The 72,089-nt window shown below is 34.6% G+C and overlaps 5 protein-coding genes across 8 annotated transcripts; 2 read left to right on the top strand and 3 right to left on the bottom strand.

Annotated features, from left to right (window-relative positions):
• The first annotated feature begins 27,029 nt into the window (after nt 1-27,029).
• Nucleotides 27,030-28,854, top strand: LOC112283129 (V-type proton ATPase subunit F). Its single transcript, XM_024521478.3, has 4 exons — nt 27,030-27,248; nt 27,857-27,938; nt 28,148-28,230; nt 28,384-28,854. The coding sequence occupies exons 1-4, from the start codon at nt 27,183-27,185 to the stop codon at nt 28,549-28,551; spliced, it is 399 nt and encodes a 132-aa protein (XP_024377246.1). The 5' UTR covers nt 27,030-27,182; the 3' UTR covers nt 28,552-28,854.
• A 172-nt stretch (nt 28,855-29,026) lies between these two features.
• LOC112283128 (uncharacterized) lies at nt 29,027-35,301 on the bottom strand. 2 transcript variants are annotated; one of them, XM_024521476.3, is made up of 9 exons: nt 32,725-35,270; nt 31,841-32,239; nt 31,423-31,560; nt 31,006-31,155; nt 30,763-30,825; nt 30,237-30,428; nt 29,892-30,002; nt 29,617-29,730; nt 29,027-29,481 (listed from the first exon to the last, which is right to left on the bottom strand). In XM_024521476.3, the coding sequence occupies exons 1-9, from the start codon at nt 32,824-32,826 to the stop codon at nt 29,161-29,163; spliced, it is 1,590 nt and encodes a 529-aa protein (XP_024377244.1). In that variant the 5' UTR covers nt 32,827-35,270; the 3' UTR covers nt 29,027-29,160. The 2 variants fall into 2 exon arrangements, with proteins under 2 accessions (XP_024377244.1, XP_024377245.1); XM_024521477.3 differs by lacking the exon at nt 29,027-29,481 and having other exon boundaries at nt 29,897-30,002; nt 32,725-35,301.
• Nucleotides 35,302-42,832: 7,531 nt separating this feature from the next.
• On the bottom strand, nt 42,833-44,839 carry LOC112283345 (uncharacterized). The gene is made up of 2 exons (XM_024521932.3): nt 43,684-44,839; nt 42,833-43,489 (listed from the first exon to the last, which is right to left on the bottom strand). Exon 2 carries the CDS (start codon nt 43,479-43,481, stop codon nt 43,110-43,112), a length of 372 nt encoding a protein of 123 aa, XP_024377700.1. The 5' UTR covers nt 43,482-43,489; nt 43,684-44,839; the 3' UTR covers nt 42,833-43,109.
• Nucleotides 44,840-46,806: 1,967 nt separating this feature from the next.
• Nucleotides 46,807-50,463, top strand: LOC112283577 (phosphoglycerate mutase-like protein AT74H). Of its 3 annotated transcripts, none has more exons than XM_024522467.3 (6): nt 46,807-47,864; nt 48,355-48,669; nt 48,806-48,925; nt 49,078-49,291; nt 49,605-49,685; nt 49,839-50,463. In XM_024522467.3, exons 1-6 carry the CDS (start codon nt 47,456-47,458, stop codon nt 50,002-50,004), a joined length of 1,305 nt encoding a protein of 434 aa, XP_024378235.1. In that variant the 5' UTR covers nt 46,807-47,455; the 3' UTR covers nt 50,005-50,463. The 3 variants fall into 3 exon arrangements, with proteins under 3 accessions (XP_024378235.1, XP_024378234.1, XP_090107431.1); XM_024522466.3 differs by having other exon boundaries at nt 46,959-47,894; XM_090251305.1 differs by lacking the exon at nt 49,839-50,463 and having other exon boundaries at nt 47,010-47,894; nt 49,605-49,689.
• Nucleotides 50,464-51,738: 1,275 nt separating this feature from the next.
• Nucleotides 51,739-52,924, bottom strand: LOC112283578 (uncharacterized). The gene is made up of 2 exons (XM_024522468.3): nt 52,315-52,924; nt 51,739-52,158 (listed from the first exon to the last, which is right to left on the bottom strand). The coding sequence occupies exon 1, from the start codon at nt 52,845-52,847 to the stop codon at nt 52,332-52,334; it is 516 nt and encodes a 171-aa protein (XP_024378236.1). The 5' UTR covers nt 52,848-52,924; the 3' UTR covers nt 51,739-52,158; nt 52,315-52,331.
• Between the last annotated feature and the right edge of the window lie 19,165 nt (nt 52,925-72,089).

Raw genomic sequence — 72,089 nt, 5'->3', positions numbered from 1 at the left:
ATCTCTCTCTTAAGACAAAGGTGTCAGTCAATCTCAAGATTTTTTCTTCACATATCTCATTCATTACATTCTCTCGGTCATCTGCAAGGTATATACTTTTTTTTTTATTGCCATAGTTTTAATTCTAAGGTGGTTAGCAATTTCAATTGAGATATAATTTTTTGTAGAGTCACAAATTATAAGCACTCAACATAGTTGTTCTCTTAGTAGTCTTGTTAAATGTACTAGTTGACTCTTGTTATAATTGTTTGAGGCCATGTTGTTTGTCTTTAAGAGACAGTAGCTATTCCTAGTACTAGTCTTTGGCACCTTTATTGGGGAGTCCCATTTTCTTCCTCTGTCTTATTATTGACTTAGTGAGTTTTAAGACTATGAATCTGCCTTATCTTACTGGTGTTTGAATTTTGACATTTTAAACAACCTTTGATCTAATGGCCTGGCTCTTGACAATAGAAACATAATTCTTTTTGTACCAATATTTATTGTCTTTGTGGTGTCAATGATCCTTATAGGCCATCAATCTCTATTAGCATTGGTTGTTGTACCATAGTATTATATAGTGGCATAGAATTTCATGCTATAGGTCTTCTTCGACAATTTTTGAAATCTATAGCATCGAGCTTCTTTGCAATTTGAATTCCCTCTTCAAATGTTTGTAGATTCTTAAGGTCCACTTCTTATTAGATCTTAGGTTTTAAACCTCCTAGGAATTGATCTATCATCTCTATTTCTAAAACATTGTCAATTTAGAAATATAAGGACTTGAATTGGAAGACATAATCTTGCACCCACCTAGATTCTATAAGATTTATCAACTAATTACAAACCATCTTTTCTGCATTGATGGACCAAAATAGATTTTCAAAATCAATCTCAAACTCCTCCCAATCACAAAATTTACTTTGAGCTCGATAGCTTTGAACTAGATGTTGCCACCAAATAGATGTTGCATCTCTCATATAGTTGGCTGCATATATAATTTCTTCAATGGTATTTATTCTAGATAGTTGGAAGTTTTGTCACATGTTGAAGAGCCATTGATATATATATCTTCTTGTCTTAAAGTTCCAGAGTATGTATTAGGCTTACTCAATTTTAGCCTAACAAATGTCAAATTTTTTGTCCTCGAGGTGTCAAGAATAAGATCTTAATAAAAATAAATAAATAAATAAAAATTTTCTTAAAAAAATATGATAAAATAGAAATAACTAAATATGTATATTAAAAAAGAAACTAATATGGCTATTGCCAAAAGACAAGAAAACTAGAGACCATTAAAACTAGACTAGAAGCAAAAAAAGAGTTGACAAGAGTGAAGAAGACTTTATTCTTGCCTTTATATATACTATCTACCTAGGAGCTATGTGGCGACGTTCTATAGGACCTCCAAAAATATATTGACTCTACACAGTATATATCTTAACTTATAAGACAAGTTTTCTATGTAGGCGCCACATAATTAGCTTATTTCATAAGCTACCAATATGTATGGCACGTGCTTAACATGTTGACCAAGTTTCTAACCTACCAATCAAGTATAAACACATGTAAAGTGAAAGAAATATCTATGAAGTTTCTAAGAAGCTTCTTTAGAAGATATTATGAAATTAATCTATTTTTACTTACTTCTACATATTCATATCATCTAAGTAACAATTACAGTAAATATATGTCCGTGACATTATATCTCCTTCTAGGAACGAGTTCCACGAGGAGTGGTGATCACATGTCAAGGAAGTCTAAGATGCCGGGGATTCTATTTGCCATATATTTTGATCTTTGTTCTCTTCGAAGATGATTGATAGGGCCTCTCAACTATCGATAGTATTTCATACCAGGATGGGACGACCACCCAATTATTTGATCGTTGTTGAGGCCTTCATTACTTCTTTCAAATAAAATATTTGAAACATCGTCAGGAGTTGTTTCTACCTCTAGTAAAATTATCAAACATTGGGAGTCCCTTCCAAGGTTGTGGTACCAAACATATTATATCTTGCCATCTATTTAATGAAGAACATGTTGTTCTTGAAGATCTTCATCTTGATTGTGTCGTCTTGAAGGTTGTGACAATTGTAATATCTCGTCTAATAGATTAGCAAATAAAAGCTCTTGAGTTGAATCATACAAGTTGGACTATCTTGTATGGTTCAAGAAGAGACACATGGAATACTAGATGGATTTTTATTGGCTCTAATAGGTATACATAATATGCAATTAGATTGATTTGTGCAGAAATAGAAAATGGTCCAAGCCTTTGATAATTCAACCTGTCACAAGGATGAGTGGTCTTGATATTGCGACAAAGTAACCATATCTTATCACCCATTTCAAATGGTGGTTGTTCCTTTCAATAGACATCTGCATTGTTCTTTTGTTGTTCTTGAGCTTCTTTTAACTACGCCTTCATTGTTGCATGTAGCTCTGACAAATGATTTGCCAAATCTTTTGCCACAGGATTATCACCTTTTGAAAAGTCAAAAGTATCAAGTCATGGATGATAACTATAATTGATAAAGAAAGGTGTTTGTTTTGTAGAAGAATGTATCATGTTATTATAAGCAAACTCTGCCAGTGGTAAAAGAGTTGTCCAATTATCTTATTGGTAGTTGATGGTACATCTTAGATACTACTCAAAAATTTGATTAACATGCTCTGTTTGTCTATCAATTTAAAGATGGAATACTAAAGATAGTTTTATATCTACTTTTAAAATCTTAAAAAGATTCCACCAAAATCTTGATACAAATTGAGTTCCTTTATCTAATATAATATCCTTGGATAATCCATGATAGCAATAGATATTGTCAAGAAAGAGCTTAGCTATTTTCTTCACCTGTGATAGATTTTATATCGTACAAAATGTGCCATTTTAGTAAAATAATCTACTATCATGAATATAGTGTCATAAGAACCTGAGATTGAAAGATCCGTGATAAAATCCATAGAAATAGAAGACCATGGTTGTTTTGGAATGGATAATGGTTGAAGAAGTTCGTAAGGTCGATGATGAGGAGTTTTTGATCTTAAGAAAATATCACAAGAATATACAAAATCTTTAAGTGCCTTCCACATTTGGAGCCACCAAAAATTCCTAGATATTAATTTCAAAGTTTTATAGTACCCAAAATATCTTGTTGCTGGAAAGTCATGACGAGCTTGAAGAACACATAATTAAGCTTCACCTTCTGGAACATATAGGCGTCCCTTAAAATATAGTAGATTATTCTTGAATTCAAACTTGGAAGTAACAAAAGACTTTGAAGGATTTTCCTTTATATCACAAATAAGATGATCAAATGACATACTTGACTGAACTTGCTTAATGAAAGTTGAATCAACAGTCAGTATTGATTTCATTGCTCGAAGATGAAGATGCTCTAGTTCTAAGAGAATTATCCATTGCTGATCAAAAGCATCATCTCCTTCCTTTGATACAAGGTAAGATCGTCTAAAGAGTGCATCTGACAAATATTGTTATTTTTTCGATCAATAAGTGATCTTGAATTCAAATCTTAATAAAGACATATTCTAACAGGTTTAGCGACGATTCAAAATACATGTTGACATAAAATATTCAAGATTCTTGTGATCCATATACACGGTGATTGGACTAGGAGCACCTTCTAGATAATGGCATCATTCTTGAAATGAATCCATGATTGCAAGAAATTCTTTATTGTGGATCTCATAGTTGATCTCGACTGTTGAAAAGTTTTTGGAATAAAAAGCTACTGGGTGAAGTTTATCATTTGTTCTCATTTGTGACAATACATCAATCAAAGCAAAGTTTGATATGTCTATTTCTATAAAAAAATGGCTTAGAAAAATCGACACAATACAAGATTGGTGCAGAAACAAAGGCTGTCTTTAATGCTTCAAATGCTACTTTTGCTTTTTGATTCCATTGAAGTTTGTCTTTACAAGTCAAACGTGTATGTGGAGCTACAATTTGAGAGAAATCTTTGATGAAGATCTGATAGTAATTCACAAATTTCAAAAATCATTGGACATCTCTTATCGTTTTTGGGATCTTCTAATCCATAATAGCTTGAACTTTCTTAGGATCCATTATAAGTCCATTATTTGAAATGATGTATCCTAAGAAGTCAACTTGAGTAGTATAAAATATATAATTTTTTATCTTAGCATAGAGTCCCACATCTCTTAATTTTTGTAATACATGACAAATATGAAGTTCATATTCTTCTATGTTCTTAGAATATATTAAGATGTCATCTAGGTAACAGAAAATAAAATCATCTAAAAACACCTAAAAGACATCATTCATTAGATGTTAGAATGGTATTGGTACATTTGTAAGTCCAAAAGGCATGACATTGTATTCAAAATGTCCATACCTTGTTTAAAACATAGTCTTCCATTCATCTCCTTCTTTCATGTGTATCAAGTTGTATGTTCTTTGTAGATCTATTTTTGTATAGATCTTAATTTGATTCAACTGATTAAGGAGTCTAGATATCAAAGGTAGTGAGTACCTGTTCTTAATGGTGATTTTGTTGAGTCCTTGATAATCAATATACATCCACAATGATCCATCTTTTTTCTTCACAAATAAAATTGGAACTCTTGTTGGAGATTTGGAATGGCATATGAAGTTCTTCGCCAGATTCTCTTCAATATATTCCTTGAGTTTAGCTAACTCATTTTGTGATGAACTGTGGATTGGTCCAAGTGGCAGTTGTGCTCCTTCTTGAAGGTCAATTGAGCAGATATAGGAATGATGTTCCGAAAGAATATCTACATTTTTTTTCTCAAATACATCTTAAAAATCTTGATATTGGCTTGGAATGCCACTTGAAGTCTTTCCACCAATAGAAACAGGTGTGACATAAATGATGCAAGGTGATCCTTCTTTTGTAGCATGCAAGAAAGCTCTTGTACCTACAACTACAAGTTTAATTGTATTAGAATTATGACTTTCTACTTGATTAACTATGCTCTTAGTTATACTTTCAAAAAAGTCAAGACTACAAGAAGTCCAATCTATTTTAGGATTATATTTTTCTAGCTATGATAAATCTAAAATGACTAGATTAGAGAGAAATTTAATAATATTAAATATTACAAAGCTACTATGATCCTTAGTTGCTATTTCTATTGAAAGGATTTTATGAGTAACATCTCCTGAAGACAACAGAAGACCATCTATGACTTCTACATGAACATGTTTAGTTTTCTTCACTAAAAATATGTTACGTCTTTTAGCAAATTCTTCATCTAAGAAACATGCTGAGGCTCTTGAATCTAACAAGGTAGAGGCTTTGTGATATTTAGGTCCTAAAATAATATTTATTGTAAAAGAAGGAGAGGGTTCTGAGGAGAGAATAGGATCTTTACTAGGTGTTGTATAAGGTTCCAACTGCACGGTTCTTATCGTAGCTAGACAAACTTATTTTCCAACATACTATCTTCTTTAATAGCCATACTCCTCATTTTATGGTTGCATCGCTTCTTTGGACAATATTCAGCAGTGTGTTTAGATTTTCTACAATATAAGCACAATCTTTCCTGACAATGATGAGTTTTTTCTTGCTCAGTAAGAGATTTGAAATGTACCATATCAATTTGCATATCCTCTACTTCTGCATGTATGTGTTGAAGAGATGTTAGTGTTGCCATTGAATTATAGTAACATTGAAGTCGACTTGTATGGTTTTCAAATCAAAATTCAAAAAGATAATTATGGCACTTTACAACAAAATTAATTGCTTCACTCAATGTTTAAGGATCAGGTAAGTTAATCATTAATTTTTTTATCTCATATTATAAACTGTAGAAAAATTGGCTAACAAGTGCAACATCATCCTATTTGATATCAGTTGCAAGTTGTCAAAATTGTAAAGCATACAACATTATTAATCAATTGTCTTGTCACAAAATATGGATCTTGTTGGTTGCAACATGAATTGCATCATGTTCTCTATACATGGATCAAAACTCTGCCAAAAAAGCCTCTAGATTATCCATTATTGGATCTCGTCATTCAAAAAAAGATGAAAACCATGATAATGCTGAACCTAAAAAAAGCATACCAATGAATCTAACTTGTAATCGTGGAATTGGATAGCTTCAGGATTGAAGTTTAATCACAAGTTATACTTGATTGATATATCCTCTCAACTTTAATCTGATGCCATCAAACTTCTCAAGTAGCACAATTCTTGGTTCTCGAATATTAGAAAGGTGTTCCACTATAGGAGAAGGGATATGATTTGATGCAAATATTGAAGCAGCGTCAATCATTTCTATATCTTCACTTCATGCCAATCTTGTTGTTCTTTGTGGTGGTAAATTGAATTGATGCATCGCAAGCATTAACTCCCTCAATTGCACTTGTATTTAAGCCATTGTACGATTCATTTCAGTAAGTTCTGCCATGATAACACTTAGAAAAGAGAAGATGTCTAGTATTGCTCAAAATAAATAGAAGAGACGACTTGAGAACAAAGAAAATACTAAGAACAATATAAGTTTAGAAGAGGGTAATCCACAATTTCTAATACGCTTATGTCTTATAAAAAAAAAGAGATAATCCACTCTTAATCAAGATTAGACAAAGCTCTGATATTGTAAGTGCACTCTTGTCAATCTATCAAGGATAAGAATTTGATAAAAATAAATAAATAAGTGAGACTTTTTTCAAAGAAAGATGAAAAAATAAAAATAACTAAATATGTATATTAAGAAAGAAATTGTAATGGCTATTGCCAAAAGACAAGAAAACTAGAGACCATTGAAACTAGACTAAAAGTAAGAAAGGAATTGACAAGAGTGAAAAAGGCATCATTCTTGCCTCTATATATACTATCTACCTAGGAGCTATGTAGTGACATTCTATAAGATCTCCAAAAATGTATTGACTCTGCACAACATGTATCTTAACTTATAAGACAAGTTTTCTATGTGGGCGCCACATAATTAACTTGTTTCACAAGCTACCAATATGTGTGGCATGTGGTTATCATGTTGACCAAGTTTCTAACCTACCAATCAAGTATAAACACATGTAAAGTCAAAGCAGTATCTATGTAGCTTCTAGGAAGCTTTTCTAGAAGATATTATGAAATTAATCTACTTTTACTTACTTCTACATATTCATATCATCTAGGTAATTATTAAAGTAAATATATGTCCATAATATGAGGCTTCTATTTGTCCTTGTAAAGTAGCTATTTGGCCTAAGAGGTCTTGTATTTGAGCCTCTATTAGGGATTGCTTTGCCATATCTCTTATGCTGTAATTTTTCTCTTGGAATCTATTATTGTAATGCCTTCTCACCTCTAGGTTGGCTTTTAAAGAGTAGCTTCTGGTAGCCTCAATACAATATCTAGTATGATCACAACAATTGATCTTGAACTAGATGATGACTACTGACATACTATCAAAAGTAAATAGTCTAATATATGCTCTGATATCAATGAAATAAAACTAGTCTATCTCAAGTGTCCAAAATCCTTATAATCTATTGTAACATAAAATCTCATTACAAGGTAGAATAAATTAAATTAAAACAAAACTAAACAGAACTAAACAAAATGGAACTTAAAAGATAAATTTGAGCAAATAAAAATAAAGTGAAACAAAACCGAACAAGAAGATGCAAAATCAAACTTTACTAAGAGAGAAGATTTGAAGCCATACTTGACCAGATGCTCCAAAAAGCCATGGCTAGTCTTATTTATACTTTGTTCTACCACCTTGGATTTTTTAGAATATTCTTAGGTAGTGGACCTCATTTAGATAACCACCTTAAACTCCTTTTAGAAGGTTCTATGATAGGCCCCACATAGATAACCATCCTAAGCCTTTTTTGGAAGATTCTATAGTACGCTTCATTTGAATAACTACCCTAAATTCTTTTTAGAATGCTGCACAATAGGTTCTACTTTGTCCACTAATCTAATTCTAATTATAAAAACTTCTATGGTTCTAACTATCTATCCCTACTCAAATATCTTATTTATATCTTATTACATTATGTTTGTAATGCATCAATTTAAATTACTATAATAAAGAGCAACAAGATTTGCAAGAAATAAAGATATAGAAATGACTGGAGCTTCTTCAACATGTGCATCAAATCATGTTACTTTTCCTATAATGGAATACAATTCTAACATTTGAAAATAAAAAATTATCATATTCAAGAAGTTTGATGGCATAAGCTGAAAGCTTTAAAAATTAATTAATCAAATACAACTAATGATTGAACTTCAATTCCATAGGAATTCAATTCTAACATCATAAATCCTGTTTATTAGAATATTACTTTCAAGTTCTACATTATCATGATTTTCATCTTTTTTTGAAAGATAAGTTCCAATATTGGATAATTTGAGGGCTTTTTTGATGGAGTTTTGATCCATGTATAGAGAATATGATATGATTTATATTACAACCAATAAGATCCATATTTTGTAATAAAGTAATTAATATATAATATTTTATGCTTCATAATTTTAATAACTTATGACTGATATTAAGTAAAATGATGCTGTAGTCATTAATCAATTTTTCTACAAATTATAATATAAAATAAAGAAATTAATACTCAACTTACTTGATCTTCAAACATTGAGTCAAAAAATTTATTTTGTTATAAAGTGTGATAATTGGATTTTTAAATTTTGATTTGAAAATCACACAAGTAAGCTTCAATGTATTTACAATTTAAAAGCAACACCATTGCCTTATAAATACATATATTTGAAAGTGGAAGATATATAAATTGTTATAATATGTTTCAAATGTCTTAATAAGCAAGAAAATACTCAATATTGTGTCACGGACATACACATGTAAGTTAATAATTACCTATATAAATAGGTAGAAGTAAGTAGAAGTAAATAAAAGCAAGTTAATTCTATAATATCTTCTATGGAAGCTTTTTAGAAACTTCATAGACTCTACTTTGACTTTATAAGTGTCTTTAATAAATTTTTTGGATTAGAAACATGGTCAACAAGTTAGCCATGTGCTACACATGTTGCTAGCTTGAAAATCAAGCTAACTATGTAGCCCACACATAGAAAAACTTGCCTTGAAAGTCAAGGCATGTATCCAACAGGTCAACACATATTGGAAGTCCTATAGAACATTGCCATATAGCCCCTAGTTAGATAGTATATATAGAGATAAGAGTGAAGCCTTCTTCACTCTTATCAACTTTTTTCTTGCTTCTAGTCTAGTTTCAAGAATCTCAAGTTTTCTTGTCTTTTGGCAATAAGCCTTTTTACTTTCTTTTAATATACATACTTCTTTATTTTTTATTTTTTCACTCTTCATTTGACACGGATTTCATTAGTTTATGCATCAACTTTTAGTTCATGTCTTTCATAGATTGACAAGAGTACACTTACAATATCGGAGCTTTGTCTTAACTTGATTAAGAGTAGATTATCTCTTTTTCATAATAAGACATAAGCATATTAGAAGTTACAAATTATCCTCTTCTAAATTGATATTATTCTTAGTATTTTTTTTGTCTTTAAGTCCTTTCTTCTACTTGTCTTAAGTGGTACTAGATATTTTTTTGAGTGTTATTATGGCAGAGCTTGTTGAAATAAAGAGTGCAATGGCACAAATGCAAGAGCAATTGAAAGAGTTGATGCTTGCGATGCATCAACTTAGCTTACCACTACAAGGATCAACAAAAATGACAGTAAGTGAGGATATAGAGATCATTAGAGCTACTTCAACATCTGTACCAAATCATGTCCCTCTACCCATGGTGGAATATCCTTCAAGTGTTAGAGAACCAAAAATTTCCCTGTCCAAGAAGTTTGATGGTATAAGATCCAAATTTTGAGGATTTATCAATCAAGTACAACTTGTGATTGAACTTCAACTTGAAAGCTATTCAACTCCATGATCACAAGTTAGATTCATTGATATATTTCTTTCAGATTTAGTACTATCGTAGTTTTCATCTTTTTTTGAATGACAAGATCTAATATTGGATAATCTGGAGGTATTTTTGGCAGTATATTAGTCCATGTATGGAGAACATGATGCAACCAACAAGATTCATATTTTACGATAAGATAATCAATCTGTAATGTTATATGCTTTATAATTTTGACAACTTGTAACTATATCAAGTAGGATGATGCTACATTTATTAGCCAATTTTTTTATGGATTATAATATAAAGTAAAGAAATTGATGCTCAACTTACTTCATCCTTAAACATTGAATCAAGCAATTGACTTTGCTGTCAAATGCGATAATCAATTTTTTCAATTTTGATCTGAGAGTCGTATAAATGGGCATTAACCTTACTACAATTCGATAGCAATACCAACATCTCTTCAATACATACATTCAAAAGTAGAGGATATACAAATTGATGCAGTACGTTTTAAACCTTTTACTGAGCAAGAAAAGACTTGTTGCCATTAGAAAGGATTATGCTTTTATTGTGGAGAACCTAAACACACTGCTCAACATTGTCCAAAAAAGTAAAAAATCAGCAAATGAGGAGCACATCTATCAAAGAAGACAATGTGTTGAAAAACAAATTTGTCTAGCTACAATAGAAACCATGCGACTAGAATCTTATACCACTTCTAATGAAGGTCCTATCCTCTCTTGAGAACCCTCTCCTTGTTTTATAATAGATGTGCATTTAGCATCTAATAATTATAAAGCCTTTGCCTTGATAGATTCAAGAGCCTCAGCTTATTTCTTGGACGTAGAATTTGTTAAAAGTCATAAAATATTGTTAGTACAAAAAATCAAACTTGTTCATGTAGAAGTCATAGATGTAGAGATATTACTCATAAAACTCTGTTGTCTTTTAGAGATATTACTCATAAAACACTTCTTATAGATGTAGTAATAAATAGTCATAGTAGTTGTGTAATCTTTAATATAATTAGATCTCTTTCTAATTTAATAATTTTAGGTTTATCATGATTAAAAAAATATAATCCTTGCATAGATTAGATTTCTTGTATCCTTGACTTCTCTAAAAGCATAATTAAGAGTGAAATTAATTTAGTAGAAAGTCAAAAGTTTAGTACAATTAAACTTATATTTGTAGGTGCAAGAGTTTTTTTGCATGCTGCAAAAGAAGGATCACCTTGTATCATTTACGCCACACCTATTTCTAATGATGTGAAGACTTCAAGTAGCATTTCTAGCCAATATCAAGAATTTCAAGATATATTTGAGAAGTAGAATGTGGATACTCTTTTAGAACATCATTCCTATGATTGCTCAATTGACCTTCAAGAATGAATACAACCGCCATTTGGATCAATTTATAATTTATCACAAAATAAATTGACTGAATTCAAAGAATATATTGAAAAAAATCTAGCGAAGAATTTCATATGCCATTCCAAATCACTTGCAAGAACTCCAATCTTATTTGTAAAGAAGAAAGATGGATCATTGCAAATGTGTGTTGATTATCGAAGATTCAACAAGATCACCATCAAGAATACGTACCTTCTAACTTTGATATCTAGACTTCTCGATCAATTGAATCAATGTAAGATCTACACAAAAATAGATCTATAAAGAGCATACAAACTTGTATGTAATAAAGAAAGAGATGAATGAAAGACTACGTTTCAAAATAGGTATGGATATTTTCAATACAACATCATACCTTTTGGACTTACAAATGCACTGACAGCTTTTCAACATCTAATGAATGATATTTTTTGAGAGTTTTTAGATAATTTTGTTGTCTGCTATTTGGAGGACATCTTGATCTATTCTAAGAACACAAATGAACATGAACTTCATGTTTGTTGTGTGTTACAAAAATTAAGAGATGTGAGACTCTATGCCAAGATAGAAAAGTGTGTATTCTATACTACTCAAGTTGACTTCTTAAGATACATCATTTCAAATGATGGACTTATGATAGATCTTAAGAAAGTTCAAAGAATTATGAATTGGAAGATTCCAAAAATGATAAGACATGTCCAATGCTTTTTGGACTTTACCAACTATTATCACTTCTTCATCAAAGACTTTTCTCAAGTTGTAGCTCCACTTACATATTTGACTTGTAAAGACAAACTTAAGTGGAGTAAAGAAGTTGAAGCATCTTTTGAAACTTTGAAATTAGCCTTTATTTTTGTACCAATCTTGTATCATGTCAACTTTTTCAAGGCATTTTTTATGGAAACAAACACATCAGACTTTGCTTTGGGTACTGTATTATATCAAATGAGAGCAGATGATAAATTTCATCTAGTAGCTTTTTATTCCAAAAAAGTTTTAAGAGCTGAGATTAACTATGAAATCCACAACAAATAGCTTCTTGCAATCATGGATTCATTTTAAGAATAGCATCATTATCTAGAAGGTACTTTTAATCTAATCATAGTATATACAGATCATAAGAATTTCAAATACTTCATATCAGTAGGTATTTTAAATCGTCGCCAAGCCTTTTGGAGCATGTCTTTATTAAGGTTTGATTTCAAGATTATATATTGATCCAAAAAATAACAAGATTTATTTGATGCCCTTTTTAGACGTTCTTATCTTACACCAAAAGAAAGAGATGCATCTTTTGATTAGCAAAGAAAAATTTTCTTGAAGCCAGAGCATTTTCATCTTCTAATAATGAAATCAATGTTGACTGTTGATTTGATCCTTGTGAAACAAATCCAATCAAGTATGTCTTTTGACCCTCTTATTCACAATATCAAGAATCCTTCTTCTAAGTTCCAAGATACTTCTAAGTTTGAGTTCAAAAACAATCTACTCTATTTCAAAGGTCAATTATATATTCCAAAAGAAGAATCAAGATTATGTGTTCTTCAATCATTTCACGACTTTCTAACACTAGGATATTTTGGATATAATAAGACTTTGGAGCTTATATCTAGAGATTTTTGGTGATCACAAATATAAAAAGGTATAAAAGACTTTATTCAATCATGCGACATTTGTTCAAGATCAAAAACTCCTCGTCATCGACCTTATAGACTTCTTCAACCATTACCTATTTCAAAGCAACTATGGTCTTCAGTTTCTATGGATTTCATCACGGATCTTCCAATCTCAGATTCTTATGACTTTATATTCATGATAGTAGATCATTTTATCAAAATGGCATATTTTGTACCATATATAAAATCTATCACAGGTAAAAAAATACCCAAGTTCTTTCTTAACAACATCTATCACTATCATGGATTATCCAAAAATATTATATCGGATAAGGAAATTGAGTTTGTATTAAGATTTTGGTGGACTCTTTTCAAGATTCTAAAAGTAGATATAAACTATCTTCGACATTCCACCCTCAAATTGATGGACAAAAAGAGTGTATTAATCAAGTTTTAGAGCAGTATTTAAGATGTATCATGAACTACTAATAAGATGATTGGATAACTCTTTTGCCATTGGTAGAGTTTGCTTATAATAACACGATATATTCTTCTACAAAACAAACATCTTTCTTTACCAATTATGGTTATCATCCATGACTTGATACTTTTGACTTTTCAAAAGCTGATAATCCTATAGAAGAAGATTTGATAAATCGTTTGTCAGAGCTACATGCAATAATGAAGGCGTAGTTAAAAGAATCTCAAAAAAAACAAAAGAATAATATAGATGTCTATGAAAAGGAACAACCACCATTCTACATAGGTGACAAGGTATGGTTACTTTGTCACAATATCGAGACCGCTTGTTCTTGTGACAAGTTGGACTATCATAGACTTGGACCATTTTCTATTTCTCCACAAATCAATATAATTGCATATCGTTTAGACCTATCAGAGTCAATGAAAATCCATCCAGTATTCTACGTATCTCTTCTTGAATTATACAAGACAGTGGACATACCAAAAAGAAGACAAGGTCCATATTCTTTTATAGAAGTAGACAATAATGAAGAATTCAAAGTGGAAGAAGTCTTAGATTCAAGGCGGTGCCAAAATAAATTTGAATATCTTGTCCATTGGTACAAATATGATATTAGTGAATGTACATGGAAATTAATAAAGAATGTTGCCAATGCAAAAAAGGCGATGGAAGCTTTTCATTGATGACATCAATTAAAATCAAGATAAAAACCTTTCTTATAAAAGAAACAAAATCTAGGCAAGATAACATTCTACTTTCATTCCTTGTTTGTAGCTTCTTTGTAGTTTTGATGCTTAGGAGATGGAGAATCAACAACCAACAAATTTGATTGAAGAGTCTTGACTTGCTGACTTGTTGGACAAGACATTGTGATTGTCATAACCTTGAAGACGATGCAATCAAGATAAAGATCCTCAAGAATGACATATTTTTTTTTAATAGATGGTAAGATACCATGCGTTTAGTATCATGACTTTGGAAGAGATTCTCGATATTTGGTAATTTTTTTAGAGGCAGGAACAACTCCTGATGGTTCCAAATATTTTATTTGAAGGAAGTTATGAAGGCTTCAACAATGATTAGATAACAAAGTGGTCTTCCCGCCCTAGTATGGGACACTATCAATGATTGAGAGGTCCTATCAACCATCTTTGAAGAGAATAAAGATCTGAATATGTGGCGAATACAATTTGTTGCATCATAGATTTTTTCAATATATGATGACCGCTTCTCATGGAATTCATTCCTAGAAGGAAAGGTAATGTCACGGATATACACATGTAAGACAGTAATTACTTATATATATAGGTAGAAGTAAGTAGAAGTAGGTAAAAGCAAATTAATTCTATAATATCTTCTATTGAAGCTTCTTAGAAGCTTTATAGACGATGCTTTGACTTTATAGGTATCTTTAATTGACTTTTTGGATTAAAAACGTAGTCAATAAGTTAGCCATGTGCCACACATGTTATTAGTTTGAAGACGAAGCTAATTATGTGGCCTACACTTGGAAAAACTTGTCTTGTAAGTCAAGGCATGTGTCTTATAAAGTCAATACATATTGGAGGTCCTATAGAATATTGCCAAGTAGCCTCTAGTTAGATAGTATATAGAAACAAGAATGAAGCCCTCTTTACTCTTGTCAATTCCTTTCTTGCTTCTAATCTAGTTTCAAGAGTCTCAAGTTTTCTTGTCTTTTGGCAATAAGTCTTTTCAATTCCTTTTAATATATGTACTTCCTTATTTTTATTTTATCACTATTTCTTTGATATGGATTTCATTCATTTATGCATTATCTTTTACTTCATGTTCTTGACATATTGTCAAGAAGGATTATTCTTGTATTATGAAAAACCTAAATAAATTGTTTAACATTGTTTGAAGAAGTAATGCAACCACAAAATGAGAAATATGGCTATCAAAGAAGACAATATGTTGGAAAATAAATTTTTTTAGCTATAATTAAAATTATACAACTAAAATCTTATATAATACATTGTAAAGGCATTGCTAAGAGTGAAGAATGATTTATTCTTGCCTCCATATATACTATCTAACTAGAAGCACGAAGCTTATAAGAAGCTTATTTAGGTATCTATGAAGGTTCTAAGAAGCTTTGCTATAAGGTAACATCAAATCTACATACATTTATTTTCTACATATCACTTCTTATTTAGATAAATATGGATGTCGATGATATTCTTTCCTATGAGTTATCAAATTGACTCACGGTATCATAATACATGGCATTTGGCTGGAGAATGCACCAGACACCTAGCTGTGGAAGATAAAAGAAAAATTGCAACAACAAGTCCTAACAATTCTAATAGATTTTTAAATAAACTATAATTAAAGATTAACAAATATAATCAAACATCAATCAAATTCAATCAAAATTTTAAAAGAATTATATAAGAAGTACAAAGTATTCCTAAAAACTCTTTAAAGAATCAAAAAGAAATAATATAGAAATTTAAAAATATACTAAAATAGAAATCTTAATAAAATATTAAAATAGAAATCTTAATTAAATTCTATTCAAAATCTAATCAAATTCTAGTCAAATCCTAGTCAAATCCTAAACAAAAACTAATAAAATCTTAAATATACCCTAATCAAATCCTAAATAAATCCTAGTAATTCCTACAGTAGATTTAAACCTCAATAATTAATGAATGAACCATTGATTTTAATTCAAATTTTGTACAACTCTTAAAAATTAAGTTGAAAATAAGTAAATTTTTTTTGAAGAAGATTTAATTCACCAACAAGAAGATCAATCCTAATATTTGCTTGGATGTTGTCTCGCCTCCTTGTCTAATCCAAATGTTAAATTTCCAAAGCTAATATCTCTTTATTGAACCATTCAATTGATTTTAAATTTCTCACATACATAGGAAAACAAGTCTACTACCCATATGCTTAAAAAAAAACTTATTAAGTCAGCTCTAAGAATCTATCCTTTGATCTCCAAAAGAACTCCAGAATTGTCATTGAGGCTTGATTTTGTGCCTTAGGATTTGATTTCGACACTGGTTCATAACCAGCCCTCTTCAAGTATCAATATCTAGTTTTTTTAGGTAATTTTTGCTAGAATTTACTATTAACTTTCTCTTAAAGATACATATATTATTTATTTTTCTAATCTACTTTAATTTTCTTTATTTATAGCCCTACGAAATAATTTTAAGTCACTTTTCTAAAAAGGTAACACCACTATTAAAAGTTTTACTACCTTCCTATCTTTTATGCATATTTTTCTACTTTATCTTTTAACTTGGCTCTTCTATAATAAGATCCATATTTTTATCTTTTACCATATAGTTGTGTTACAAAACGACAACAGTGTCAAAGTAGAGAGAGTTTACTTTAAGAAAGTGGTGGGCTTTTGGATATCACTAAATACTCAACCAAGCGTCTAGTTAAAGGAAACACCAAATTTATATATAAAATTGTCCCTATAGAGGAAATTACATAAATACATAAGCCTTAAGTACCAAAGATGACTAAAAATGTGATAAAAATATCATAAAAAACTTATATATCCTTAAGGTAAATTCTTTCCAAACTTCAACAACTTATATCTCATGATTGGACCATCCAAAAAAATCCAAATTTTACATAAAGTAGTGATGTATTTTTAACAACTACCACAACAAATTTTAACTTTGAATTTGTTGCAAATCTTGAGATATCGCAATAACACTAATAGTAGCTTTAAACCCTTGCTTATATACACCTATGTGCAAATTTCTTTATATCTCACAAAAAAGTATCTAAATACCATAAATTTTAATATATAGCTTTTAAACTTAATAATACATAATTTTAGATATTTTGAGTCAAAAATTCTTCTAAAAACTCAAGTTATGGCTCCAACCATTACTATCAACAAAATGACTCACTTACTACCTTTGAATTACATAGGCTATCTTCAATACTCTATAATTTCTTCATACAAACTTCAAATATAGAAATTCATTCACAAAAGATATAGATCTTAAAATCATCTTTGCAGTCACATCTTTCAATTTCCAAAATCTATCATAAAACTCCTTGCATCCTCAAAATAGCGACAAAATGTCTTAAAAAATACCTTAACTTCAAACGGCTATAACTTCATCATCCTAACTCCAAATCTTCTAAAATTTATATACAAATTGTAACTAAAATCCTAAATCTTACAATCCTTGCTTTTGATTCTCAAATGTTTCTTCTAAAGTTGCCAAAATCCTTGTTATGGGCATAGATGGCGTGTTGAATGTCCATTGGATATAGCCTTCAACTTATAAGGATAAATATCTTTATCCTTTGCCTTCATCTCACCATGCCCTGATTTCATCTCTCCTCATAAGCCTCCTAGTAGTTTAGATTTTCATCCTTAGGCTTCTATCTTCTCTTAAAGCTCTATACTAAACATCTAAATCTTATATAATTTAAATATTATAATAAAAATAGATAAAATTTAAAATAAAGTTTCTTATATTAAATCTCTTTAAATTAATTTATTAACCATTCTAACACACTTCAAGACTTATAAACATAAATTATGTTTTAATTAATTTTTATATACTATAAGTATTAATAGTATGATAATGGTTTATTTTAAGACCAAAAAAATAAAAAATCGTATCAATTATCAATCATTAATTGAAGATGATTATAAAAAATACTAAATAAAAATAAAATAGAATTAATAAATTAATTATAATTATGTATAGGAATTTTAATAAAAATTTCTAATTTTAAAAGGCATGTAAAAAGATATCTAATCGATATATTTTTAATACCTTTAGAACATCTAAAAAGAATCTAAAATAATCAAAATTCTAATATAATTTGGATCTAATTATTACGAAGTATATAATATACAAATTAACATATAATGGAAATTATACAAATGCCATACATAATACAAGATTCTTTTAATAAAAGCTATTAGAAAATACAAGAATAATAAAAATAAAAATAAAATATAATCAAAATATTTGTTAAATATAGTTTATATAAAGATAGATAATATTAAAGTAAAAAAAAGATATTATATAGAAGATATTATTTTACATAAATTATTAATAATTAAAGAGTAGCAAAAAGGTGAAGGTAAGTTATTAATGTAGTGGCTAAGGGTTTAAGTAGCAATTAGATTAAAAAGAATCTAAAATTTAGTTGGATGAAGCAAAGAAGGATGAAGATGATTATAGATGAAGTTTAACTAGAATAGATATAAACTCCTCTTATAAATAAAGGATATTGAAAGTGAAAGACATTTCATTCCACACTTTTCTTGTGTGCAATATTTTTTATTTCTATTTGTATCTTGTTTGTTATATTTTTTCAATAGATTATCGGCCTATAAATTTTGTTGTACCATTCAAGTAAGTTGATGGCATTTTCTAGTAGTTGTTCTTGTGTGAAATTGATCTTATAGTGTTTGTTGATGTTAGGAATTGTAAGATCTAAACTTGTATTTTGGTATCAAGAGGTATTGATTTTGACCTTATAAATCTCTAATACTACTTTGTGGATTCTTAATTTTTAGGATTTTGAGTTTAAAATCTTATAGAAACACCTTAATAGTATCTTTTTATATTGTTGAAGTTGTTTCACTTATCTTATATGTATTGTGAAATAGATGGTTTGAAAGAATAAAAGATCTTGATACTAAGGTTTATTAAAGTGTACATACTTGATAGAAGCTTTAAAACTTGAATTAAGAATGTTTTGAGTGAAAAAATACTCAATTATTTACAAAAAGGCATTTTAAAATTCTACTAGTATAGAATTATTTTAATAATTTTGAGTACATAGAGACTTTTATTTTTAATATTTTTTTATAGAGCTCTTCTTAAACATGGCTTCTAATGAGTTTGTAGGTTTGAAAGTGATTGAGAAGTTTGGATGAGACAATTTCTACCATTGGAAGATCAAAATAGAGCTTTTGTTGGCATCTTTGGATATTTGGAATATTGTAGATGAAAGTGAAGAGCCTTCAAGTATACATGCAAATGCTAAAAGAGAGAAAGGACTTCAAAAAATGTGAAAAGAAGGCTTTTGGCTTAATTTCCACTAATTTAGATGAAATCCACTTTTTTCACATTATTTCTTGTAAATGACTATTAGAAGGATGGAAGACTCTTTGTAATATATATGAGAGCAAAAACTTATCTAACATCATCTTTACAAAGAGAAAATTCTTCACTTGCAAGATAGAAGAAAGTGAAGACTTCATGGCTTATGTCAATAAGATAAAGGCTCTTGTAAAGTAACTTGGATCTTCGACAATCATATCACAATACCATATCTCTTATTTGTGAAGATTGTATCCAAGGCAAACAACAAAAAGCTTCATTTTTAAATGGAGTTGTAATATGTATAAGTAAATTATTAGAGATTATACATTCAGATGTTTGTGGATTAATGAGGATGCCATCAATTAGAGGAGCAAGGTACTTTGTCACATTCATTGGTGATTTTTTAAAGAAAATATGGATTTTCATCCTCAAATCTACAAGTGAGTATTTTTCAAGGTTTAAGGAGTGAGGCACTTGTGAAAAAGTAATATGAAGACAAGCAATGGTGATGTGCATAAATAATAGAGATAAGTATTTATTAAATTATTTTGATGATTTCTTGAAGATTTAAGGTATTACACGATAAACCTCTATTTTTTATACTCTATAATGAAATGGAGTTGTTGAAAAAGCAAATCAAACCATTGTAGAGATAGCAAGGAGTATACTACATGCTCAACACCTTAAGCATGAATTTTAGACAGAAGCCATAGCAAATGCAGTGTATACAAGGAATAGATGCTTTATAAGTGTACTTATATTAATGACTCTAGAAGAAGCTTAGAATAGAAGGAAATCATATGTTTCATATATAAATACTTTTAGATTCATTTCTTATGCAAAGATACCAAATTGTATGAGATCCAAATTTAATGCAAAAGATACAAAATGTGTATTTGTTGGATATTATGAAGGTATCAAGACATATAGGCTAATATATTTGGATACCAAAAAGATCATCAAAAGTCATGATATTGGGTTTTTAGAACATAAAAGTACTTATAAACACTTTGAGATATATCAAAGTAGAAATAATAGTTTGTTTGTGAATACATCTTCAATTCTAGAAAAAAAAAAAAAAAAAAAAAAAAGAACATAAAGATAATAAAAATGGTAGAGGTATGAATAAAGATAAAAAATAAAAAGATGAAGAAAAAGTCCTCTATAATTCTTAGGACCAATAATGAAGATATTGAAGATGATGATGATGATGAAGAGTACCAACTTTTGAATGAGAAAAGATAAGCTTTAAGGAAGAAGAAGCTTAGAAGAGAGCATCAAATGCAACAAGATGAATCTTCTTTAAATAAAAAGAAATATCTTTTGAGGAAAAGAAGACTATGTAGTGAATGATGGAAGAACCATATCTTTTCTCAAATAAGAAAAGAATATACTAATATTATATTTTTTATTGATTCATTAAATTTGTGTGATGCAATGAAATCTACAAATACAATAAAATAGAAAAATACCATAGAAAAAGAATTAAAATTACTATTGAATAATAGAATATAAGAATTGACTCAACTTCCATCAAATCAATATTTAATAGATTGTAAGTGGATATTTAGAATCAAAAAAGATGTAATAGATAAAATTATAAAATATAAGGCAAGATTAATTGCCATAAGTTGTTGATATTGATTTTAATGAGATGTTTGCTTCTATGGCCAAATTCACCACCATTAAAACCATTGTAGCAATTAAGACAACAATAAACTTTGAGATGCATCAAATGGATGTAAAGATAGCTTTTTTGAATGAAAAGTTAAAAAAATACATCTACATATATCCATCTTAAGGATTTGTTGAAGAATACAAACAAAACCTTATTTGTAAGTTGAAGAAATCTTTGTATGGACTAAAACAATCATTAAGAGTATAATACCAATATATTGATACATTCTTTATAAATGATAGATTTATAAGGAGTGAGATTGATCATTCTTTTTATGTGATGCAATCAAATCAATTTTTATTGATTGTCATTCTATATGTTGATAATTTTATCATATTGAATAACACCATAAAGAAGATGGATTGGTTGAAAATAAAATTAAAAAAAGAATATTAGATGAATGATTTGGAAGAACTCTAATTTTATTTAACAGTCGTGTTCATAAGAAATCATAGTAACAAGACCATTACAATGAGCCAAAATAAATACATTAGAGATGTATTGAAATAATTCAATATAAAAGAGTACAAGCCTATGAAAAGATCTTTGGAGGCCAATTTGAAATTCATGAAGCTTATAGATTAGGAGTTTGCTGAAGTTGAAGATAAAATGAAAGATTTTCCATACAAGGTATAAGTAGGCTCATTTATATATGCAATAGTAAGTATTAGGATAGATCTTAAATATGGAATAAAAGTTGTGAATCAACACATATCAAAGGCTTGATCAATCCATTGATTAACTATCAAGAAGATTATTAAATATTTGAAAGGTAGTTTGAACTTCAAATTGTGTCTTGAAAGAGATAATATTACACTACATGGTTATTATAATGTGGATTGGACTGGAAATGCAAATAATAAAAGATTAATAATATGATATATATTTTTTGTTGAAATAGAAGCAATCACTTTTTGGAGGTCCTATAGAATATCACCACATAAATCTTAGGTAGATAATACATATAGTGGCAAGATTGAAGCCTTCTTCACTCTTGTTAATTCTTTTCTTGCTTCTAGTCTAGATTCAAGAGTCTCTAATTTCCTTGTCTTTTGATAATAGCCATTCCAATTTCCTTTTAATATACATACTTCTTTATTTCTATTTTTTTAATTTTTTTTTGACACAAATTTCTCAAATTTATGCATCCTTTTTCAGTTCATGTCCTTGACACCTATATATGTTTAGACAAACTTGGTGATGATCCTTCCATCAAATCTCCTATGGTTGTTGATCACATCTTGCAATGCTTTAGTCACCCTCTTCTTACTTACTTGTATTTTTTTGTTGTCTCTCAAGGAATATATTTAAAATCAAAACCAAATTATTGGCACTTACTTTTCTACAACAAATTTGCAATGGCCCTTCTAAAATCATCCATCATCTTCAAATGTCAAAAATCTCTCATTTCTCTCTTTTAATTCTTAAATTACTCTTCATGCTTCTAGCTTATACCATAGCCTTATAACTCCATTGTGATCTATTTATATTTTTAATTGCCTTAGAGATGCTCTTATTAGAAGTACCAAATTTATATCCTGAGAAAAGCTTCTTTAGAAAAAGATGAGATCCTTAATTGTAAGTGGATTATAAGAAGTATAATATTGCCTAAATGAACTCAAATATAAAAAGGTAGTTTAAAGGCTAAGTACAAATTTTAAATTAATTTCTCTCTTGTACCAAGATATATCCAACCTTTAATTCTAATCTCAAACCTAAACCTTCTTTGACTAAAATACCTATAAATTACTTATTACTAATCCAATTTAAGAAAAATTTAGCTCATTAAGTTTAATTCAAGATATAAACTTTAAATTCTTAAAGTTAATAAACAAAATTTTGAGAAAATCAAAGCCAAACCAAGAAAGAGGTTGATCATTTATTGTAGCTAAAGCCCTCAAAATCCTTGTCAATAAATTAGCTTAGACCTCTCTTATCACAATTCTTCTTCTCGCTCATAATGGCTTATTAGAAAGTTAATAGTAAGATCTAACTTTCTTCAAAATTTCAAAATAAAATAATAAAAATCTAATAAAAGGCATAAAAATATCCAAATCAAATTGAATCTTACTGCCTAAAAATTCTAGTAACTTCCTTCTTGTAAATTTTCATGAATCTTTCTTATCATAGTTTTTTTTTTTTCTATGCTAAAGCTTATTGAAAAGCTATTAATAAATTCTAGCTTTCATCAAAATCTCAAAATAAAAATATAAAAATATAATAAATGGCATAGAAAACCTCAAATTAGTCTTAAATCCTGTTTTCCAAAACTTTAGCATTTCCCTCTTACACACTCTTATCTAAGGAAAAAAAAAAAAAAAAAAAAAAAAAAAAAAAAAAACCCATTTCATGCCAAAACCTCTATCTTAATCTTCTCTCAATATTTTCCTTAAACCACCATAGAATCGAGTATGTATCCTAAAAGACAATACCTTCAAAGCTTAAACTATCCATTCAAGATAATAATCTCATATTCTAAATTTAGTTCAAATTTATAAATATATTAATACTATATTCCTCCTTCTTTACGAGTAAAACTAATTATCTTTTAAATATCTTTGATGCACTTAAATTAAGTACATCACAACATTGCAATCTTCAAAATACAATAATAGAAGTGAAGTAATCTATTCACTTTTATAACAAGATAAGAACAATGAATTAATACTCTTGTCAAACTTTTAAGGACATGAATCTCAAAGAATTAAATGATGAATACATCCTTGTGTCACTCAAAATGACTATAGAATCATTCAAAATTAGTATAATATTAAGTTGAAATGGCTATTGCCAAATATAAGAGTGTAAACTCTTGAAACTAGACTAAAAATAAGAAAGGTATTGACAAGAGTGAAGAGATCTTCACTCTTGCTTCTATATATACTATCTAACAAGGAACTATGTGGTGATGTTTTATAGGACTTTCAAGACGTGTTGACTTTTTTAGTCACATGTCTTAACTTATAAGATAAGTTTTTTATATATATACCACATAGTTAGCTTGTTCCACAAATTATCAATATGTATAATACGTGGCTAATTTATTTATCAAATTTCTAACCTATAAATAAGTGTAAAGTCAAAGTAGCATCTATAAAGTTTTTAAGAAGCTTTTCAAAAAGATATTATAAAATTAATCTACTTTTATCTACTTTTAATTAATTATATAGGTAATAATTGGAATAAATATGTATATCTATGACATGTCATTATATCTTGATTTTTATCTCTTCAATAAAAATTTTATACTTGGCATCTTCCAAAGAATTGATTGTCACATGCAATGGCCTGAACAATAAATTGCTCAAATGAATCTGCTTGTGGCATTGTCAAGAGTAATCTTTGATGTTATCTTTTAATTTCAATCAAAATTGATTGATAATGGCTTTGTCATTTTAATCCAAGTTACAAGCAAGGTTTTAGAATTTAACAACAAATATGATGGCTGAATATGATCTTTATTATAAAGATTTGAGTTTGATTTCTACTATTTTTTTTTATTATTTTTTTCAAATGTATCTATAAAGACTTCTAAGAATGAATTTAAATTATAGAATAATTGTGAATTCTTTTTTATTAAAGGTACAAATTAAAAGAGAATACTTCTAAAGATAAGTATACTTATGAATCCAACTTAAATAAATCTAATAAAGCATTGAGAAGCATGCAACCTCAAATAAAGCTTTACTTGTTATAAAAACCCTTGGTACTTTGATTTTGTTCCATCAAATTTCTCTTGCATATATATATCTTTGTTTGTTTTATACTTAAAATAACAAGATTCTTTGAATTTAGCTATAAACTTGATCTACTTGCTTCTCTCAATTTTGTAATTTCTTAGTATAGACATTGGACTTCATTGTTTATTTCTTTTATAGGCATAGGAATACTACCTCTATGATTATTATTAGATATATGCGAGCTTTTTACTCTAAGAGTGTTGACAAGGTTGTGAAGATTTATAATAGTTGCAAATTTATTCTTGCTTCTATTAAGAGTAGCATCTATAATGTTTTCTTCCATAGACAATGCAAAAAAATCCAAAAGTTAAATTAGAAGAGGATAATCTGCAACCTCTAATATTAAATGAAAATCTCTACAAAGAAAGATAATCTACTTTCTTTAAAAAAAGATAATGTTAAAAAAATAAATGTTAGTTCAAAGATGAATAATCTTTAACCTTTAAAATACAATAATAGAAGTGGCATAGTCCACTCACTTCTAAAAATAAGACAAGAAGATTGAATTAGTACTCTTATCAAACTATTAAGGACATGAAGTGAAGAAGGCTTATTAAAAATTCAATACATTCTTGTATAACTCAAAACAAGTAGATATTCTTTCAAAATTAATATAGTATTGGTATTAATATGGCTATTGCATAAAACAAGAAGATTAGAAAGTCTTGAAATACGATTAAGGATTAAAAAGATGTTGAAAAAAGTGAAGAAGGCTTCATTCTCACCTCCATATATATTATTTAACTAAAAGCTATGTGGCAATATTCTATATGATTTCCAATATGTGTCCTACTTGGAAGACATGTGTCTAACTTATAAGAGAAGTTTCTTATATGTATGCGACATAGTTATCTTGTTCCACATGCTACTAATACGTGCAACATGTGGCTAACTTGTTGGCTAAGTTGTTAATCCATTAATTAACTACAAATAAATTTTAAATTAAATATGTGTCTATGAAGCTTTTAAGAAGCTTTTTCATAAGATAATATCAAATCTACATACATTTACTTTCTATCTAATACTTCTTATTTTTATATATATATATATATATATATATATATATATTTTTTTTTATGACAATGTCATTTTTAATAGTTGTAAAGATGAAGCTTAGCTTGAGAATTAGATTGTCAAGATGAGAGTTGTAGAAACAAAAGAAGAATGAGTTTGGAATAAGAAATATAGAGATGAAAGCTTGAAAAATAATTGAGCAATGATTGAGAATAAGCAAGGGTTGAAAACTATCATTTTTTTAATGATGGTTAAGATAGAATGGATCAATTTAATAAAAAAAAAGTGGATTTCTTTGATATATATATATATATATATATATATATATTGTTATTTCTACTATCAATTTTTGAAAGTTTTCAAATTCTATTACCCATTATATCATTGTTTTGTTATCAAAATATAATATATTGTATTTTTTTATTCTTTTTTATATTAAAGATATTAAAATCATATTTTTTAATTGTCAATATAAACTAGTAATTTAAAATTATTCATTCCATAAACCATTTTATTTTATAAATAAGATATAATATTTTTTGATAAGAAATATAATATCAAATAAGATATAATATTTTTTGTAAAATTTATATCCTTAAATAAATAATATTATTTTAATAATATTATATTAAATTTAGCAAGTGATTTTAATTCAAATGGTAATAATAGCTTTATATTCCTATAAGTTATAATACTTGCTAAATAAATTTCTAAAGGAATAGCCACAGCTATTTTATTTTCATTTTTTTGTCATTGACTAACTTAAGAAATAAAAGAATGTTAGATTTACTTGATATTTAAGATAAATAATCCTACTTGTTTGAATCCTTAAACATGTTTTTAAAATTTTAAAATTACCCTTTAATTATTAATATAAATACTGGTGTGAAGCTTCCAATCAAAATTATAACGATAATAATAAAATCACATATGCATCAACTTACTTTACCCCTCAAAATCACACAAAATGAACCCAACTTTACACCAACCCCATCAATGAACCAGACAAGTGGGTGTGTTATTCATCTACAACGGGAATCCTCATTCATTTATCCACAACGGGTGATCGCATTCATTCATCCACACATTTATCTTCGGGACTGAAAGTGCAGTGTTATATTGTTTGAGACCCCTCGTAGAAAGAGCTCTTTGATCTATTGCTTATTTTTTCTGTTTTGTTTTTCAATTTGAGAGCTGTCGGTTGTGGAAGTTCATGACGTGAGTTGTGTACATTACATTCAATACCAGTATTGTGCGCGGCGCTGTGAGGAGAATCTTTCATTTCGAGCTTAGTTTGGGGATCAATTAGTAATGGCAGGAGTTGCTGTGCAAGCGAGTTCGCGGGGTTCATCGCTCATCGCTATCATCGCCGATGAGGTGTGTGGCAATCGTCTGCTTGTCTCTATTCGATTGCCCCAATCCTTGCTATCTGCTGATTTTTTTTTTGTGGTGTTAGTTGGAGCTTTTGTTGGAATTAGGGTTTCATCCGGTGGGTTGTGCAGAGGGGATGGAATAGCCAGGATTGAGGTGTATGTGGTAGAGGCTGTCAGTTTCTGGTGTTGCTTTGCATTTTGTGACGTAGGTTCAGAGGCTTTTTTCGCCTATTGTTCTGCACCTGCTGGGATTGGAAGCAGAATTAGGGTTTCATGAGTCTGGACGTATCTTAACGTCTCGAGTTTTGCCTTAGTTTCAGCTTTGATCAGGGCTGTAACAAAATTTAGTGTTCCCCTTCGTTTGGGACTAGCCTTTTATTTTTGTCTTAGGGGATGAATTTGTAGTGAGTTAGTAAGCGTAGTTGGTGGGGTTCAGGGTGCCAGTTTCAAGTTACCATTGGTACAGTACTTCTTGCATAGTGAAGAAAGAGCTATTCTGACTGACCAGATTTTTAATTTTCCTGAGTGCACAGGCGTCAGGTGTCAATCCATTGTTTTGATAGATCTGGCGAGGTCAGGATTTGAGGTGTTTGGGATGGATTGCTTTGACAGGATACAGTGACTGGATTTTTGCTAGCTGGAGTTGGCAATGTGGATCTACGACGGAAAACCAACTATCTAGTAGTGGACAATAGTAAGTGTTATCTTTTCACACATTTTCATTTTAGCGTGTTCTTCTCTTTTACACGTAACTAATGCTCATTGTCTGTTTACGCTGATTATACTCTCATGATCACAATTCCAAGTTGCCTAATTTAGAGGACACCTTCGGTTGAGATTTTTACAAAGAGGATTGGTGTAGTATAGTATATTTGTAATGACATTGTGAGGTTCGTTTAACAGAGACCACGGTTAAGCAAATCGAGGACTCGTTTAAGGAATTCACAACTCGTGAAGATGTTGCGATTGTTCTCATAAGTCAATATGTGAGTTTCTCTTGTGCCATCCCTTCACCTACTGCTGCATTCAGTCAGTTTTTCGCTCGTATTTTCTTGTACGCCTGATTTTATCTGGCACTGAAAATTTGTTATATCACACCTTTTACTATTTGCTAATACTCTCGCTCTGCTCTTGTTTAGATTGCCAACATGATTCGCTTCATGATTGATAGTTATTCAAAACCACTTCCAGCGATCCTTGAAATCCCATCCAAAGATCATCCCTATGACCCAAGTCAAGATTCAATCTTGTCACGCGTGAAGCACATGTTTTCAAGCGATCCTGCTGGTCCTAGTGACCGGAAATGAGTTTCAGGTTTAGGAGGTTCGCATATTCTGTCAGTTTCTATAGTATTCCCTTTTGGTAGGTAGACAGTGGTGATTTAACCAATAGAATAACAAGAGAAACGTTCTGTTCTAGAATGATTTGGTTCATCTTCAGAACTGCTTTCTTTAGCATGGACAGTTGTTCCTTACGCATATTTCTTGCTTCTGTGCTTATGTTTTGACATTTTCACCATTATTCAGTTGACTTTTTGGGTTTTTGATGAAAGGGGGAAGAAGAAACAGCTTTCAAAGACCTTATTTTATAATCAACACCTTGGTTCTTAACTCTTGCAATTGGATTTATGGAGGGTCTATTAAGCTCTCTTTCTCAACCGTTAAAAATTCCAATTTCCTTTTCTCAACTGTTTTGTATCCTTTTATAGCTGTCTTTACCATTAAGTCAATACACTTCGCATTACCTCACTTGAGAATGTGATGTTAAAGAGGTGTTGATGTGTGGATTGAAGATGTTTCAACGGTGCGAATTACTTGACAAACTGAGCTGTTCTCAGGGGCAGCTATAAGTTGCTACTGTTCTATCACCTCATTGCAAATACCAACGCTTTTGCACATTTGTGCTCTCTATATCAATCAGGGGACCATTAACCTCTTAGCAGCCGACTGTTTGGTCATCACACGTATCTTATTTTGAATCACTGCATGGCCTAGAACCTCACGTCTATTGCCCCATCTGCACGGAGTTCGTGGTCTAGCTCCGATGAAGGCTCTGGCAGTATGCGGTTTCAACACCCTGAAAGCGCGAAGCCTATTTTTATACCGTTGAATTTTGACAGTCAAGTCATGATGGAGATAATTAAGATCTTCGAAATTCTTTTCTTCTTCTTCGAGATCCTCTCTTACATTGTTCATGTCGTCCATTATTATTGAGGACTTGATGTATACAATGTTTTTCTGCACACTGACGAAATTGTCATTGGGAGGCACTGAAAGTCTACAGTACAGAACCCAAACAGCCTCTCAACATGGACGATAAATATTTCTATTTGATACCCGTAGACTGCATGAATCATTTAGTTGTGAAGTGACCTGCTCAGCCTCCCCCTTACGATTTTCAGCCAAAATTGAAGACTTCACAGATGAGAACTTCATACGTCCTTCATGCAAAGTAATTTCATCCCTTGCTAATTGTTCTCTTTTTTCCTGAAAAACACACAAAAGAAAGTGCAAAAAACACACACACAAAAAAAGACAAAGATTCTAAGTACTCTTGAAAGAATAATAGTTGATTTTTTATCTGTTGTTTTGAGAACCATATCTCAAATGATCTACCATAAAAATGAATTTGGTATTTAGTTTGGTACCTTACATTCAGTAACAAGGAAATGAAGCTTTTCTCTAATGTGTTGGAGTAAGTGCACAGACTGGGTTCTTTTCTTCCTCAAGGCCGACAAAGCCTTTTTTTTCAGATGAAACTGCGTCAAAGAGCACCCTTAATTCACGAGCTAAAATTATTTCAGGATGTTCTCAGGACAAATTACAACAGCGTAGCCAATTTTTTCCGTGTTTACCATGTCTAAGTGTGCAATTTGGGTCGCATGTCCGAAAAAGTTGAATTGGATGACTTTTGACTAAAATTGGGCCCACTTTAAGTGAAATGTATGGCAACAAAACTAGTGACACTTGCCAAAAACAGATTGTAAACTAACCTTCTCATTGAGTAACTCGTTTTCCATTTGCAGTTGCTCATAGTCCACCAAGTGCAGGTTTCCACTGCCCAGTTGGAGTTGGTCCTTGAGTGCCAGTGTGTTCTTGAGTTTCTCTAGCTGGCATTTTAGCTGACGTCCCCGGGTTCGAACGATTTGCATTTCCATGAGAGTGTCCCGCTCCTCAAGTTCCAACTGATCACACAACAAACCAGGTTGCAGGTCAAATGGTCTCCAAGTGTCACCATGCATTTGTGCAACGTCGGCTTGGGTTGACAAAAATGTGCATGGCATGGACATGCATATTATGTAAATTCGATTACCCTCCATGAATAAAAGATGACTGCAAGCCTGAGTGTTCCAGTATTAACCTACAGGCAATGTATCCTTGTGTCTTGTGCAGCTCTTCTTCACATAAATGAAAACTACTGCTCTGATTGGGTGCAGCCAGAATGAGGGTCAATATCACTGACTTCACTTAAAGTTGCGTCTCATAGGTATTGTTCGAAATCATGAACTTAAAATTTACCTCTTGGAGCACATGTCTTGGTATACCCTTCCTGGAGATGATGTCCGCAGAGAATCTGGCTATCTGCGACCGAGCAGGAACTCCACAAATCATGGTACTTGTTACAGTTCAAAGGTACCAATCCTTTGACATTTAGGTGATCCAAGACCTTGTGCTACTATAGAAAAATGTACTAGCCGACAAAAAAATAGGACGAGTCTCATAGGGTAGTCGCAGAGATATCTGCAGCAAGATACAACCAACCTTGTATATATAATGAATAATTCCCTCGAACCTAGCACTCGCTTCATACTGCTTTTTTTGAAGCCCCCCACGCAGACTGTCAATCTTCTTGTCATATATGTGTTTTATCTTGTTGAATTCACATCTCGTCTCTGCCCAGTCGGTCAGGCACTATTATAGGAACAAAAGAAAGCAAAGCAAGAACATTTTAAGACAACGTAATGAGTACTAGTTCGCCGGCTTCGACCGGGAGTTGTTTGAATTTCAACTATTTAGTGCTATCTTCTTTGAAGACTGGTTATCAACCCTCTGAGCGTGAATCACCTGTCTTCAATTCCTAAGTGCTTCCTACCCCAATGGAAAAGAAGATCAAGACGAAACCTCGGGTTTATGAGATAGAAGGCAGGAAAAACAGGGACAGATCGACGGAGAATTTACAGATTTGTAAAACGTGTCTTGGCCTTCCAGTATAAACTGGTCCGCATGGACAGACTTTCTCCTCTTTTGCAGATTGACTATCCGCCTTTGAAGCTCCGCATTCTCGTGTTTCAGACCCACCACTTCTTCAATTGTCGCCTGTGTTATAATGCGAAGCAATTTCGTAGAGCCAGAAGAAAAAACACATGAATCATAGAACATAACGCACCAAATTATGGAGAACGAGAGGCAGACATCATTTTAGTTGATTAACGAGTTAGCTATGTGAAGGTAGCGACGAAGAACTTGAAAAGAGCTATCTTTGTTCACAATTCATGGGGTCATTTCTGTAATTATTAACGAGATAAAATTAAAGAATTGATTGGGCAAAAAAAAGGTAAGTACATTGCGGCGGTGGTGATCAGAAAGTGATCCTCACCTCAATTATTACACGCAAGCGAGATGCTTCCATCCTCGCCTGCTCCTCTTGTTCCAACTTCCTCTGGCCTGCTTCTAAGCCAATTCGCTCGAGTTCGGCCTCTTCATCAAAGCGAGTTCGTTCTTCCTCTAACCGGATCCGTTCTTCTTCTAATTGAATCCGCTCGAACTCTACCTTTTCTTTCAATCGAGTTCGTTCGTCCTCTAATCGAAGCCGCTTTAATTCTGCCTCGTCTTCTAATCGAATCCGCTCCTTTACTTTTTTTTCTACTCGAAACCGCTCCTTTCTTAATTTCCCCTTCTCCTCTAGAATTAACTCCTTCAGTGGTGCTGGTTGCTCCGCTGACGCTGCTGCAGGCAGTCCGACAGCTTCTGCTGAATTCACAGCTCCTGGGTCTCCCTGCGCACATTTCCTTCAGAGGAACATTGCTGGGTTTAAGAGGAAAATCCCAGTTCTCATGAGAGTTTCCTTCAGCTGTTGGTTACAGAAAATTGTTCAATCCAAATCAAGTTTCAGAAGCTAATCTTGGCCCCTAAAAGTTCTCCATAAAACAATCTACCCCTCCCAAATAAGACCTGCAGACCCGCTACTTCGCTTAACACGACATTTGGAAGCAGATGAGAAAGGCGTCATCGGTGCTACTTATCAGGTGTAAGCGTAGTTCAATGTGATTTTAGAGGAGAAAATATGGCTTCCTAGGGTTTATGGAAGGGCGAGCAAAGTTTCTGCTATTATCTCTACCCAAATACAGAAACATGTCTAATCCATGCATATTCATTTATTGGGATGTCAAGGGCACCCGATGGGCAGGAAATGCAGTGAATTGTGGTAAAATAAAATCGCAGTCCCAAGAGCCACTTCATTTCGGCGACGTCGTATAGTACCTCCGATGCTGGGTTGGCTGGAGCAGGATCCGGAAGAGGAGGAGGAGGAGGGGTAGCAGCAGCAGTGTCGTCAGCCGGTAGCGATTCTGGATTTTCAGCCATGGCTGCAACTTGAGGTTTGATGGTTATTTGCTTATTAACAAGCAAAGATACCCACAATTTCAAAACACGGATATCTGATCAATTCAAAAAGATCCTACAACTCAATCATTCTCCGTAACCCGAGTTCCAATCAAAGCTACACGCTCTGTCCTGATTTCGATCATGATTCAAATCTCGTGAATGAGATTGAGATGAGTTCAACTCGTGACTAGAGTAAAAATATTGAGTAGAATGAAATCAAGAAGTGATTCATGATCTGTGGAGCAGCTCCAAGGCAGTTCTAGTGGACATGAAAGCAAGGATGGGATCAGTCCAGTCCAGTTGAAAAGAATTCCACGGCAGTTGGAGAGCAGCAGTCTTTTCAGAACTCCGCTAACCCCTTCGTCACTTGTCAACTGCCATCTCTCTCATCCCCATGCGGATGGCAATCCTCAAACATCCTTTCACATGGCCTGGGGTGTAAACAGTCGGGCTCTGTTGTTGCCAATGAACATTCGTCGTAGCAATCAAACCTTTCATTGAGGATGTGGTCTTGAATTTCATTGCCCACTTGAATTCCCGTTCTTACTCTCGCCTCACACTCTCGAATTTCGACTCTGTGCTCATTGGTGTCATCTTCCTCTTGCTCTCGTTAGGATAGTGTTATTTTGAGTGACGGCTTAATTGCGGTATAGGCGTCTGTGGTGCACTTTTCTGTTGGGAGCTCTTCAAGATGCGATTAGAGGCGGTGGTGTTGTTGCCTCCTTGTTCACTTTTTGTGTTGTGGTGCTCAATTGCAGGTTGATGTTGGTTTAAAATCTATTGCAGTGGTTTCATCCTGTGCGCCATTGTAGAATTCATGGTCCTAATTGCCCCGTTATGGTTGCTGCTGTGAGCAGTTGCTCTCACCCTTAAGGTTGACACCCCTTTGCGGCTACAATCTCGTTCCCTATTGCGAGAACGACGTTCTCTGATCAAACACTAGAGACTCTTTTAGTTCCCATCGTAGTACTTAGCTCGACTGTTTTCTCTTTGTTCAATGAACTGATTGTTCCCTCTAGTCTTCGGGTACAGTGTCTCTGTCTGCAGTGTTTTACATGATCTCTTCTGTCTGCACAGTGTTTTACATGATCTCTTCTGTATGCAGTGTTCTACATGGTATCAGTGTCACGACTGTGAGTAGTGGCAAGATCCACTTTTTACGGTAGAGCGTGTCGAACTCAGGGTCAGACTCTGAATTAACTATTAGCAATGCACGTCATGGTAGAAGTAGTGATTGCACCTCTTCCCCTCCACAACATCGAGCTTCCAGTACTATGTCCTCGAGCTCACCACAAGGCATGAACACACTTCCGGAGTCGTATCACCTCACTGGCATGTGGCCATTTGTGATCAAGAATGTGCTCAAGCGAGTCGGCTTATACAAATGGTGTACCACTCCAGCTTCTACATCACCACTATCCACGGCTGAAGAAAAAGGTCGTGAGACGCTTTTAGTATTCTCAACAACAACGCCAAGCATACTGCCCTCCGGATCATGAAACGTTTTTCAGATCCGTATGAGTGCTTGACTCATCTGAAAACCAGGTACATAACAAACAACAATCCTCGCAAAGTGCATCTGATTGAAAAAAAAATAAATAAAATAACATTAGAAAGACAAGTAACATCACCATGGACGAATACTTGACGGAGATGGAGACCGCCCACACCTTTGAAGATATCGGCGTCCCTCTCCCCAAAGCGGTCGTGGTGTGGTATACGATCTCTAATCTCCCACACGACTACGATATCACTAAACAGATGATCTTGGGTAATCCCAAGCTATCCACCTATGCTGAACTCGAGATGCGATTCCTTACTAAAGAGCCATCAAGACGAGTTCAAAAACCTGTTTAAAATCACCCTGAAGTTCCAGCTCCTTAAATTAATAACTCTCGGCGCCCTTTTACCTGAACCACACATCCCCAACCAAACAAGCGCCACCACTTCGTTCCCGGCTCCCACCCTAGTCCTCCTTATCAGCATCAACGAGCTTCACATTTGGGAGGACAGTACCCTACCCAACCCAGCTCTGAAGGCGGATACACTCCTACCAATCACTAATCTCAAAGTTTCAATGCCGACAACCCGGGCGTCCTCAGCCTCAACTCGCAAATACACACAGAGAAGACAATCCGGAGCATGATGGAGCAACTTCGATCCCTGGAGTCCCGGTTATGACCTGTCCAACGTGATAAACATTCAGCAGGTCAAGTCAATACACTCAAAGCTGATCATCCCGAGAGTAACATCCGCAATGAAGACGCCACTGCTATGGTAGACGCGTGCTTTGCTGGTGTTAACATAGCTGAATCCCCTTCGTCCCCATCTCCATGGTACCTAAACTTTGGATCATGTAAAAGGAGATCCAACTGTTTTCTCTTCCCTTCATGCTAGTGCTGGATCAAAAATTACCTCCCCCTGCAGTCACTGTCACAGTGTAACCTACATTGGTGACTTTGCCATCCGGCTTCCCAAGCTATAATTCAAAAAATTGACCATGTTTTGTATGCACTATGCATTAGGAAAAACCTTCTTTCCACATGCTTCTTAAGACAAAATGTTAAGGACAAGAACTAGATGAAGGCAAATAAATAAATGAAACTTTTTTCAAGAAAAAATAATAAAATAAAAATAAGAAAGTATATATATTCAAAAGAAAATGGAATGGCTATTGCCAAAAAAATAAGAAAATTAGACACCCTTAGAATTAGATTAGAAATAAGAAAGGAATTGACAAGAGTGAAAAAAGCTTTACTCTTGCTTCTATTTACATTATCTAATTAGGCACTATGTGGCAATGATCTACAAGACCTTTAACATGTGTCTAATTTGTAAGATATGTATTTTAACTTGCAAGTCAAGTTTTTTATGTATGTGCCACATCATTAGCTTATACTACAATCTATCAACACATGCAATACGTGGCTGACTTGTTGGCTAAGTGTTTGACCTACCAATATCTATAGATAAAGATGAAACTGTGTCAATGAAGCTTCTAAAAAGCTTTTTTATAAGTTATTATGAAATTAATCTACTTTTATTTATTTTTATTTATCTATATTATCTAAAAAATTATTAAAATAAATATATATATCCATGACATTATCTCCCCCTTTAGAGAGAAGTTCTATGAAGAGCAAAAATCACATATTAATGAAGTCCAAGATGCTATAAATTTCATTTGTTAAATAATTTGATTGTTTTTTTTCTTCAAAGATGATTGATAGATTCTTTTCATGGACATACATATTTATCTACATAAGAAGTGCTAGATAGAAGGTAAATATAGGTAGATTTGATATTATCTTGTAACATATCTTCTCATAAGCTTTATTAATACGTATTTGATTTTAGACGTGTTTGTAGTTAATTGTTAGATTAGAAACTTAGCTAATAACTTAGCCACATCTTGTACTTGCAAGTAACTTGTGAAACAAGTTAATTATATGGAATACATACAAGAAACTTGTCTTATAAGTTTGACACATGTCTTGCAAGTGAGACATGTGTTGGAGGTCTTACAAAACATCACTACGTAGCTTCTAATTAGATAGTATATATGGAGGTAAGAATGAAGCCCTCTTTACTCTTATCAATGCTTTTTTAATATTTAGTCTTGTTTCAAGACTTTTTGATCTTCTTATGTTTTGCAATAGCTATTCTAATGTTAATACTAAATCAGTTTTGAATAAATATCTACTTATTTTGAATTATGTAAGAGTGTATTAAATTTTTTGGTTTTTTAATATTCATGTCCTTGATAGTTTGACAAGAGTATTAAATCATTATTCTTATTTCTTTTATAAAAGTGAGTGGACTACACCACTTTTATTGTTATATTTTGAAGGTTGCAAACTACCTACATTTGAACTAACATTTACTTTTTTGACATTGTTTTTTTTAAAAGAGAGTGGATTACTTTTTATTTTATTTTTATAGAGATCTTCATTTGATATTAGAAGTTCTAAAGTATCCTCTTCTTATTTGATTTTTGGATTTATTTGAGTTGTCTATAGAAAGAAAATTATAGATGCTACTCTTAATAGAAGTGAGAATATATTTGCAACTATTGCAGATCTTTACAAGCTTATTAATACTCTTAGGGTGAAAATCTCACGTATCTCTAATAACAATCATAGAAATAGTGTTCCTATACTTATGAAAGAAATCAACAAAGAAGTCCAAAGTCTACACCAAGAAGTTATGTAACTAAGAGAAGCAAGTAAATCAAGTTTATAACTAAATCCAAATAGTCTTACTACTACAAGTTGCATATAGAAGTAATAAATGGTCATTTGTTGTTTTTTAGAGATATCATCTATGAAACTATTTAAATATAATAAATAATAGTCATAATATCCAAGTAATATTTAATGTGATGAAATATTATTTAAATCTAATTATTTTAAGATTAATGTAGCTAAAAAAATATAATCCTCAAATAAATTAATTTTTTTATAATCTTGATTTTTTCCATAATTTTACTCAAGTTGACTTTGTTGGACATATCATTTTAAATGATGGCTTTACAATGGATTTTAAGAAAGTCTACACTATTATAGATTGAAAGATCCAAAAAATAGTTAGAGATGTTGAATATTTTTTGTAATTTTCCAAATATTATTCTATCTTCATTAAAAACTTTTTCCAAGTTGCAGCTTCATACATGTTTATCATGTAAAGACCAACTTGAGTAGAACAAAGAAATGGAAGTATTTTTAAAGCTCATTTGTTGAATTCAATAATAAATTTATCTCACAATTTGTCGATTATATGAATCTTCATGTACATTCCTTCCATTCAACTTGCAATTGCCAATTTGGAAGTAAATCTTGAACTATTTTCTTATCAACTTTTCTTATCTAACTACTACTCAAGCACAAATGCATACACTATAAAAAATAAACTAAAAAGGATCCATCTTCTTAACTTATGATCCTAACTTCACCGATGGACTTTTGGATGCAGTGTTCAGCTCCGATCGTGGTAGCACATCGAAGGAATCGCAGCTAAACTGACCAACATCTTTTTAAGTCTGTAAATCCTTAATTACAGCTGGCTGTTGCATGTGCTAAAGCAATAATGTCTGTTGTGTATTTTCGCCCTGAGCCTCCATGCAATTGGTGCCAAGCTTCACTTTGACTCTACCAACAAGCTCTAATCACCGCAATTGCTACCAAGCTTGGATCTTACGCACTATATTAGTTCCAAAACTATACCGCAACCTAGCTCAAGAGGGAAAAAAGATTGACTTCAAGGTTGAAAGGAAAAAAAAAAGATTGTCCTGAAGGTTGAGAGTGTTGATGATGGAATGTTGTAGCCGAACTCAATCCCTCTACACTACCTGGTCGGATGCTTTAAGGTCTGTGTTCCTCAACTCAATGAGTATACTAACGTTGATTATACTGAGCTAGTCACTGCCACTAATGCTCACCTTGATTGAAGCTTGCACTTCTTATTGGGAGAATTATATTATATAATATACTAGTTTCTTGTGTGGAATAGTATTTACTCTATATTGACCTTATACTAAGAGTTGTGACTCATGGTGTCACCATGGTACACACAATATATATATTGTGTATCAATTGATCATATTAATAATAATGACGTTTTCAACATGGTATCAAAGCTATAGAAATATTCGATTCTCAGAATAAGCTTTGATGAATGCTTTATTAAGAAAATAATTGCTGAAATTACAAAAATAGTTTATAATAAAAATAATATCAATATAATTCATTATAACAGCAAAGGTTGATGAAGAACTTGAAGTTCATCAAACCATGAAAAGCAGTTCGAGACCTGAAAATGGCAACATACAAACCATAAGCAAAGATAAAATTGAATTGATCAAAAACAAATTTATAAATAATTACAATTCAATTTCAAATTAAGAATATTGAAGATGATACAAAAAGTGGACATTAATCATGTTCCAAAATTCGATGGTTCATATTTTAACATATGGAAACATAGACTAATATTAGTTTTCAAGGCTGAAAAGTTATGGCCCATAGTAAGTGGTGAAGAACTCTTACCAGTGGAACCAACGGAAGCTGAAATTGCTGCCGGAATCTCAGCTTTATCTACCACAGGAGTAGGAAGTATAAGCATATGGATAGACAAGGATACCTTATCTTTAACTATAATTAATAATTGCCTAGAAAACAATATTGTTTCACATATACAATCTTGTACATCAACAAATTCAGCATGGCAAGAATTAGTAAAAATATTTGAATCACATGATGCAGTAACTAAGATGTATTTAAAAGACAAATTATACACCTTAAAAATGAGAGAAGGTGATATTGTTATTAAACACATATATACCTTTAGAGCACATATGGAACAATTGTTGACAGCAAGATCAGCAGTTCCAAATGATGAAGCAATTCTTACTTTAATGAGAAGTTTGCCTCTAAGTTATAGATCCTTCATTAGCTCCTTAAGAAGGCAACCTGGGATTACATTAACATCCTTGATAATAGATTTGATTAAAAAAAAAAAACACTCATGAAAAACATGAATTTAACATCTGATAATAATTCAACCTTGTATGCAGGTAAGAAATTTCAGAATAATAATAAGAATTTTAGGAGGAGTTCACAAGGAGAGAGTAGTACCTCCAAACTACATGAAAAGAGTAATTTTGCTATTAGGAAATATTTTTCTTGCAAGAAAAGAGGTCACTTGATCAAAGATTGTAGAACAAGAATAGCAATTAAAATTTTTAATAATAGAAAAGAAATAAATGTTATTACCAAAACAAATAAACTATATGTGGCAACACTTATAGTTAAAGAAAATCCAAATTCAATGTGGTATGTGGACTCGAGAGCAATTCAATATATGTGTCATGAGTTAGAAGGATTTGTTAAATACATCAAACATGAAGACAAACAAGTTGTCTACTTAGGAGATGATACTACATCATATATAATATAAGGACATGGTGATGTAAATATCAAACTTACAAATGGTGATGAGAAGATCATACCTGATGTATTACATATACCTGGACTTACAAAGAATTTATTCTCTCCCAAACAATTAGATAATGCAGGAGGAGAAATTTGCATAAGAGCTGGTACCACTACACTTATAAATAAATTTGGTCAAACCATTGCAATATGCAAATTAAACCCTGATTTATATGAATTAGGTACAACTATACTTTCAAACAAGCCTCAAATTGTTATTCCAGCAACAACACAATTAAATAAAGTTGATTTTTGGCACTTAAGACTAGGACATATAAATCCTCAAAGACTCAAACAAATACAAACCATGGCAAAGGGGATTGATCCCTTTGATGAAAGAAAAATTACCTTATGCCAACCTTGCATAGAAGGTAAACAACATAAAGAAAAGTTTCCTACACAAGGTGCACAAAGAACTACCAAATTGTTAGAACTTATACACTTTGATATTTGTGGACCTATGCAAGTAGGCACACATTCAAGATGTACTTACTTCATCACATTTATTGATGATCTAACAAGATATTACCAAGTGTATTTGATGAAACACAAATTTGAAGCATTTGAGAAATTCACCTTATACAAAAATTTTGTAGAAAAACAAATAAGTTTCAAAATTAAAATGTTAAGATCTAATCGTGGAGGTGAATATACATCCAATGATTTTAAAGATTTTTGTAATAAAGAAGGCATTAAACAAGAATATATTATAGCTTATACACCACAATAAAATGGTATTTTTGAAAGAAAAAATAGAACATTAATAGGAACAGTACTTGCAATGCTATCCTATTCAAACTTACCTAAAATTTTTTGAGGTAAAGCACTCCAAATAGCAAATTACCTCCAAAATAGGAGCCCTACAAAATCTCTATAAGTTACCAAAATACCATTTGAATTATGGTACAAATGACAACCAAATTTATCCTAGCTTAAAATATTTGGTTGCAAAGCTTATGTATTCATTCCTAAAGAAACAAGAAAGAAGTTAGACTCTCATTCACAAGAGGCTATCTTTCTAGGCTATAGTGAAGAATCTAAAGCCTATAGACTTATGAATATGCAAAGTCAGTAAATTCTTATTTCAAGAGATGTTCTCTTCAATGAGAATCTACATGATCCACAAACAATCCCATACTTGCATAATGACAATGAAGAACTCTTACTAGATTTAGAATTATTAAAACACCCTTTAATAACTAAAAGGACCAATGAGAAAATCCTCCCTTCTGTTCAAGGCATGTCTCCCACATCAATGTTACTACCACAAGAAACACATGTATTTGATCAATCACCAATACATAGTATTCCTTCAAATGTGGGAGAACAATCCTCTTTTTACATTGATGTCATAGAAGACTTCTTTCAACTATTATTACAAAATGATCAAGAGATCTTACTTCTTGCAGATGATGAAGTACATTCCATATTGAAGGCTCCAAATCTTTCTACTAGTTCTAAACTAACAAGAATTATTCAACCAACCACAAGATTGTTGGAGTCTATATAAGGTAGAAAAGAATATAAACGACAATGTAATTGACATCACCAAGCCCACCTTGTTTCTACTCACCTAGAAGCTCCAAACTCCATTCAAGAAGCAATAGAGAGGGTTGATGCTCAAGAATGGCAATAAGCAATCAATGCTGAAATTACATCCTTAAATAAGAACAATATATGGCACATGATAAATTTACCTCCTAATCGAAAACCAATCAGTTCAAAGTGGATTTTTAAAATCAAAACTAAAGTTGATGGAAGTGTTGACACATATAAAGTAAGGCTAATTGTTAGAGGTTTCACCCAAGTTCAAGGTATTGATTACATAGAGACATACTCTCTTGTAGTCAAACTTAACTCTATCAAAGTTCTTCTTACTTTAACCGCTCAACATAATCTGGAAATACATCAACTAGATGTTAAAACAGCTTTTTTAAATGGTTTTATAGAAGAAGACATCTATATGACTATTCCTGAAGGATTACCTTCTATACATACTAATAAGATATGTAAATTAAATAAATCCCTATATGGTCTTAAACAATCATTTAGAGCATGGTATCAACGATTAGATCAATACATAATCCTTCATAAATACCAACATCTCGAATCAGATGCAAACATATACATCAAAAGAGAACATAATCAAGTTTTTACCATAATTACAGTCTATGTTGATGACTGTATTCTTGTCAGCAATAAGCTTCTTTTAATTCAGCAAGTCAAAGATATTCTCCAACAAGAATTTGAGATGTCCAATGAAGGAGAAATCCATTATACTTTACACAATGCCATATTAAGAAATTGAAAAGAATGATGGATCATCCTCCATCAAGCCAAATACTTAACAAATAAACTTAATGAATTCAATATGTTGAATTCCAATCCATTAAGTACCCCAATTCAGCCAGGAATTCGTTTAAGTAATGAAGACCCTATTACTTTATCTGATTACTCCTATTCTCAAGTTGTTGGCAATTTGATACATGCCATTATTAATTTTAGATCCGATTGTGCTTATATTATCAGCAATTTAGCACAATATCTCTCTAAACCAGGACCTACACATATTCAAACTTTGAAAAGAACTATGAAATATATAAAAGGCAAATTATCCTTTGGAATAAAATATCAACACTTACCTCAAGGTGATATTCTCCATGGTTATTTTGATGTTGACTGGGCATGTAATAAGGACACCTGTCGCTCTACCTCTGGCTTTTGCTACTTACTAGCTAGAGAAGTTATCTCTTGAGGCAACAAGCAACAACAATCTGTTGCTTTGTCATCTACAAAATTAGAATATATGGCTTTAACTAAAGCAACCATTGAAGCTATATGGTTGAAAAAATTATTACATGAATTTGGATTCCCTCAACATGTACCAACCACCATATATTCAAACAGTCAAAGTACAATTGCTCTTAGTGAAAATCCAAAATATCACTCCAGAAGCAAACATGTAGACACACAATACCATTTCACAAGAGAAAAGATACTTGCCAAGGAAATTAAATTACAATATGTGCCAACCACATATATGACACCAAATGTATTTACAAAATCTCTTTTCAAAGAGAAACATTTTCAGTGCCTTTTTCAACTAGGCATGTATCCTATTCTTCTCAATTCAAAATAAAAAACCTATTCTACAACAATTCAAGCATTGTTGGTCTACTCAAAATCACCAGACCTTCTACAACAACCATATTTTGATACATCATGGAGTGGGAGAATACACAGTAAGCCACCTCATTCCAAATCCATGAAATATCAAAATACACAGATTGACACCATTACAACAGTGGAGCCCGCCATAACAGCAACGGACTCCTCCATGGCCGATCTCGCATCGGTTGACGACTCCACTACAAAAGCAAAGCCCGCCACAATAGTAGTGAAGCCGGCCATGGCCGATCTCGCATCGGCTGGCGACTCCATTACAACAGCGAAGTATGCTACAACAGTAGCGGAGCTCGCCACGATCGATCTTGCATCGGCTGGCAACTCTACTGTAATAGCGGAGTTTGCCACAACAGCAGCTAAGCTCGCCACGATCAACTCCGCCATAATTGACTCCACTACAATAACGGAGCCCGCCATGGCCGACCTCGCATTGATGGTCAACCCCATCGCAAAGCCCATCAAGGCGCCTACATTGACAGCCGACCCCCATCAATGTATATACAAGCGACGGAGCTGATCTTCACGGCAGCAATAATCTTCAATAGCAACAGTGCCTCCAACAACGACAGCAAAAATAACTTCGCAACAAAAAGGGAGTGTACGCAAAGCAATCATGAAACACAATCTAATAATAGTTCAAAATCAACAAAGAAATACATACCTTCTTAGATTTGAAGAAGCAGTGGGAGAGCTACAAGAGAGCTCTACATCAATGCAATACCCAAAAAGGAGATTAAAACCCTATATTTCTCATACATATTTCTCATAATAGATGAAATCCAATTTGAGGATGAAAATTAGTGTACTAATAGGAGTATTGGGAGAATTATACTATATAGTACACTAGTCTCATGTGTAGAATACTATCTACTCTATATTGACCTTACACCAAGAGTTGTGACTCTTGGTGTCACAGTGGTACACACAATATATATATATATATATATATATTTATTGTGTATCAATTGATCATATTAATAATAATGACGTTTTCAACACTTCTGTCAACACCGCAATGTGAACTTCACCGCCTACTACAGTCCAAGCAAAAGAGGGGAACGCCGCTGCTAGCACCAATCTTTCGTTGTTGAAGCCGCCACACAGCGCTTTCGCTCGGAGAAATATCTTCCACGCGTGATGGGAGCCGTCTTCCGACTGACCCGCCAGCGATTCGACGCAGCACTACAGGATCTAGCAACAAGCCTTCCCACTAGCCATTGAATCAATTCTGTAGATCCTTCAGCAGATGCTAGTGGGAGCACAAGAGGAGTTGGAGGTAAAAGAGGGGGCAAAGGTTTGAATTTGCTTCCTTGAACAATGCAGCTGTTGTTGGTTGTAGACAGCTGAAATTCAATCCTCCAACCAAGACCAGCAACAAGGCTGACAGTTGAACGAGCACCCGACTCAATTGTCGGTCATCAACAAAAGAGAAAAAGAAAATAAATTCTTCGGCACTTCCGCATTGGATCCGGCTAAAACCAAAAGCAACACAACAAAAGTAAAAGATTCAAGCCATTGCTGATCTGCAACTGGAAATGCCACCGAAGATGACCAGCGCCGCCAACTCCAAGACCGCAGCCATACGATATTGGAAGAAAACACAGAGAGAAAGAAGCCGTAGCCGTCGGAGCCGGACTCCTCACGCCAATTCAAAACAAGGAAGAAGAAGGGAACACCAAAGTGCTGCACCGTAGCACTCTAACAGATCGGAAAAAACAAGGAGGGCCCGGAGCGTTTGGAGCTCAAGCGCTTCTGAACAACTAAAACAAAAAAAACAAGGAGAGAGGGGATTCAGGGCGGCTCGGATTCCTGTCGGAGATGAGAGACGCTGCTCAGCCTCATCCACCGGCTACTCCGTCTGAACCCCTCTATTTGATAACCAGCTTACACCCGGTTTCCTCGATATCCTGCCAACTTCCTACCCGACCAACTTAAGGGCCCGATATCAACCTATCACTATACCAAATATTGCCGTATTGTATTTTGTGTGTAATATATTGTATACCGTCTTTCATACGTATAGAATATAAGGATCTAAAGTCTACTATATCATGTATGGTATATATCCTAAACCATATACTATTGTATTTTGACCTATATAATTTCTATATTTAGGACACATATACTGTATTATTTGCAATGGCTCTACTATATCTAGACTATATAAGAACTTATATACAATTCCATACCCATATTCCTATCTATATCCCTATAATATCCATACCGTATATGAGTCCTGTACTACTAAAGTTTGAATATGTTAGATTCTTTCAAGATGCTATAGAGATGCCAAAAGATATTCAATTGATGTTCTCCAAGATGCTTCATACTTAATTTCCTACTAGAATTTCTACATATAGTTATGTTTTATCCACTAACTCTATTTTGTTTATATTCAATATTTTTTCCACCCCTCTTCAATTAACACTTGACAATTGACCCTTCTATTACAAGTTTTTGTTCTAATACAATACATGAATTAATTTAATGATTCACAATAAACTTCACCTAATAGCTTTCCTTTCTTGGAAATTTTCAGCAGTCAAAATTAACTATAAGATCCATAACAAAGAGCTTCTTGCAATCATTGATTCATTTCAAGAATGGTTTCATTATCTAAAAGGCGCTTCTAGTCTAGTCACTATATATATGTGATAATAATCTTGAGTACTTCATATGGGCACATGTTTTGAATTGTTTCCAAGCCTATTGGAGCATGTCTTTATTAAGATTTGATTTTAAGATTACTTATTGAACCAAAAAACAACAATGTTTCTTAGATGCCCTTTTTCTAGACATTCTTATTTTGCACCAAAAGAAAGAAACATATCTTTTGACCAACAAGGAATAATTTTCATGAAGCCAAAGCATTTTCATCTTTGAACATTGAAATCAACATTAATTGTTGATTTAACCTTTCTCAAGCAAGTTCACTTTAGAGTTGCTATGATTATAATTATTATTATATTTTATACATTCTTTTATTTTAAATACTTACTTGCTACATCTCTAATACAACTCAATTGTTGAAATTTTGCACAAAAATAATGTACCTCATTAAAAAAAATATATCTTTCAAAATTGTACAACAATAGCTTATCCAATATCGTAATTCAATTTTTTTCTATATTTTATATGCAAAAATCTATGTATACGTTATCTGTGTATGATCTGTGTACTCATAAATAAAATCTATGTATACTCAGATATTTTAAAGGGATACCCACATCGTTTCATAATAGAAGTTTTTTACGCAAAAAATTACATAATACAAGTCATTTCATACCACATCAGAAGAAAATGAGAAAGTCGGTGCAAGTTTGTAAAATTGTAACAAGTACAAGTACATTGAACCCATTCCCCCATGAAGAAGCCACTGAACCACACGCAGCCATCGCTGCATAGCAGCCACAAACTACGTCGCAAAAGTGACGGTGCAGGATCGGCACCTAAAACGGCGTCAGACGACGACGAACAAATCTTGAATATGCGTCGATAGACGGACGGTCGTCAGCGGCGGAGAAGAATGTGGGGCCACCGTGGGCTGTGGTTGGTTGTCTTCGCCGTCTTGAGTCGCCTTGACGATGTTGTTGACGATTTACTTTTTATCTTATTTTTTTGGAATTATTGTACAGTATTCGCGTCATTTTAGACGATGTTGTTGCTACTGCTGTTGTTGTTGTTGTTGTTGTAGATTTTTTACTTTTATCTTATTTTTTTAGACTTATTGTACAGTATTCGCGTCATTTTAGAGTTTTGTTGGCTTGATCGCGACGGACTCATCACATCGGAGCATACATTTGAGCTCGTTGGGATTTTGGGTATGGATCGTCAGCTAGCGTGATTGAGTTTGGGTCTTTGCCCAGATTTCGTCTACTCAAAAGCTGCACCCATGAGGCCTGGGCTTGGCGCGTGGTCAGTGTGGGCGGTTGGTAAACGGTGACGATGTTGTAGAATGCGAGTTTGAAGAGGATATGCATGGAATTTTAGGGAGGAGACGGAAGTTGGAGGATGGGCGTGATGACGGGCGCGTTTTCTGGGGGCTGTTGATTATTAGGAAGTGTTGAAGCGGCGACAAGGATTTTGTGCGGAGCTGGGGAAGTGTGAGTGAGCGTGTGTGTTGTGAAGGGGGTCGAGGTTTTGCGAATCGAGTAGGCTATGGTGTGGAGGTTGAGGTTTGAACTTGAGGAGTTCTTAGCTAAGAAAATGTGACTGGATTAGTGGAGAGGGTTTCAACCAGCCGCGCTCGCACTGGGTTGAAGAGTAACTGTCACGGTCTTGGTTGGAGAGATGGTGGTGTTGTCGGAGATGGTCATGAGGGGAGCGAGAAGGAGCAGAGGGATAAATTTATGCGTTGCGAATTGTAGAGCAGCGGAAGGGGTTTACATTCTGTTTAGCAAACTTCCTTCTTTGGCCCATGCGAAAATCTGAAGATGGTACTTGGGCAGGTGATGCTGCCAGTATTAGCTGGCAAAAAGGTGTCCGGCTTAATGATAGTCACGGGTTCAGGCATTCATGACCCATGCGCGGGGGTTACGGAAGCAAACAAATTTCGGAATGTGTCGGTGCACCATTCAGTTAACGGATGGTGTCTTCGCAGAACTGGAAATTTCAATTTGATGAAGAAGTCATTTGATTCGTCTTCCTTGATATCCCGAGCATCTAGCCAAGCACCTTTCAATCCTTTGCAGTATCAATCATACTCAATCCCTTCGTTAAATTGGCGCAATAAGGGTGTCAAGAGGCTAATCGAAGGATACAACACACAGGAAGTCATACAGAGGGGCAGGCCAGTGGAGTTCTCAGAATCGACGATTGCTTCTCTTTTCTCTGAGCATAATGGTATATGCAATATACAATCCGCTTCATCTGGTTCGCTTCATCTCGCTCGATTGTTTCTATCTTTCGTCCAAACATCAGGAGACTGCATTCATGTTGATTACTTAGATTGGATGGTGGATGTGTCTCGGAGTGCTGGTAACTGTGAATTTGTTGAGAAGCAGAGGGAACCGAATCTAACTTTGAAATCTATGGCTTAGTTAATTTTCTTGAAGTGTATAGTTTAATGTGTTAATCGCCAGTACCATAAAATTAAGCTGGGACTTGGAAGTCTGTTTTCTTTTTTAGGTGATAATACGGTATGGTGCCTCCATCTTGCTATACATGGACCCGATTGGATGCAGATAGTTGTTCTTGTGGATTTTCTTTAGCTATTTCGCAACCCAAAATGCTCTCTGGTAGAGGGTAGTTTTAGGAGTTGGGAGAGAATCGGTTAGTTCACACTAAGTTCAACCTTCTCGCAAGCAGCTTACAAATTGGTGTTTTGGTATAGGAATGCCGCCTCGACCCCGGAGAATCATTCTCGTTCGCCATGGGGAAAGTTTAGGGAATGTTGACGAAACTGCTTACACACAAATTCCTGACTCGAAAATTTGCCTGACGGAAAAGGGCTGGAAACAAGCACTGAAGTGTGGGCACGACATTCGCGAGCTGATTGAGGGTGATCATAGTGACGATTGGAAAGTTTACTTCTATGTGTCACCGTACAACCGGACGTTGCAGACCTTGCGTGGAATTGGGATTGCCTTTGATCGAGAGCGCATAGCAGGAGTCAGGGAAGAGCCTCGTTTACGGGAGCAGGACTTTGGTGGGTGCCTCCGGCTATCATCTTGCCGACAGTTTCGTCTTGCCTGGGCTTTTAATGTGCTACATTTTTACAGTCACTTGTTTCACTTCCCACTCTGTTTGAAACGCATTGACTAATAAGGACTGTCGTTGCGCAGGTAACTTCCAGGATAGGGAGCGAATGAGGGTGGAAAAAGCTATTCGTCTTCGTTACGGCCGATTTTTCTACCGCTTTCCCAATGGTGAATCGGCTGCAGATGTCTATGACCGCATCACAGGCAACTCCCGGCATCCTAACCAGTTTTACTTTGAAGTGATAATTCATTGTTCTGCATTCAAACCTATTCATGGTGGAGTTTGACTGCCCTTGTCTTTCTGAGAATCTGAGCCCAACTGATATTCTACTGGATTTTCATGAAGCAATTTGCAGGTTTTAGAGAAACCTTGAGAGCAGACATTGATGTAGGTCGCTTTCAGCGGCCAGAGTCACGCTCCAAGAACATGAACCTAGTTCTTGTGTCTCATGGTCTTACACTTCGAGTATTTTTGATGCGTTGGTACAAGTGGACCGTGCAGCAATTTGAGGGCCTATACAATTTTGGAAATACAGAGATGCTAGTCATGGAGCTTGGACCCGGGGGCAGGTGAGTTAATACTTTAAACGAGCTTGTTCCATCCATAGTCAGAGGACTACTTCTGTATCTGGTATACTTCTTTCGAATCGATCATGTCTATGCAACTGTTCTCACATACTAAAGCGCCAGTTTGCAAATAAGACAAGAAAGCATACATCAGATGACTTCCACAAAAACCGAGTGGTTTAGAGTACGGATGATTCTAGTATCTAGTTAATGCAAGTTCATTGCTCTTTCTGATTCTCCTATACTGGAACTTGAATGATTGACCATTATTTTGCATGACCGCTGTATTTATCATCATGAACTTTTGCAAATTCAGGTATAGCCTGACAATGCATCATTCAGCAGACGAGCTGAGAGCTTTTGGCATGACTGATGACATGATTGAGGACCAAGAATGGTAATTCTTCCGTGAAATGGTGTTAACGAAATATTAATATATCTTCTCATGCTCATTCAATGCTAGAGATTCCTTTCAAGTTTGCTATGTATTTGTATATTCCACTGTACGCATTTGAGTCTGACACTGCCATTGTTTACTACTGTGACGCAGGCAGAAGATTGCACGGCCAGGGGAGCTAAATAATAATTGGGACACTAATCCATCTTTTTTCCACCACTTTGATGCTGCCGCAAAAGGCCTTGATTTGAATGCAATTCCAGATGATATTGTCCGTTATCCACCAGTGAATGGTGCCACACATTCAAAGCTCTACTAGTATTTGATGAGTAGAGGATGTGGGCGCTTTTATTGAGTGCTATGAGGTTAGGTACTTTAATTAGGAACAGGAGGAAGGGCCCAGTAATCGAATCGTCTCCTTTTGACATGGGGAGCAAAAGATGAAGTGGGCTTGCAATCTATCTGGCTTTTGTATCAAACACCAGTACCGTCCAACTCTGGTACACTTAGAACCATGTCGGCGTGCAATGGAGCTTAAAAATGGGTCGTGTAGTTTTTCTTGTATCCTCATTCAATGGAGTTGCTAGATTTTGATGAGGAATCACTACAAGGGAGTAGTAGCCTGTCGAAGAAAGAACAGCCATGCAATTGCTTTGTAGTTGTATATTGTTGAGAATTTGTAGGACAGCGTCACTGAGACCAGGTGATGAGAGTAGTGGCACAGTTGCTCCCGATGACACTAATCAATTTTAAATGAACTTAGAAATTGCACGTGTAACTGTTAGCCTTCAGGAATTTGAATTCCATATGCATTGAGTTCTTGAATATTCTCATTACACGACAGTCTTTGTGCCCTTTCAACTGTGAAGCATTCAAGACGACGTTGAACTCAATGAATTAGTAAACGGCGGCAGATCAACTCACAAGAGCAAAACAATACAGATCCAAGCAAGTATCAGAGTACGGCTACTTATAGCACACTGCAAGATAACAAGAAGCAACCAAAGGCTATCAACGACAACGATATGGACACCAGAACAAACAAAAGTTGGATAATAATAGGGCAACACCAATCGCCCAAAAATCCAATCATGCGGTGTGCATTGGCCTCTAGCAGGAAAAATAACAGCAACACCATCGTCTTTAACCACAAGAACTTGAGCGGAAATCCCAAAGCTCAAAAATCCGTACATAGAACTCAGCCTAGAAGGGAACTCGCAGCAGTCCCTTGTAGACACCTCACACCCTTCTTGGCATCCCTTCTAGATTTTTTTAATCTTGTCAGTGTTGTGTCGTCACCCTCGGTTGACACCTTCTTGTCCGTTTTTCAGCGACAGAGCCTTATTTGGTTGGGCTCGGTAAGACAAGCTGCTACAAGTTATGGAAATGACAGAATGCCATAGACCGCTTTGGCAAGGGTAGTTTTGTGAGTTTTGAGTCCTCTCGCCAGCCAACCTAAGCAGCACGAGGTCAATATCACCACCGGATTTTGTTTATTCCCTTCTTGTCATGCATTTTGCAGTTTAGTACAAACACACTTAATATCATGAAATTAATTACAACCACCACCTCTTGTTGTCTTGTCATGTAGAGTTACAAGACCCGTAAAATTCTTTTGGGTTTATCTGTTTGTTTGTACATAAAATTCGTCTTTCACTCTGGAATTCAACATCCATTGTCATCTTTTCGGATATAATTATACAATTTAAACCAATCCTGTAAGACTATTCTATATGTTTTCTATCTCCTTTTTGTTGAATTTGTTTTTGTTAACACACAAACCACTCATAGCCGAACAAAACATCGTATAAGATCAGTAAATAACTGTAAACCAAGCTCTCAAGGCTCTCGAGGAAATCAGCCAAGGGTCATTCACCTTTCCAGATGAGCTTGATTAAACCTAGAACGAAATCACCAACTTCAAGGTAGAGAGTGCATCAGTGCGTCAAGTCTAAGGAACTAGAAAGTGAGACGGGTCAAATCAGTAAATAATGAACCGCATTGCTTCCATTTCTAGCACTCACAACTTCAGGCGGTTGTCCATACAACTTCATTGCACGTTTGAAAAGAGATGACTTGTAATCAGATCGGCACACAGCCAACTCCTCAGGAAACAATACACACCACGCATATGACCAATAAGGTCCAATAAGTTTGCAGGTTGTGGCATTCAGCGTCGCAAGAATGAACGCGAGCCCCAACTAATGCACATTATGATGACTATCGAACTGGTGCTCGATCAAATCTCAAGATGTCGACGTCCTCGACGTCTCGAACTGAGTCGCTTCCGACGCAGCTGTAATTATCTACTTCTACAATTCATGCAATGTGCATCCGGCAGTGCTCAAACAACATCTCTTAACCAAGACTTTGGGTGGTAGCAGCATCCATCCCCCTCGGATCAACTCCCCAACTGGACAGCATGTCCTGATTCTCATAGCCCGATTGCAGCGACTCGAATAGGTCCACAATCCTGCGCACCGTACCAGGAAATTCAATGCAAGCCAACGTGAGCTTTCCCCGGTAATGTTCGATCACAACCAACTCATACGCACTACTCTTCACCAGCCTCCCGAAACCCCAAACTCCGCCAAATGCCATGCAATGCATCGTCATCTCGCGCACGTACCTTGACTTGACTGGGATCTAGTACTTCACGGTGAGCACCTCCTTCTTGCCGACCTTCACCACCAGACTCTTCTCACTCCCCTTCCCCTTCTCAAATGCCGTCAACGCCAGCACCTTCGAGCACTTGGGCACGATGTTCTTCAGAAACTCGGCCAACTTGATCGGGAAGGTCTTCGTCACAGTCAAGCCCTTGTTGTTCTTCACTGACACCCACACGTGCACCACCGGAACGGAGCACTCCACCTTCACGGGCCCGATGGCGGTCCACTGCCCAGCCTTTGCCACCACAGCCTTCGCCGCATCCTTGCCCCGAACGATCAGCTTCACCGATATGGCCCTCGTCGCCACGTTGTGAATGACGCACTTCAGAGAGAAGGTCGAAACCTTCTTCACGATGGGGCTGCGACTAGGAGCGGGAACCGGAGCAGGCGCAGCAGCCTTGGGTGGGGGGGGAGGAAGAGGTGATACGTGAGCATCAGCCGCCACGGCTGCTGCCACGACGAGAACAGCAACGAGAAACAAAAGCTTGGCCATGGTGCGTGATCGAATCACGGCTGATACGGAGAAGGAGCAGATATGCGGAAGCGAGCAGAAGCGACTGCTGATCTTGGAGGTGGTCGCTCACCTGGTTGTGGGTAGGGGGAGGGGTTATGTACCGAGATGGTGAGGCCTCGAGCTGCGCCAAGTCGCGCGGCATCGCTCCGGTATCACAGAGAGATCAGGATATCACATGCACTCCAGAATGCATGCTCGACAATGCCGCGGAACTCTGACAGGCTCGTGAAGGGCCCGCATATCTCGGACTTGAGCTCGTTCAAGGATGGTTCGAGAACTTGTGGGGACGCGCGGAAGGAGGAAGGACTTGCTTGCGGCTGTTGGATGACGCATATGAAACCGTGGTGTTTCGGGCATCCCGCGAGCATTTCCTTTTCTCGGCTCACTGTGTATGCGTAGCGTTCAGCAGCCCACACGATTACGTGCGGTAAGTTGTCAAGGGCTGTGAATTCTGGAGGATAGCTTCGCAGGCATTGTGGCAGTTCCAATCCCATGTTTATCCTGGAACTGGTGGTGTTGGTTGAGAGTGAAGAAGTCTCGGGAATTCGGGACTGTCGAGGATCGATGACGATCATTTCTGGAGCATAAATTACTACTGGCGCCCAGCGACGGGTGTTGCTATTCTTGAACAGCGAGCACCGGAAGTTCGATTTCCTGAGGTCAAGTCTAATGTCACGTACGATTGACCTGGAATAGCAGCTTGAGAGAGGTCTCATGTGACATTCCAAACAATCTGAACTGGTATGTCGTTGCCCAATCCTGAAACCGCAAAACCACTGCGGAGCTGAATGGAAGCCGTCGTTTGGCTTTCAGGTAGCTATGCCACGCGGGTGCAATCAAGGGCTTTCCATTCGCCAGCGCCGAGAACCACACCCGTCGGCGGGCAGGCAGGGCGTTTCATGTCGGAAACCACGACTCAGTGTGACGTTGTTTTGTTTTATTTTATTTTATTTTTTGACACAAATAGAGGTTTTTTCTATTGCAGAAGAAAAATTGTTATATAGTATTCCCAGCCAGGTCCGGCCAGGTCATTAAGGTCCCTAATTCTAACTTAAAATGTTTCTTACTGATCTGGGCTAAGCTCAACTAGGTTCCAGTGAGGTCTATCTCGTATCCATGAGGGGAGTACTTTGTTGATGCACCATTGGTGCTTGAATTCCTTTAACCGGTTATCTCAACTCTCCTGTGTCGTATTGTAACACGACTATATGGTGAAAATATAAATGAAAAAGATATTATTAATATTTAGTCAACTTAGATGTTAGAAACAGTGGCCAATTCCAGTGCCAATATTCAGGGTCAGTTAATGTCATCCCACCGGTGTCATCGAACCAAGTACCCTCCGTACTAACGAGACAACCAAGATCATTTTCCAACCTTACATGGAACAAGCCTAGTAGGTATATACCAATGGAGACATTCAATATGCATGATGGGGGTATAAGAAGACCACTTCGTCATTTCCGTTGCAGACAGGTTGGTCATTATGCCAGTGAATGTTCAAATCCCAAAGCGAGTGATGATTACGCGCCAGTGTGAAGGAATTGCAAGCAGTCAAGGCATACTTATCAGCAATGTAATGCTCCATGCAATTTCAATAAACTGGATCAACAGATCCAAATTCAAGGAAAAATTGAGGAGATAAATTATGGTCCTCAAGATTCTCTGGTAAATCGGGTGGAATGAATTCGAGCCATTCTTACCAAGAGTCAGAAAAACGAGAAAGGATCAATTTAATATTCGGGTGAGTTTGATGTGAAGGGCCAATTTGATCCAATTATGGAGACATCCAATCCAGGTCCCGGTATGGGCGTCTTACCTAGTTTGAGACTTGACTTGGTTGGGCAACCCAATGAGGTTCCGAATACGGAGGCTTTAGTTTCATTTTTAGTTGTTCCGTTTTCTATGTCGTTTCGTGGAAAACATCCTTTCTGTAGAAAGATCCTCTTAGAAACAGGAATTCTGCGGAGGCGCCATCGACTGTTCCAATTCGGAGTCCAAGGTGGAAGAAAAGGAGACCACACGGAGTTAAAAGGGAAGAGAGGATAAGGAAAGGGACATTCGGAGATCAGGATTTTGGGGTCGGAGTGCTAGCTTCAAGCTCCTTCGAAAGGTGTAGAATTGGATTTCATAGGATTTGGGAGAACTTTGGCAATCGTTGCTGAAAGTCAGTGTTTGTATGGGTGATTTGGATTTTTTCTTTTTTCCAATAAAATTAAGGCTGATACTCTTATCTATTTTGTGAAATTGGAGAAACTTCTGCTATTAAAATTTAGATGTGTCTAAAGGATTGAGTATGCTGAGTGCATGCAAAAAGTTGTATTAATTTGACCTAACAAATAGAGGATATTTGACCATTAGTGTAAAGAGGTATTGTCACGGACACAAAATACAGACTTGAAATCTAACAAGAAGTTCAAGAAAAAGTGGCAGAACTGGATTAAATAGATGAGTACAAGAACAACACCAGAAAGGTGAGCTAGAACTCTAAGAGATGTGTTGTCGAGACTGAAGAACCCTTCAGCCTCGACTCCTATATATACTACTGAATAGGAAGCTTCTCGAGCTACTTCCGCTAACTAGGACGCTTCTCCAACAACTTCTACTAATTAGGAAACTTCTCGAGCAACTTCTTAGAATCTATCAGAATATTCTAGAACCTTCTAAGAGAATCTTTAGAGAATATTCTAAGAATCTTCTAGAACCTTCTAAAGGAATCTTTAAAGAATATTCTAGAAGAATATTCGAAGAATCTTCCAATGTATGTCCATGACATCACCTCCTCTTCTAACTTCGAGGTCTCCGAGAAGCAATGTTGTTATCAGTCAATACCAACGCAAGAAAATGAAAATCTGTCTCATCACATCCGCTATGAATTCCAATTGTTGTTCGCGAGGCAAATGATTCATCGGCCCTTGGAGCCAACGGTAGTGACCAACACCTTCAACCTCTGACCAAGCGTGGACTTCTGTGTCTTCATTGTGAAACTGTCCTCCAAACACACCTTCTGGCTGACCGTCGTAGGCAGGCTCGACTTCAAATACAATTACTAGTGATCTGTTGCTCGGTATCCTCCGACGTCGTCGTGGTGCAGGCGGTTCTTCATCTCGCGGTCGTCTTCGTGAGCTAGTCGCTTGAGATGACATAACAAGTGTAGTATCTTGACTATCCATGTCCAAAGGCTAAAATGATGAGAGCAAACTATAGTTGCTAACAAAGTTCTACACTATCGAACTATGGGTTTTGGAGGTGCCCTCCCCCCTTTTTATGCTACTTGATGAGCAAGCTTTAGCAAGAAGCTATCGTTGAATCGGCTTAGGTTTATGAGGATATCGTTGATGAAATTCTTGTACCTTTTTTGGTGCATTGGCAAGATTTTTGGCACGCTCCCACGTTCGTTCATTGATGTCGTATCCACTCCAATGCACTAAATACTCCAATTTTCTCCTATTACGTCGTGAATCTAGTACCTTTTCCACCTCGTATTCCTCATGGTTTTCAATTTCGATACTTGGTGGCGGACTTTGTACTCTTTGGAGAAAAGCTGACTCTCGATAAGGTTCCAACAAAGACACATGAAAGACTGGATGTACCTTCATAGTAGCTGGTAACTCCAGACGATATGCCACCGGATTGATCTACTTCCCGATAACAAATGGCCCTAATCTCCGATAGTCCAATTTGTCATATGGCCGCTTGGTCTTGATATTCCGTCGAAGAAGCCATACTTTACTTCCAACTTTAAAAGTAGGCGCCTCATTTCGATATTTATCTACAGATGCCTTGTAACTCTCTTGGGCAGATTGCAATTGAAGCTTCAACGTCGCTTGAAGCTCCGATAGTTGCTTCACAAATCCTTCAGCTGCTGGGTTGTTATTTGCTGAAGAACTCAATAAATCGAGCTTGGGGTGGTATCCGTAGTTGAAGAAGAATGGTGTTTGTTGAGTTGACGCATGAAGAGTGTTGTTGTATGCGAACTCAGCAAGCGGTAGATATGCAGTCCAATCATCTTGTTGATAGTTGATGCTGCATCGTAAATGTTGCTCCAAAACTTGATTCACCCGCTCCGTTTGACCGTCAGTTTGAGGATGAAAAGCCGAAGAGAGCTTAATATCCACCTTCAATATCTCAAAGAGAGACCTCCAAAACTTGGATACAAACTGAGTACCTCGATCCGACACGATATCATTTGGTAGGCCATGATAACGATATATGTTATCAAGAAAGAGTCTTGCGGTGTCTTCACTTGACGATGTTTTCTTGCAAGGCACGAAATGCGCCATCTTTGTAAATCGATCCACCACAACAAAGATGCTGTCAAATGAATTCGATGGCGGTAGGTCCGTAATGAAGTCCATAGAAACTGAAGACCATGGTCGGTGCAGAATAGGCAATGGCTGGAGAAGTCCATACGGACGATGTCGAGGGATCTTGGATCTTGAACAAACATCACAAGAAAGGACAAATTCCTTCACATCCTTCCACATTTGGGGCCACCAAAAATCTCGTGAAATGAGCTCCAAAGTCTTGTTGAATCCAAAATGTCCCGCAGCTGGAAAGTCGTGGCGAGATTGAAGTATTCGGAGTCGAGTTGGTCCTTTCGGGATATACAACCGCTCCTCAAAATACAGAAGATCTCCCTCCACCTTAAACTTGTCATTATCGACACGTTGTTTGATGTCAAGAGCTATAGAATCCTCAATGGTCGCAGTACGTACCTCGCTGAGGAAGCCGTCATCGATAGTTGCAACAGTAGCAAAAATCCTGAATTTTTCTGGTTTCAACAATGTTGTACATTGTTGATCAAACGCTGCTTCTCCAGCCTTTGGCGCAAGATACGATCTCCTCGATAATGCGTCAGATAATCCTTGCTGTTTTCCAGGGCGGTAGGTGATAATAAAGTCAAATCGTGATAGAGACATATTCCATCGAGCTTGACGACGATTCAAAATTCGAGCTGTCATGAAGTACTCCAAATTCTTGTGGTTCGTATAAACAGTCACTGGATGTACAGCTCCTTCGAGGAAGTGACGCCACTCTTGGAAGGCATCCACTATAGCAAGCAGCTCTTTGTCGTGGATCTCGTAGTTGATCTCAGCAGAAGAGAACTTTCGTGAATAGAACGCAACTGGGTGAAGCTTCTTGTCTATGCCCATCTGTGAAAGCACAGCTCCCAAAGCAAAATCTGAAGCATCGGTCTCTAAATAGAAAGCCTTTGCAAAGTCAGGGTGTACCAAGATTGGAGCCGTAGTGAATGCCGTCTTGAGATCTTGAAATGCTTTTGCTGCTTGTGATCCCCATTCGAGCTTGTCTTTGCTTGTTAGACGCGTGAGTGGTGCAGCAACTTGAGAATAATTCTTGATGAAGATCCGATAGAAGTTAGCAAATCCAAGAAAACACTGAACATCTCTAACCGTCTTCGGAACTTCCCAAGATATAATTGCTTCTACCTTTTTTGGATCCATCTTCAAGCCCTCTGTAGTCACAATGAAGCCCAAAAATTCCATCTCATTCTGGTGAAATTGACACTTCTCCAACTTGGCGTAGAGTCCTCGTTCGCGTAGTTTTTCAAGAACCAAACAAACGCACTTCTCATGTTCTTCTTCATTCTTGGAAAATATCAAAATATCATCCAGATAGATGACAATAAAGTCATCGAGGTACTCTCGAAAGATGTCGTTCATCATATGCTGAAAGACCGCTGGAGCATTGGTAAGACCAAAAGGCATGACATTGTACTCAAAATGGCCATACCTTGTACGAAAGGCTGTCTTCCATTCATCTCCTTCTTTGATTCGCACAAGGTTGTAGGCTCCTCTTAAATCAATCTTTGTAAAAATCCTTGCACGTCCAAGTTGATCTAAGAGGCCGGAGATCAAAGGTAAGGGATAGCGATTTTTCTTGGTCACCTTGTTGAGTCCTCGGTAGTCCACGCACATCCGCAGTGAGCCATCCTTTTTCTTCACGAATAGGATTGGTGCTCCAGCTGGCGACTTTGAATGTCGAATAAAATTCTTGGCTAGATTCTCATCGATGTACTTCCGCAATTCTGCCAACTCCATGTGCGATAGGTTGTATATTGGACCAAAAGGTGGTTGCGCTCCTTCCTCTAAGTCTATGGCGCAATCATATGGTCGATGTTCCGGCAGTATATCGACGTTCTTCTTCTGAAACACGTCTTCAAAATCCCTATATTGCTCTGGTATATTCGATGTTGAGATATTCTCGCCGCTAGTTGGAGCTGCATAAATGACAAATGGTGCGCCTTCCTTGGACGATCTTAGGAACGCTCTCGCTCCAATAAACATGGATTTTTTCATGTAGGTTCTACCAACATGTTTATTATTATTTTTTTTAGGAAATGTTATCCTTCATAGCCTCCAATCAATGGACGGATTATGATCTTCTAACCAAGAAAGACCAAGGATAATAGGGCTTGATGGGGTTCTAATAATATTAAAAATAACGTGACTACTATGGTCCTTAAACACCACTTCTATAGGTTCTGATTCGTGGGTAACGTTGCCTGACAATAAGGGTCGTCCATCTATCACCTCTACGTGAACAGGTTTGGACTTCTGTACCAAACGGATCTTGTGGCGTTTAGCAAACTCTTCATCTAAAAAACAAGTAGATGCCCCCGAATCCAATAAAGCTAAAGTTTTTTGTTTTTGAGGGCCTAAAAACAAAGGAATTGTAAAACAACGGGCAGGTTGGACAGAGAAGGAGGAACCTGATTGTTGTCGTGATATTAGATTGTCCAGCCGCACGGTTCCTACTGTGGCTGGGCCTCGTCATTTTCTGGAATCATCGCACTTCTAGTCTTGACAGGGTGCCAATTTTGCTTCTTTGGGCAATTTCTAACCTTGTGACCTTCTTCTCCACAGTACAAACATAACCCTTCCTCCATACGCCGTTTCTTCTCTGTTGGAGTAAGAGATCGGACACGCGCTGTGTCGATTTGTATGTCTGTTGCCTCCGAATGTGAGTTTAAGCTATTTGCAGACATAGTCACGTCGTAACGAGTCATTTGGTGTCTTGGACGTTGGTCTTGGCGACGCTGGAATAGGCGGTTGTCACACTTTACAGCTTGGCTAATAGCTTCGTTGAGCATTTGAGGATCAGGAAGAGATAACAGCAAGTCCTTCACATCATCCTTCAAGCCCCAATAAAACTGACTCACCAACGCCTCTTCACCCCAATTAATGTCACTTGCCAATTGTCTGAAATTTGAGGCATAGACTGATGCAGAGCGTGTTCCTTGTCGTAGCGATCGGATCTTTGTTGTAGCCCATCGAACTTTATCATGCTCGCCAAATGCTTCTGCAAACGCCTCCAAGAACGTTTCAAAGTTGCTCAGGATTGGCGATCGCTTCTTGAACAAGGGAGTAAACCAAGATAGAGCTTGTGCTGTAAGCAAGGTTCCAACAAGCCCAACACGCGCTTCCTCCGTCGGATAACGTTCGGGCTGTAAAATTGTTATCAACCTGATTTGGTTGACAAAACCTCGAAACTTGGAACGAGTTCCATCAAACTTATCCGGAAGACTAACTCGAGGCTCCTTTCGTTGTAGGACTACTCGATCTTGTTGAAATGGAGGTAGAACTGCTTCTTCTGGCGCAGAAGTTTGAGGCTGATATGCTTTAGATGGCACTATCCCAGATGCTCCATTGTTATGGAGTCCTACCATGACTCCTTCGATCTTTGTTGTCCTATGTGACAACGAGGCAAGAGCATTTATGATGGCGTCTAGTTTGGATTCCAAACTTTTAGCCATTTTAACGTCTTAACCTTCGGCTAACCTTCAGAAAGAAGAAAAAAGAGTTTTGACAAGAGGACAATATTGGTTTAGAGGAGAGTACTCCGCAACCTCTAAAACGCCTTAAGACTCCAAGATGAGGGGTAAACCACTCTCTCCAAGAAGAATAAGGCTCCAATATTGAGAAAGAAGAGATATCAGTTTAGAGGAGGATAATCCGCAACCTCTAAAACACTAGCACACCTTCAAGAAGAGGGGTAATCCACTCTCTAACAAGAAGGAACTAGCTCTGATACCAGTGAAAATGCAGTCTCGACAAACTGTCACGGACACAAAATACAGACTTGAAATCTAACAAGAAGTTCAAGAAGAAGTGGCAGAACTAGATTAAACAGATTAGTACAAGAACAACACCAGAAAGGTGAGCTAGAACTCCAAGAGATGTGTTGTCGAGACTGAAGAACCCTTCAGCCTCGACTCCTATATATACTACTGAATAGGAAGCTTCTCGAGCTACTTCCGCTAACTAGGACGCTTCTCCAACAACTTCTACTAATTAGGAAACTTCTCGAGCAACTTCCTAGAATCTATCAAAATATTCTAGAACCTTCTAAGAGAATCTTTAGGGAATATTCTAAGAATCTTCTAGAACCTTCTAAAAGAATCTTTAGAGAATCTTTAGAGAATATTCTAGAAGAATATTCGAAGAATCTTCCAATGTATGTCCATGACAGGTATCGGAAGTTAGCAGATTGGGATTATTTAGGGTTTCTGTAATATCTGGAGATCTAATAGTTGGAATAAGGTGACTTGGCATGGTAAGTCGAGGACTTCTAGGCGACGGTCAAGATACATCAGTGTGGGTTAACGACATTTCTTGCAACCTGTAAGTTAGATTGGATTGAAACTTCTTGAGCATTTGGAAGGCTTACAAAGATACTAGTGTTAGAAGTTTACAACCATCGGATGGTTATATTGAGAATTACAGCTTGTCGAAGCTCGCTGTCTAGGATTAGGGTTGAAAATAAAAATAAAAATAAAAAAAATAAAAAAACTAAAACTAACAAATAACAAAAGACTTGTGCTTATAATTTCTTGAAGTTATTAAAAATAGTATTTCTAAGCATTTTATAATGAGATTAAGCTTTTATATTGAAATCCAAAATAGTTATATTTAGATGGTTGAAATCCACTAGCCTACTCGAATATATACAAAACATTGTTTTATCTTCTTCAGCCATACATCCGATGCATTCTCAAGCAAGATAGCAGGTAATACGACATAAGTGGTGAACCTGACGTGAAAACTTGAGGTGGAAGGTATTGGATTTTGTTTATTTTCATTTTATTTTATGGAGAACGAGAATAAAAATTTTGAAGGATCTTTGGGAGGAGCTTCAAGTGGGGCTTCTAGTGGAGTTTCTTCTAAAGGACAGGGTATGTACATGGATCCATCCATTGCTAGTATATTTCAAGCCTTATCATTATCTATGCAGCAACAGCAAAGTAATGATTGCAAAGAAGTTTTAGCAGCCAAAGCTTTGCAAGTAGTATTCAATAAAATTAACCAGTTTGATGGAAGGGATATTTCAAAGTATTTAAGATGTTATGTTTGGAAAATGGAATTAAATCAGGTTTCTGAGAAGAAGATGGTTGATTTATTTGGACTAGCCACGATATCGGAGATAAGAGAACATATTACCTTAATTATGAAACATTATGGAAATTCATGGAAGATTTTTTCGCATGCATTAAAAGACGAATATTTCTTGGAAGATACTGATTGTGTTACTAAGAAACTATTTCTAGAATGGATTGAGCGACCTAATAAGAATTTACAAGCAATAGAGCTACTAAGGAAATTTGAGAGGCAGTATTTTCAATTATCGAAGGTAGAAAAATCAACATTAGAACCGAACAAGGTTGAATTATTTCTTCAAGCTGTTGATAGAAAATTATAAGGAAAATTGGAATTGCTTCTTGAAGACAAAGAAGAAGATGAAGGATTGACAACAAAGTGGAAAAATGTTGAAAATGAGGTAGGTTTGCTTGCAAAAAGAGAAAGGAAGAAGAATAGGAGTAATATTCCAAAAGCAGTACAAGCACCTAAAATTCCAGTACATACAACACGACTAATAATGCCTACTATTCAACCTTCAACATCTTTATCGAAGAAAAGAGAGATGGGAATTAAAGAAATTATATGTAGAATTTGAGATCTTCAAATCAAATTGACAAGACTTGAAGAAAATACTTCTACAAATAATTTGAAGAATGTTTCAAAACAAGGGTATGTACAAAGATGTATCTGGTGTGATGGCGCTTCACATACTAGAAAGGATTGCCATGAATTTAATAATATGATATAGCAAGGAGTTATTTTCTGGAAAGATAGAAAGATTGCATTAAAAGATATAAAAGATCTTCAAACCAATTTTGGCAAAGGAAGTATGAGAGCATTGATTCAAGATTACTTAACAGAACATGGAGTAGCATCACGAGAGAGTACAAGTTATGGTACTAGAATAGATGATGACTTTGGTGGAAGTATAGAAACTAGTGAATTTTGGGCTTTTGCCATTTCTACAATACAAAAGGAAAAAATACCATGGGAAGCATTATTGAGGACTGCAGCTACAATACGAGGTGCAACAGGTTGGAAAGATCCTATTGAGTCTCTTTCAGTTCATGCATATATTGCTAAGAGCCAACATAAAGCTTTGATGGAAGAAAAGAGACAAAAAAATTTTGATGATACAAAAAAAGGAAATTCTTCTAAGAGGTAGACTTGAGGAAATGAGGCTCGTGAGGCAGTTTCTCAAGAATTGCCTATAAAAGATACTTCAGCATCATTGGAAGAAAAAAAAAAAAAAAAAAAAAAAAAGACAAAAAATAAGGATAAATCAATTGCTTATAAGCTACTTTCTGATATTGAAGCGGCAACAAATTTAAAAGAGGTGCTGGAAGAACATATATTAAATGCTAAAGTGGAATTCACATTGAAAGAAATTTTCGAAATTGCAAAGAAAGAGTTTCATGATGTTATCATTGACAACATTAAGCGAAAGAGGCAATTAATGGACAAAGCTAGAATGAATCATGCTATTGATGCAAGATTATATAAAGATGAAATAGAGGATGATAATGGTTACAAGCAATCAACAAATGAAAAGAATGGATATAATCAACGAGTATATTTCGAAGATTATAGTGATAAGAAAATAGAAGCTTTAAGCCATTATACTCGGAAACATTGGACAAGGGCAACTATTGAAGTATTGGTGAAAGTAGGAGATATAGAAGAACCAATTGTTGCTTTAATTGACAATGGTTCTGAAATAAATCTTATGTCTAAGAACCTTTATAAGAAGCGGAAATAGCCAATTGATATGGAATATGGATGGATAATATGAACAGCTAATAACATGTGAGGCGAATTATATGGAGCTTGTCCAGATGTCAAAATTCGGATTCGAGATGTTGCGACAGAACAACATTTCTTTATTCAAGATACAACGTCTTATCCATTGATTTTAGGACAACCTTATATTACGGCAACACAGATGGAAACAAAAGTACTAGATGATGGTTCTGCTTGTACAAGGGTACGTAGTGAAGATAGAAGAAAAGCTGTATAGTTTCTAATAGTACCTCTTAATCATGGATGGAATCGAGATAGGTTGAGGGAGAAACCATTGCCAAGGATTGTTGAAGGATTTAAGGATTTTGGAGAAGTACCACTATAAAGCAGGATTATGGAGGTACAAAAGAGGAGGTACTCTTACTAGATGAAGGTGCCTTTGATACGAGTTTTATTGGTATTTTTGAGAATAGAAATATTATGTATAAGAAAGTTGATGATTTTAAAAGAAAAGAAAGAAAAAGATTATATAGTATTGAAAAGGAATTACGCAAGTTAGGGACATTAGAAGATGATGAGAAGATTTAAGGTATTTATGAAGAAAATGGATTGGAGGATTCTTTAGAATTAATTGCATCTATTGGATTAGGAGATAATGATAAGATTGTGGAAATTCATTCGAGGGAAGTTTATTCTATACTTGAATCTTTTCAAGCACCAAAAGTTATTATAGAGACAAAATATAAAAGATGAAACTTTAGATGAGAGGGGGTGTCGAAAATATGTTGTTGATCATATACAAGATTGTGAAAAGATTTTAACTCGACTTGAAGAGGTTCATCTTACACTTTCAGGAACAAAATCTACATTTGGAATACAAGAAGTTCCTATTATTGGACATTTATGTAGATTTTATGGGAGAAAGCTTGATCCAAGTATAGTTGATGCAATTAGAAGGATGATGGATTCATGTGACTCTTTAACGGAAGTATGCAAGTTTTTAGGAGCTTGTGTATTTTATCATATATGGATTCTTCATTATGCTCATATAGCAGATCCATTGTATGAATTATTATGTAAGGATTATCGATTTAAATGGAAAAGAAAGCATACAAAAGCAATGTAGAAGCTAAAGGTGTTATTGGTGACACCTCCAATTTTAAGAAAAATTAATTATGACTGTAATAGACAAATAATTCTTACTGTGGATATTAGTTGTATTGCTATTGGATAGACTGTGGGTGAAGATGATTCAAGTGAAAATAGATTTGCAGTTCGATTTAGAGCTAAAGTTTTAAGTACTCATCAACGTGTATATTCACAAATCAAAAGAAAACTTTGAAGAGTTGTTTTGGCTATGAAAGCTGAAAAGGATTATTTGATTGGTGTAGCAGTAGTAATTGAAATGGATTGCTTGCCATTACTTCGAATGATTACTAATTGTTCAACACCGGATATTGCAATGTTAAGATGGATTGCTTATATTAAGTCATTTTATCTGGATTTTAAGCATGTTGCTGGAAAAGACAATTTAGTAGCAAACATGCTATCTAGAGCAAGATATGAAAGAGTAGATGAAATGGTTGAAGACATTGATGATGTTGGATCAAAATTCTATTTAGTATCAAATCTTAACAAAGAAGACAAGCTATTTTTTGAAGAATTTTATGAAAGAGAATTATTGGATATTGGTCATTACTTGAATACCTTGACTAAGTAAGAAAATTGGTCTACAAAAAAATTTAAACAAATAAGAAAAAAGACATATGGATTTTTGCTTCAAGAAGGATTCTTATGGAAGAGACCAAAGAAAGGAATGAGAATGCCACAAAGAGTGATAGGCAATAAGGAAGAGAAACAAAAATTATTAAAGGAGTTTCATGATAGTTTATGGGCAGGACATAGAGGAATTTGGGCTACTTTTGCTAAACTTAAGGAATGATATTATTGGAGAAATATGTATTGAGATGTGCTCTTATTTGTAGAATCATGTGAAATTTGTCAAGTGTATTCTAATATACGACATCGAGATGGTCTTCATCCTACATATCTTCTAGCTATTTATTTTAAATGGGTTGTTGATTTGGTTATTATGCCAATCGGGTTATAGCAAATGAGATATTTGGTCTTAACTTGTGAAGACTTATCAAATCAAGTAGAAGGAAGAGCATTGAGAATAAAAAATACAGAAGGAATTTGTAGATTTTTGCTTAAAGATGTTATTTGCTGCTATGGATGTATAGTCAAAATCACTACAGATCGTGGAGAATTAAATGCACAAGAAGCTCGTGAATTCTTTGAAAGATGTGGAATTAAACTATCACTGATTATTGCTTATAATCCTGAAGGAAATGCAAAAAGTGAACGTGGTCACCCACCAATTGTGAAAGCATTAGTTAAAGCTTGTAATGGAAAGGTTAGAGAATGGCCGCGACTTTTGCCATTTGTATTATGGGCTGATCGAATAACTCATAGCTCAGTAATGGGATATATGCCTATTGAGCTTATGACATGCCAAAAATCAATTATGCCAATTGAAGAAAAAATACCTACTTGGAGTGTACCACCATGGGAAGATGGATTGACAAGAGAAGAACTTCTAGCTATTAGAATTAAACAATTAGAACAAAGATCAGAAGATGTGCAAATAGTATTAGAAAGGTTAAAAAGAGCGAGATTACAAAATTAGATGCGATTTGATAAGTAGCATCGATTGAGGCCTAAAGCAATTGAAAAAGGTGATTGGATTTTGGTCTATGATAGTAGCTTGGACAATCAAAATTGTGCTTTAAGGAAGTTTTCTAAATGATGGTTTGGACCGTATGTAATAGCAATTGTTCATGATAATGTAACTTACTCATTTCAAGAGTTAGATAGAATAAGGTTAAAAATACTAATTACAAGGAAGTGAGTAAAAATATTGAAACAAAGACACACAGAAATAAATATAGAAGATCTTAGTGAAGATATAGATATTCCTCAACAAGAAGATGAATTTGACATGGATAGCAAAAACGATGAAGAAGATTTGGATAAAGACTTAGAGAACGTATTATAAATCAAACAACAACAGGGTTATTTGCTGCATACTAGAGGATGCACATGTTCAGAGGAGATAGATGTCGTATTATAAAAAGACTATATAGTAAAAATATAAATGAAAAAGATATTATTAATATTTAGTTATCTTGGATGTTAGAATCAATGGCCAATTTTAATACTAATATTCAAGGTTAATTATTGTCACCCCACCGACGTCATCATACCAAGTACCGTGCATACCAACGAAACAACCAGGATCATTTTCTAATCCTACATGGAATATACCTAATAGATATATATCAATGGAAACACTCAATATGCATGATAGGGGTATAGGAAGACCACTTCATCATTTCCGTTGCAGATAGGTTGGTCATTATGCTAGTGAATGTTCAAATCCCAAAGCCAGTGATGATTATGCGTTAGTGTGAAGGAATTGCAAGCAGTCGAGGCATACTTATCAGCAATGTAATGCTCTGTCCAATTTCAATAAACGAGATCAACAGATCCAAAGCCAAGGAAAAATTGAGGAGATAAATCATGGTCCTTAAGATTCTCTGAGAAATCGAGTGGAATGAATCCGAGCCGTTCTTACCAAGAGTCAAAAAAAGGAGAAAGGACCAATTCAATATTTGGGTGATGTGAAGGATCAATTTGACCCAATTATGGGACATCCAATCTAGGTCTTAGTATGGGCCTCTTACCTAATATGAGACCTGACTTGGTTGGGCAACCCAATGAGGTCTCAAATATGGAGGCTTCAGTTCCATTTCAAGTTGTTCCATTTTCTAGGCCGTTTCAGTGGAAATATCCTTTCTATGGAAAGATCCTCTTAAAAACAGGAATTTCGGGGAGGCACCGTCGGCTATTCCAATTCAAAATCCAAGGCGGGAGAAAAGAGGACCAAATGGAGTTAAAAGGGAGAAGAGGATAAGAAAAGGGGCATTCAGAGATCAGAATTTTGGGGTCTGAGAGCTAGTTTCAAGCTCCTTCGAAAGGTGTAGAATTGGATTTCATACGATTTGGGAGAACTTTGGCAATCATTGCTGAAAGTCAGTGTTTGTATTGATGATTTGGATTTATTCTTTTTTCCAATAAAGTTTAGGCTCATACTCTAGACTATTTTATGAAATTAGAGAAACTTCTGCTGTTGAAATTTAGAAGTGTCTAGAGGATTGAGTATGTTGAGTACATGCAAAAAGTTGTGTTAATTTGACATAACAAATAGAGGATATTTGACCATTAGTGTAAAGAGATATTAGAAGTTAGTAGATTGGGATTGTTTAGGGTTTCTGTAATATCTGGAGATCTACCAACTGGAATAAGGTGACTTGGCGTAATAAGTCGAGGACTTCTAGGCGGCGGTCAAGATACATCAATGTAGATTAACGGCGTTTCTTGCAACCTGTAAGTTAAATTGGATTGAAACTTCTTGAGCATTTGGAAGGATTACAAAGATACAAGTGTTAGAAGTTTACAACCATCGGATGGTCATATTGAGAATTACAGCTTGCCAAAGCTCGCTGTCTAGAATTAGGATTAAAAATAAAAATAAAAAATAAAAAAAATAAAAAAAATAAAACTAACAAATAACAAAAGACTTATACTTATAATTTCTTGAAGTTATTAAAAATAGTATTTCTAAGTATTTTGTAATGGGATTAAGCTTTTACATTGAAATTTGAAATAGTTATATTTAGATGGTTGAAATCTACTAGCCTTCCTGGATACTTACAAAACATTACTTAATCTTCTACAGCCAAATGCTTGGTACGTTTTGAAGGAAGATAGCACATAATACAATACCAAATACCTAGCATATTTTTACTATGTGCATAATCAGGCTACATGACTGTAATCTATCAAATTCAATCAAATCCTATTATGCATTTTCTGAGGATATCAATGGATTTTGTTAAAGACAATGCCATTTTATTCTATCCATAACAACCATGATATTGTTTCTCTTAGTAGCAATCATATTCGACTGATTTTGCATAGTCGATGTGCTATATTTTTATGCACAGATACAATTCTTTCAGCTAGGTAGAAAGTATGTGAATCTTGTATCTTGTATGGCAAGCTAGTCCCTAGGATTGACACAACTGAATGTTCCCGTTCTCCTAATGTCGTTGTTACTCCTCCTAGGGCTTCATATTATTGCCATAGAATCAAGATCCATATGTCTGCCATGGAGAGAAGTATTGGGTTGTGATGTGATCTTAGGTAAAATTTGAATATTGTGAATACTATATTTTTATGCTGTTTGGACTGACAAGCACTCCCAGAAGCAATGAAGAATCATCTCTCCAATGTCGATCAAGCAAACAGCACACCTTTGGTCCACCTGCCTATCAATTAGTCCTTGCCATGTATTAATTAAGATTACCCGATGCCATATTAGCCAAAGTAATCTGGCTTCCTTCGTGATCCTCTCCGAGTCCTAGACATTCCTCCACTTGAGCTTGAAATTTTGGCATTGCCAAGTAGGAATCAAACTATTTCTCTAAATTTGTTTAAGAAGCCTAATACTTCCAAACTTCAATGCCTTATATTTCCTAATCCGATTGTTCAAACAAATTCAAATTTTATATGATGTATTTATATATTGTTATTAACTTCTACAATAAATTTCAATTACAAATTCATTGCAGACCTTGAGATATCTTGAAAATCCTAATAGTCACTTTAAACCCTTGTCTTCATACACCTGCATGCAACCTTCTTCATATCTCACAAAATATAAGCTTAAATACCACAAAATTTATATATATAGCTCTTTAACATAAAATGTTATATTTTTCAAAATATTTGATCCAATAATTTGTCCAAAATTTCAAGTTATGGCTCAAACCATTACTATAAACAAAACCAATAATTACTACCTTTGATTTAGAAGTGCTGCCTTCAACTCCCTATAACTCCTTCACATGAATTTCAAAAGCAATAATTCTTTCATGAAAGATGTAGGCTTTGAAATTGCTATTTTAATTGCATCTTTTGATCCTCAAAACTTATTGTACAACTCCTTGTATTGTCAAAAGAATAACAATATATCTTAAATTAATACCTTAATTTCAAACGGCTATATGTTATTTAGTTTAACTCCAAATTTTCTAATTTTTATACACAATTTGCATTCCAAATCTTAAACTTTATAATCTTAGCTTCTTATTTCCGAATGCCTTCTTTGAAGTACCCAAAACAGTTATTAAGGTCACAAGTAGCTTCCTCAAAGTCCATTAGGCATGGTATTTGATCAATAGGGATGAAGTTCTCCATTCCTTGCCTTCATCGGACCATGCCTTGCTTTTATCCCTCCCAATTAACCTCCTACTAGTTTAGATTTTCATTCTTAGGCTTTCATCTTCTCCCAAGGCTTCATACTAAATATTTAGGTCCTATAATTTTCTAAATGCCATAATTAAAATAAATAAAATTTCTTATATCTACTCTCTTTAAATTAACCTATTAACCATTCTAATACATACCAAGACTTATGAACATATTATATATTCTAGTTAATTTTTACATATTGTAATCAATTACAATATGATAGCGTAACCTTGTTCTATGTAATGCGGTTGCCCAATTCTTCAAAAAGCCCAATTTAGTGCACTCTTCCTTAAGGAAATGCCAAAAATTAGTACACATGAGTTTTTTTTAGCAAATTGGTAATGAATATTATTCTTCTAAGAGTGCTTCATTTAAGGGCCTTGACAACTCAATTCCACACCAAAGATCTAGTTTTACTTTTATAGTGGAAGGTGATGAAATATTTTGAGATGTGATGCCACTTCTTTATTTGATGAGGTTGAACATTGCTTAGCCAAAATTCAAACATGTGATATAGATTGATCTATAAAAGTTCTATTGCTTTGATGATCTATTTTGTTAATAAGATAGTCATTGCGTCTCTAAAATAGATCAAGTAAATTCCACCTTTGTATTTTAGTTGGTAACTTTGAATCCATTTGATCTTTGAATTTTGATTAATAACTTTGAGTCCATTTGACTTTTGTATTTTTAATTACAACTTTGAATCCATCACATCTTTGTATGTAATCATTAGAATGAATCAACTATAAAATGATTTCCTAAAGCTGCTTTGATTCTTATGATTTCACATTTAGTACCTCTCCAAATGGATAAAAAGTAAAATAATGCTAATTATAAAATACAATTAACCACTATGCTTCTATCGATTGCATTGACTTTAATTGTACATCAATAAGATAATATCTTTTATATGTATTTGTACAAAAATATATCCACATTTGATGATATAAAGAAGACCTAAATGAAGCTTCTGATAGCTTACTAACTTCTTCAGTATTTGTCCAAATTATCTTCATTTATTTTGTCTATGTAGTTTGAATAGGAGTATGGTTATACTTCCAATATCCATTTGATTTTTGCCAATTCAACACCAACTTCAATGCTAAATAGAAGAAATTAAGAATGTACATCTTACTGAGGTTTCTTCTGTTAGAAGGGTGAGGAATGTATCATCTACATATTGTACTAAAACTTGTTGGTTGCCCATAGTAGGAAATTGGATCCTTTAAATAGTGCTATTTGCAACATCTTTTACCACCATAGAATTTATTACTTCAACCACAATTAAAATAGATATTAAGCAAATGGACATCTTTGTTGTATCCTTCTTGAGATTGAAAAGGGCTTTGATAATGGTCTATTGACTATTACACAAGCCAACGCATTGCCAAGTAGGAATCAAATTATTTTTCTAAATTTTTTTAAGAAGCCTAATACTACCATTGCTAAAAATTAAAATATATATTCTATCATATCATTTACTTTTGAAAAATCAAGCTTAAGGAAGAAAAAAAGCTACCTATAATATTTAGCAAATGCTATTATTTCTTATTTAAAAAAGAATTTGTGCAAGATAAACTGCATTGATAATGAAATTGATTGGTCCAACTTGATGATGTCCATGAAAATAAGTTGCATCCATAATTACAATACTTTAGCCAAGTTCTTATAATTTAAGTTAAGGAGGGTGATTGCTTCCAATTTACTAAAGATTCTCTAT

The sequence above is a fragment of the Physcomitrium patens genome, chromosome 6 (assembly GCF_059467195.1).
Source record: "Physcomitrium patens ecotype Gransden chromosome 6, ASM5946719v1, whole genome shotgun sequence".
Classification (NCBI taxonomy): Eukaryota; Viridiplantae; Streptophyta; class Bryopsida; order Funariales; family Funariaceae; genus Physcomitrium; species Physcomitrium patens.
Note: the sequence above shows the minus strand (reverse complement) of the source record. Positions and strands in the feature narration are given on the sequence as shown.

Coding starts and splice junctions, on each gene's coding strand:
- LOC112283577 (XM_024522466.3), top strand. CDS start 47,456: ATGGTACTTGGGCAGGTGATGCTGCCAGTATTAGCTGGCAAAAAGGTG. Junction 47,895..48,354: donor TATACAATCCGCTTCATCTG/GTTCGCTTCATC, acceptor GTTTTGGTATAG/GAATGCCGCCTCGACCCCGG. Junction 49,292..49,604: donor GAGCTTGGACCCGGGGGCAG/GTGAGTTAATAC, acceptor TTGCAAATTCAG/GTATAGCCTGACAATGCATC.
- LOC112283578 (XM_024522468.3), bottom strand. CDS start 52,847: ATGGCCAAGCTTTTGTTTCTCGTTGCTGTTCTCGTCGTGGCAGCAGCC.
- LOC112283129 (XM_024521478.3), top strand. CDS start 27,183: ATGGCAGGAGTTGCTGTGCAAGCGAGTTCGCGGGGTTCATCGCTCATC. Junction 27,249..27,856: donor TCGCTATCATCGCCGATGAG/GTGTGTGGCAAT, acceptor TTGCTTTGACAG/GATACAGTGACTGGATTTTT. Junction 27,939..28,147: donor CTATCTAGTAGTGGACAATA/GTAAGTGTTATC, acceptor TTCGTTTAACAG/AGACCACGGTTAAGCAAATC.
- LOC112283128 (XM_024521476.3), bottom strand. CDS start 32,826: ATGGCTGAAAATCCAGAATCGCTACCGGCTGACGACACTGCTGCTGCT. Junction 30,826..31,005: donor TTATTCATTATATATACAAG/GTTGGTTGTATC, acceptor GCTCGGTCGCAG/ATAGCCAGATTCTCTGCGGA. Junction 29,482..29,616: donor GTAAGGGGGAGGCTGAGCAG/GTCACTTCACAA, acceptor GTCAGTGTGCAG/AAAAACATTGTATACATCAA.
- LOC112283345 (XM_024521932.3), bottom strand. CDS start 43,481: ATGGGCTTTGCGATGGGGTTGACCATCAATGCGAGGTCGGCCATGGCG.